At 44.3% G+C, this 72,089-nt stretch overlaps 2 protein-coding genes and 2 pseudogenes across 2 annotated transcripts; 2 read left to right on the top strand and 2 right to left on the bottom strand.

The window, feature by feature from the left end:
* Nucleotides 1-5,033: 5,033 nt before the first annotated feature.
* Nucleotides 5,034-6,319, bottom strand: LOC128071031 (zinc finger protein 280B-like; annotated as a pseudogene).
* A 26,265-nt stretch (nt 6,320-32,584) lies between these two features.
* On the top strand, nt 32,585-33,091 carry LOC128071003 (heat shock transcription factor, Y-linked-like; the record flags this gene model as incomplete). Its single annotated transcript, XM_052664000.1, has 1 exon — nt 32,585-33,091. A coding segment is annotated over exon 1 (507 nt), but the record flags the coding sequence as incomplete, so codon positions are not given.
* Nucleotides 33,092-42,077: 8,986 nt separating this feature from the next.
* Nucleotides 42,078-43,700, top strand: LOC128071048 (zinc finger protein 280B-like; the record flags this gene model as incomplete). The annotated part of the gene is made up of 1 exon (XM_052664038.1): nt 42,078-43,700. A coding segment is annotated over exon 1 (1,623 nt), but the record flags the coding sequence as incomplete, so codon positions are not given.
* An 8,293-nt stretch (nt 43,701-51,993) lies between these two features.
* Nucleotides 51,994-56,117, bottom strand: LOC128070912 (testis-specific Y-encoded protein 1-like; annotated as a pseudogene).
* Between the last annotated feature and the right edge of the window lie 15,972 nt (nt 56,118-72,089).

The following is a 72,089-nucleotide window of genomic DNA, read 5'->3' as shown; positions in this document are numbered from 1 at the left end:
CACTCAGCTGAATTACTCCTAGATTCCCAACTTTCACCAGCAGTATGAAACTATATTGTTTCAAGCTGCTAGTTTTGGCTAATTGGTTATGCAGCACTCGTTCATTAATGCACTGCCAACTTTGGGCAATGCCTTTATTCAGGGCTGCCTGTCCATCTAGTCCAATCTAATCCAGAATCTGCTACTTCACTTTAGAAAACACAGCCCACCCTTGATTTGACCACCCTCAGTATCAGATCAAATATCATTTCACTCACCTGAATATCTTATCAGCCTTGCCTAGCCTCAGCAATGATCCTCTCAGTTGAGCCAGAATCCACCCTCACCCTTATAGTCCTCTTAATAAGTTTCCATCCACTGACACCCATTCTGTTATTGTTGTCCATTGCTTCTCAGTCTCCCATCTCTTTGCAATCCCATGGACCTACCCTGTTCCTTAGCTATAAATCCCAGCTGCACCCCTCCTGGAGTCAGACATAAGCTCAATCTCTCTCCCATATTATAATACCCCACTGTAGTACTCTTACCTTGAATCAAGTTTTCCTTACCACCTTTCGGAAGTGTTATGAATAATTTTTTAACATTTCCAAGTTCTGTTAGTAAGGATTACTCTCAAAGGAATATAGTTTTATATCTTTATTCTTTATACTATATTCATTTGGAGGAACACATTTCTAGAATTAAAACATTTCATGTTTTTACCATACAAACAGAAAATATCTTTGAAAATACATTTACATATCTTAAAACATGTCGGAATCTGAAAAGGATGTGTATATAGACATGTCAGTGGATACACACACATACCCTCAGAGCTCCAAGGAAAACTTAATTCTCAGTAAACAATAAATGAAAACAGCCTGAAAATAGTGAAATCTTTGGAATCAACTTGCCCAAAATCTTAAGACAATGAAATTTTAATTAAAAAACATGTATACATAAAAATGTTTGGGATTCAGACAAAATTGCTAAATAAAGATAGGTCAACCCCTAAACCATCCATGGAAAAAAAAAAGGAAAGAAATCCTCAGTATCATGTAATAACCTATAATGGAAAAGAACCTACAAAAGAATAGATACGTATCTGCATAACTAAATCACTCTGATATACATCTGAAATTCAACATTGTAAATCTAATATATTTACAGAAAAAAAATTGTAAAGAAAGCTTCTAAAATACGAAGTTATAAAGAAAAAGAAAATCCTAAAGAATGCAGAAAGTATATATGAATTGAAACAAAAATAGAAAACAACAAAAACAAAACTTGTTGGGATAATAAAACAAGAGCTGATTCTTGGAAAAAGAAAATCAGAAACATTGATACAACTGTGGCAAATCTACTAAGGGGACAAGGAGATTAATCCCAATACTAGAAATGAGGAACGAAATGGGATTCTGAGAGGATAACATTCAACTCTGAGTGGAATTACTTTTGTTTCAGGAAAGGTCCAGTCAAGCAAAAACCTGGGGAAAGAAAGGGAAGGAAAGAAAGAGGAAGAGAGACAAGGGAAGAAAGCAAGAAAAAGGAAGGAAAGGAGAAGGAAGGAAAAGTAAATGTCTCAACACATGTTGTAAACTATCCAATCAAACAATTCTCTTCAAGATCTAAAAACAGAAACGGAAATTTATTAAGCCAGATACTCATTGCTTTTGATGGCACTCAGAACAAGGAAGCCCATTTACACATCACTGTTTAGAAGTTTAGAACTGGCCAACACAGTACGATTATTTAAAAAAATAAAAATATGCCATGTTATTTGTAAAAAGACAGCAGAATTCTGCAAATACTAATTTTACTTACAATGTTTTGGCAACATTAATAAAATAATAAATTTTACCTGAAAGAACAAGCAAAGCAGACAAGGAAATTCACAAAGGGCAGTAACAAAATAGTTATCTTGACAGATCTTCAATGTATTGGTAAAGAAAACAAAGTGTCACTGTGTGAACAAAATATACAGGTATCAATAGAAAAACAGAGGAAGCTCCTGAAAGAACTCAACTCACTATTAACTATCTTTTATTTGCAGGCACAGAAACTGACTCAAGTTAATACTAAGAAGCAAAGCCCTGATGTTATTATCGCTTCTTTTTTTCTTTGTTCTTTTTTTTTTTTGGTGAAAATTTAGGAAATTTAGGCTGGAGAGGGAAGAAGAGGATAGAGACTTCAAGTGCCTTTGAGGAGGAGGAGGAAAGAGAGGGGGTTGGAGATTTGATTGTGTTATTTGAACAGCATTGGTGAAGCTCAAACAAGGGAGGTAGCAAGGCATGCAGGCCTACGGGAAGAGCATTTCCCGAAGAACAGCACTTGCAGTCTTTGGATCGGGAAGAAATGGAATTTGATGGAGGAAAACCAAGGCCAGTGTTGTCAAACAGAGTACATTAGTGGGGAAAACAGTCGAGTAGAAGGACAGAGAATGGAAGAGAGGAAGCAGTCAGGGACCATGTTGCTGGAACCTTTTAATTTGGCAATAAATACAACTTGTCCTCCTTAGGAGCATACTTCACAGTAACTAACAGCAACAGTGTTGATAATACTCAGCAACAATAAAAACACATAACTAAAACATTTCATATTTTTTACTATAGAAATCGAAGAAAGGAGATAAGAATGCAATAGTCTGCGTATTTATTTATACATAGAGTTTTCACCTAAGACCAGAACACACACACGCTCTTTATACAACTAAAGGTGGTTTAAGATGACACTTAGCAAAGTGCTTTGGCCCAAGTAAACTAACTGGAAAGGCCTAGTAAAATATTCAAAGTGCAAATAAACCAATCAAGCGTCGAGTAAATAACACAATTTATTTGAATTTGAATTTACATTCAGGAAATTACCTAAAGTGGAGACAATAGACTCACTACAGCTTAATCATCTGTAGTCCTTCCTCTTCAGTTCTGAGAAGGATGCTAACCCCTTGGTGATTATCACTTTCCAGCATTTTGTGAAAGCTTAGAGGACTTAAATAAATTGAGGAAGAGGGAGAGTGGGGAGAGACAAAGAGGAGAAAGGAAGAGGAAAGGGAGAGATTGCTCCTGGCATAGGTCTACAGACAGGATCCCAGCTTCCTTGAATGGTGCACAGAGATTGCTAGCTATCTGTGCCAGAAGTGGAGAAGGGGTGACATTCAACTCCAGGAGGAGACTCAACTCCAGGAACCTACAGAGGCAGCCAAGTGTGCTGATGTTCAGGAACCGATACTTAGAGGGTACCCCACAGGTCTGTGAAAGAGCCCTTGGAGACCGCAAGAAAAAAAGGTTTCCACAAGTATAATCACAGATTAGATGGTTGGCGAGATTAGAGGAAGGATAACTCTACGACCTGATAATTACTGAAATTCATGAGACAATTCCTGCACATCAGACTGTGTCAAGAAAGACTGAAACTCAATTAGTTTGATACAATGGGAAATTACGCACACCAAGAATTAGCTGTTAACGCTACTACATTTGTGTCCAAGGCAAGATAAGATACAAAACTGAAATCTTCACATGTTCAACAAGGGTAAGACACATGTAACTGGAAAAGGTAAGGAAGAGTTCTAAAAAGGGTTTAATCACCCTGGACTATTTTTATCCGCTATATTTGCTATTCTTGGACAACTCCATTGTAGCTTAAGGGTAAGAGAACTCAATTTAGCCCAATTCAAAAACTGAACAGATTTCCTGTGTTTGATCCTTTGCAGTTAAAACTATGGGTCCAGCACAAATCAAAGTGGACGTCAAGGCTCTCTTTCCTTTGGGAATTTTAACTTGCTTCGCTACTGTGTCTGACACAGATATGCCTACCTCATTGGGACTACAGGCCAGCCAACTGGCAAAGGGGACGGAATGAATCGAATTCCCCTTTTGATCACTCAACAGGAGGTCCACAGGCACCAGGTCTCATTCTATTAACTATCTCTGCTTCTCCAACTGCAGTCAATGATACACAGGGCCGGCTTGATGCTTGCAAGGGTCTCTCACCAAACACAGGCATTTTAACCGTTGGCTTCCTTGAGATGTCCCTGGGCTAGGTAAACGCACTCTGAGACAGTGTTCCTTCTACCTTGGCTCTATGCCTGGAGTGAATGTATGCCTCTTCCTCAGCTGGGACAAGAAGCCACAGCTCTTCACTGATTAAATCCCGTGTCTGGTCCAAACTCACATCATAGCGTCTCCATCAACCTCCACTGCACGCTTTCAGAGCCAGGTTATCTTCGATCAGCCCAAGAGGCACTTCAGAGAATGACATTCAAATCTGGCTATATAGCTGATACTGAGATCTTCAAGGCATGAAAACAGTTGAAAATTACGTTGCTAAAACACTCTACAGATTATATGTATAGTAGAGCTTTCGAGCTTACAAGTAACATCAAATACCGAAATAGGTTGTTATTTTTCCTTTCTCCATTCTCTCATTCTCTCTCTCTCTCACACACACACACATGCACACATTCTTTTTACAGGTTAAGACAATTATATGAAAAACAGATAATAGATTTTTAAATAACATCTCAATATGCAAATCAAACAAAACTGTACTTCCTGTATTTAAAACAAAATCACATAAATTACCCATCGGTTTCCCTACATTTGATATTATTGAATAGTGCTATAATTTGATTTTTTTGTTCTTAATGGGGTTTTTAACTTTGACTGAAATACTTGCCTCAGACTTACTGAAAGTAGAATTAAGTTTTTTTTTCTTTTTTTGACCTCCTACTTTTAGATTTGGGGGGTGATGATTCAAAATCAGATGTGTTCACGGTAATGGACGCTACTTCCACCAATCCTGGTTGAAGGGGTTCCAGTGATACCTGAATAACAATTTTTGTTTCAGGAGACAATCCTTCTAGCTGCTTAGGCTTCTTAAACATTTGATGACACTGGGTCTTGTGCTCCCTTTCCTCTTTGGAAGTTAAAAACTGCAGCCGACATTTGGAACACTGGTGAAAACTCTTTTCCCAGTGCCCTCTATGATGACGTCCGTAGGCTGTTGCAGTTTTAAAAATTTTGAGACAAAACGGGCAAAGTAAATTCTTAGTGTTACCATGGTATGCTCTGAAATGTGCATCCACATCTGCAAAAAATGATGATCTGTAACTGCAAACCTGGCATACATAGGGCATTTCACCAGGCTTATGATTGTCTTTCATGTGTTCTAAGAGAACCTGATCTGTCTCAAAGGACAACTCACAGATGCGACAGACTGCGGAGGGCCCCTGGGGAGTGTGGACACTTTCAATGTGACACTGCATCTGGAAGGGAGTAGGAAACTGGCGGAGGCAGTGCCGGCAGGTAGTGTGGGTTTTCCAGCTGTCACCTCTCTGCCTCTCAAGTTCCAAATGGTGCTTCATGTGATTCATAAACTTGACATTTTTTAGAACTTTCAAGCAGCTGAGGCATTTAAACGCTGTGTGGGTCTTCGGTTCTGGCTGCCCAACTCCTATATGCTCTCCATAGTAGAAGTCACCAAGTAACACAATCAGCTTTCCTTCTGTGGGATCACCAATTTTGTCTGGACTTGCTAAACTTGGAAAATCAGTTTTTGTCAGTCCATTTTCCCCTAAAGGTCTTACAGGCTTGCAATGAACACTGTCCTTTGGAAAAGGTGTTGGACAAGGTTCTCCATTCTGAACATGGCTTAGTGAGGTATGGACACGGTCCGGTGTGCTTTGCTGAGTGGTCACTGTATGAAAAATACCTGAAGGGGAAAAACCTAAAGAATGTTCCCCTATAATGCCATCACTGAGCTTAGGCCTTTTGGGATTTCTGCTATTTGTTTCACAAGTGGAAAGTCGCTTTGAGACATGAGGACTTTTATTCATATCTCCTGCAGAAACCGCTCTTTCTACTGGATGCTGCAATGAACTTGTGAAGGTAATCAAAGAAGAACATGACTCCTTTGAAAAGCACTTCGGCACTCTTTGTGGTGAAATACTTTTATAATCAGCTTGAGACGGAGGTTCAATAATAATAGGACTATCTGTTGATCTTGATTCAGAGTCAGAAACTGGCAAGACAGTCTTTGCTTCTGATGTAGGAGTCACATGACTAACAGGCTGTAATTTGTCAGCGTTAACTTTCCTGAAGTGACCATACCTTTTTCTCCTTGAACAAGAACCTGGGGTATCTCTGTTCAGTATGTTTGAAACGACTGGTTTTGAAGCTGAGCTCATCCCAACAAAGATCACGTCAGCATCTTCATTTACATGTTCCACTCCGACCAAGATCACTTCATCATCATCATCATCTGCTTGTTTGGTTTCTCCCTCCCTTTTCCGTACTTCTGGCTCTTGTTCTTCTTCACGTAACATACATGGTAGTTCCATATTTTGAATCCTTTTTTATTCTTAGAGGGTGCGGCCACAAGTCCCAGGGCTTCCTTTATACAAACTGCCACCTAAGTATAAACATACTACATATTAGTTAAGTACAGAAAAATGGGCTATTTGATTATCTCCAAAACTCTAGAGTAGTTATAAACACCCGTTTCTTACAGACAAAGACACTGAGTGTCAACGAGACTCAATGACAGCTGAAAAACCTATGACTACAAGTCTACATGGCTCTAGAATCATATCTTTGTCCCATGTTCACTTTAACCTCTTCTATTTAAAAAAATAAAGACAAAAAACCCAAAAACCCACCACGACTGATCATTAGGTGAAATCACATGTAAAGGACGAGTACTTTTACAAAAGCACTGTTGTACAGCGTTCAGAAACATGGACTTTGGAGTCAAAGAAGATTAAGTTGGAATTCCTAGTTAACCACACACCAGTTGCATCTTCTTGGGCAAATTTATAACTTTTAAAGGTGTTTCTGTCTCTTAAAGACAAACATGCTTATTTCTTAGACTTAAGGTTACCAGCTCTTTTTAAAAGGCATCAGCTAGTCAATGGCATCTTGTTTTGTAGTAAAATTCGAAGAAAATGTATCTTAAATGCACATTACACCTGATTCACAAATTCTAATTTCATAAATGTTAACAAAGAAAATAGGTAGCAAATTCAAAGTATAATCTATCTATACCTAGTTAACAAACAGCATAATTCAATGTCAAGCACTTAACACAGGCCTAGGAAATTGAGAATGAGCTGTCTTGATAATCTCACCCCAATTCCACACTGATATATCCTAAATTTCTCCCTCTAATCCTAGCTAAACTTAAATCCAACAATGCTTCATCCTTCACGCCACAGGTCTCTTCCCCATATAGCAGGAAAAGTGATGCCAGTATTTCTCTCAAACCAATATCAGACAGAGACATCACACACACACACACACACACATACACACACACACACACACACACACACACACCCGATATCCCTTATGAATACAGGTGAAAGAATCTTCAACAAAATACTGGCAAACAAAATCCAACAACAAATAAAAGAGATTGTATACCATGATCACATGGGATTTAGGGAGGTATGCAAAGTTGGTTCATTATATGAAAGTCACTCAACATTATGCCATTTTAAAACAATGAAACAAATAACACATCTGCCTGAAGAAAAAGCATTTCCCTGAATCTAGCACCTTTTCAGAACCGGGCTTAAAAGAACACTTAATAATTAAGAACAGAAGAGAACTTTCTCAATCAAAGGGCACCTGTAAAAGACCCACAGCTAACATCACACTTAAGAATGAAAAACTGAAAGCTTTCCCTCTAAGACTGGGGAAAACACAAGAAGTCTATTACACACTTTGGCTCAACATTATACTGGCAGTTCTATAACCAGAGCAATCAGGTAACAAAAGAGAAATGTTGCTGTTGTTTAAAAAACAAAAACGAAAAAAAAAAAAAAAAGAAAACAACCAGCCTTCAGAATGGAAAGGAAAAAGTCAAAGTATATTGGAGATAACATACTTTTGTATATAGAAAATCTTGAAAAAAACACAAGTATTAGAATTAATATAAAGCTTGCAGAATAGAAGACAAATATTTTAAAAGTCAATCACATTTTATACAGTAGAAACAAATGTTGTTAAGTAAATACCTGAATCTACACTACCATTAAAAAGAATACTTAGGAAGTCAGAAAGAGAAAGACAATATATTCTTTGGAATGGCTGAGTAATACTCCATTGTGTATATGTACCACAGCTTTCTGATCCATTTATCTGTTGATGGACATCTAGTTTGTTCCATGTCCTGGCTATTATAAACAGTGCTGCGATGAACACTGGGGTCCATGTGTCTCTTTCAATTCTGGTTTCCTCAGTGTGTATGCCCAGCAGTGGGATTGCTGGCTCATACGGCAGTTCTATTTCCAATTTTGAAAGGAATCTCCACACTGTTCTCCATAGTGGCTGTACTAGATTGCATTCCCACCAACAGTGTAAAAGGGTTCCCTTTTCTCCACACCCTCTCCAGCATTTATTGCTGGCAGACTTTATATGAATCAATTCTAATGACAAGGTTGAAACTGGAGCCGATTATACACAGTGAAGTAAGCCAGAAAGAAAAACACCAATACAGTATACCAACACATACATATGGAATTTAGAAAGATGGTAATGATAACCCTGTATGAGAGACAGCAGAAGAGACACAGATGTTTAGAACGGAATTTTGCACTCTGAGGGAGCGGGTGGGGTGGGATAATTTGGGAGAATGGCACTGAAACATGTACACTATCATGTAAGATAGTCGCCAGTCTATGTTCCAGGCAGGATACAGGATGCTCGGGGCTAGTGCACAGGGGTGATCCAGAGAGATGATATGGGGTGTGAGGTGGGAGGGGGGGGTCAGGATTGGGAACTCGTGTACACCCGTGGCGGACTCATGTCAATGTATGGCAAAACCAATACAGTATTGTAAAATAAAATAAAGTAAAAATAAAAATAAAAAAAAAGAGAAAGACAAATCTTGTATGGTATCACTTACATGGACTCTAAAATATGACACAAATCAACTTATCTATGAAACAGAAACAGACCCACAGACATAGAGAGCAGACTATGTGATTCCCAAGAGGGGAATGGTGGGGCAGGCATAGATTGGGAGCTGGTGATTAGCAGATGCAAACTATAATATATACAATAGACAAACAAGATCATACTGTATAGCACAAGGAACTATATTCGTAATTTGTGATAAACAATAATGGAAAAGGGTATGAAAAAACTGTGTGTGCATATGTGTTGTTTACATATGAAGGAAAGGAAAGGACAACTGTTGGCAAGCACGTACAGAAACTGGATTCTTGTGTGTTACAGATAGATTTTAAAATGGTGCAACTGCTACAGAAAACAGTTTAAAGGCTCCTTGAGAAACTAAAAACTAGAGCTGGCACATGATTCAGCAATTCCACTTCAGGATATAAATTCAAAAGAAGTTAACATGGGGTCTTGGGATATCTGCACAGCCGTGCTCACAGCAGCACGAAGCACAACAACTAAGAGGTGGAAGCATCGAAATGTCCATCAAATGTGATAGATACATACAATGAAATATTATTTAGCCATATAAAGAAAATTCTGTCACATGCTACAACATGCATGATCATTTCAGACATCAAGCCAAATGAAATAAGCCAGTCATACAAAAAGACAAATACGGTAAGTTTCTACTTGTATGAAATAGCTAACATAGTCAAGTAATCGAAAGGAAACAAAAAAGAACGACGGAGTCCATGGTCTAGGTCAACAACCAAGAAAAGAGGAGTTGCTGTTTAATGGGACAGGTGATGGGTACAGAGTTTCGATTTTGCAAGATGTAAAGGTGTAGAGATCTGTTTCATAACAATGTGATAAGGAAGTCCCTGGTAGTTCAGAGGTTAGGACTCCACAGTTTCCTATCAGGGGCCTGGGTATGATCCTCAACCAGGGAACTGTCATTCAAGCTGCATAGCACAGCTAAAACAACGACAACGACAACAAAACAACACTGTGACTATGTGTGTGTATATGTGTTAGTCACTCAGGTGTGCCCAACTTTGCATCCCCATGGACTAAAGCTCACCAGGCTCCCTTCTCCATCGGATTTGCAGTGGCTTGCCATTTCTTTCTCCAAAAGGCTGATGAAAGTGTGTGAAATACTTAGCATGCAAAAATGGTTAAAATGGTAAAGATTTAAGTTAGATGTTTTCTACAACAATTAAAAAAAGAAAAGCATTTAACAACCAGGAAAAGAATTTGAATAGACATTTCCGACTCTTTGCAACCCCATGGACTGTAGCCTATCAGGCTCCTCCGTTCATGGGATTTTCCAGGCAACAGTGCCGGAGTGGATTACCATTTCCTTCTCAAGGCGATCTTCCCGACTCAGGAATTGATCCCGGGTCTCCTACATTGCAGGCAGACACTTTCCCTTCGGAGCCACCAGGGAAGCCCCTAGCAAAATGTAAAGCAGTCTCACTGAGATACTACTTCACACCCATACTACTTCACACCCAATCAAAATGACGAATAATAACAAGTGCTGCAGAGGACGTGGAGAAAAGGAATCTTCAGATATTGTTGAGGTAATTGCTGTAAATGGTACAATCACTCTTGCAAAAGTGGTTTGTCAGTACTTCAAAAATTAAATATAGAGTAGCCATATGATCAAGGAATTTCCCTCTTTTGTACATATCCACAAACACTGAAAATGTTCAGTCCATGCAAAATCAGTGTTCACAGCAACATTACTCACTATAGCCACAAAGAGTACACCATCCACGTATTATCCATTCATTGACGAATGGATAAACAAACTGTGGTATACGCTCAAAATGGACTGCATGGAAGCCATTTACCATATTCATTACCATATTCAGCCATAAAAATAAAACAAAAACATTCACTGCTATACAGCCATGAAATGGAGGAATCTTGAAAGTACACAAACGAGGGGACTTTCCTGGAGATCCAGTGTTTAAGACTCTCCACAGGTGCCATCCCTGGGCTGGGAACTAAGATCCCACATGCCACAGAGCTAAATAAATAAATATTGAAAAAGAAAATATGACATCTGAATCAAGCCAGACACAAAGGTCACACTTTGTATGTGGGAGAACTGTAGGTGGAAGAGAAGCAGGAAAGAGAAGCACTCTGTAATCCAAGTGAAACATTTTTTTCAGGGAGGAGGAAATGAGCTAGTCTGATAAAGGATGCCAATAAAGTAAATAAGATAACAACTAAAAATTGACCACGGAGTTAAACATTTGAAATTCACCTGTGGCCTTGACAAGAGCGGCTTTAAAGGAAAATGAGAGAACTCGAGATAACAAAGTCTAGGAACAACTCTGCAGAGGTCTATAATAAGCAAACATGAAAAAAAAGCAGCAGAAGCAGGATGTGTCACCCAAAGATGGATTTTTAACGACAGGTCACATTATAGTCAGTCTGTTTGCTGATGGGAACCATCCAGAGAAACAGAAAACTTAATCCGGGACAAAGAGGAGACTTGCTAGAAGATCAAGAAATGAGTAGGTCTAGAACTGAGTACATCAAGAATTGAGTAGATCAAGCCAGAGAGCACACAAGCTGGAGAAGGCAATGGAAACCCGCACCAGTACTCTTGCCTGGAAAATCCCACAGATGGAGGAGCCTGGTAGGCCGCAGTCCATGGGGTTTCGAAGGGTCGGACACGCCTGAGCGACTTCACTCTCATGCATTGGAGAAGGAAATGGCAACCCACTCCAGCGCTCTTGCCTGGAGAATCCCAGAAAAGGGGGAGCCTTGTGGGCTGCTGTCCATCAGACAGCAGAGTCGGACAGGACTCAAGCGGCTTAGCAGCAGTAGCGGCACACAAGAAGGGTACACAAGCCAAATAATTTGCTCACATTGACAGAGCTGAGGTCATATGAAAAAAAAGGCTGGCATGGTGCATTAATGGGTACAGTAACCAGCCTTCAAGTGAATCGAATCTCCTGATATTCCCACCCCTGTGTAGTTCTCTCTCAATCTATCACAGGGTTGACCTGTGAGACTAAGCAAATACACAAGTGAAGACGTGTAACATCTGAAAAAAGACTCTGCACTTTATCATGGGTGCAAGTGCTTTCCTGAATCACTCATTCTGAGAAAAGACAGCAGCCTCCACAAGAGAAGCCCCTTGGAGAGCCCCACAGAAGGAGGAACTGAGGCTTCATGAGTACAGACAAGTGAGAGAGCTTAGATTCAACAAGCTAAGTCTTCAGAGGTTGCCAAGCCAGACAAAAGCTTGACTACTACCTCAGGAGAGATCCTAGGCCAAGAGATAACAAGTGTGAAGTTCTTTCAAACTATTCAATTTTGAGATCGTATGTACAACACAAACATTTCAAGTTATAATACCATTCACATCATACTTACACACAGAAGAGTTCTCCTATAAATATAGCAAAAATTAAACACACACACACACACACACACACACACACACACACACACACACACACACCAATCCAAAGCACCAAAACACAGGAGTTGCCTGGCAGTCCAGTGGTTTGGTTAGGACTCAGTCCTCTCACTGCCAGGATCCTGTGTTCGATCCCTGGTTGGGGAACGAATATCCTATGAAGCCACATGTTGTGACCAAAACAAAACATGCTGTGAAGTTCAAAGCTGTACCAGCAAGATAAGTATACAACACAGCTGTAGGCACAAGTTGCTGGGCATACAGCTACCTATGATCTTGTTTACTCGCATGAAATGAACTCAGATGGTGCCTCGCCCCCATCCAGTGGAGTTCACTTACTTAATGAAATAAAGCCCTTAAGGGTACAGAAATGAGCAAGTAATCTCACGTGAACATGTTAAATCACAACACATCTTCTCTGAATGAACCACTTGATTCATTTATTCATTTGGCCATGCTGCTTGGCTTGTGGGGTCCCGGTTCCCTGACCAGAGATTGAATCCAGACCACTGCAATGAAAGCCCAGATTCCTAATCACCAGGCCACCAGGGAACCCCCCCCACCTGCATTGCTTTGCTTTCCTAGCTAAAAATTTAGGATATGTGCATTCCCAATTTTAGCCTCACCAAGTGGTAGGAGTCAGCTCTACACAGCTTAAGACCCATGGTGCTCTTACTTTTTTTCTTTCAAGAAGGCAGGAGAAAGCAAGTCACCCTGCCTGTTTTTAAGCTTGCCACTCCGAAAGCTGCAAACCTGAAACCATGATTGCCCTGAAGTCAGCACCCGCAATCAGGGTCAGGTAATCCCCAATCAGGAATACTCTCTCTCAACACCAACGTGTCAGCCGACGAATGAAAGGAGAAAAACGGAAAGTAAGAAAGCCACAACTTTGTCCCTTATTGTAAAGATGTCTGTCACCTTACCTCAGGGGCCCACTGAAAATCTGAGCACTTGAGACCTCCCAGGCAGCAAATGGTCACAACCTGGAGACAAGCAGAGGAAAAGCTCCGGGTGTGTCACCTGTTCCGGGAACATTCTATCCCCCCAGGCTCTACCTGGTCCTACCCTACGGATGCTGACCAGGCGTCTCACACTCAACCAGACCGAGTGATTGAACTCCTTAGCCCTGAGCTTCTTCCTCCCACCTCCCTTCTCTCAGTAACAAACAAACAAATACCTCATCTGCCAACTTCCCGAACCAAAGGCCTGAATCTCGGGGCCCCCAGGGACGGGGCAGCCCTGGAATCCGAGCAGAGGCAGAGGAAACAGGAAAACGACCAAAGCACCAGGGCAGTGAAGAGGCCACTAGATCGATTTTTTTTTTTTTTTTTGCTGCGCCCGCCTGACTGTGCCTGGGTGCAGAACCAGGTTGGGCCGTGAAGATTTGTGTGTGTGTGTGTGTTTAAATACATTAGGTTCCACAGGAGAGCTGGGGGTGTTGCCGTGGGCCAGGGGCCTAAGAGGCCCTTTCCGCGAGCTGGCTTGTGCCACCCACCCCCAGAGCAGGAAAGCTGCTGGAGAGCAGAGCCCGCCCAGACTAGAGAAGGGAGAGGGTGAAAGGAGCCTGAGGCCTGCCGCACGCTCCCTCCTGAGGGCCTGAGGGCCCTCACCGGCCGCCCCGCCGAGGAAGGCCTCGTGCGAGTGGGGACCCGAGAAACCCTCCTTTTAGCCGTCAGGTACCGCTTTGGCTGAACCACGCTCCAGTCCTACCAGTCCCGGTTGGCGGAGGAGACAGAACTGCCTGCGGCTCACCTGCCCTCGGCAGTTCCCGGATTAAGCCTGAGGAGGCGAGCCTGAGCGGATGAGGTCTCCTCAGGTCTGGGGCGCCGCCTCAGCTCCCCCTACAGGAGTTCGGGCAGCCTCCGATGATTGGCTGCCAGGTGTCGGCGCCTGCAATCTGATTGGCCGTGAGGCCGAGTTGGGCGCATGCGCGCGCGATGGACACCCCCCCCCCCACCCCCCACCCCCACCCCGTAAAGGCACAGGCTGTGGGCATGGTCAGGCTGAATGTGAATCTCAAGGGTCTTGGGTCAAGATTGCTCAGCTCACTAAACGCGAGGAAAGAAAAAACAGATGGCACAGTCGCCAGGGCACAGGGCTGAGAACGGCCTCCGAGTCTACCAGAGGAGTCCAGTGATGGTGTCCAGCACTCACAGCCCTCAGGGGTGACCTCCCTTAGGCAAGTTCTTTGCTTAAGGAACTTGACCGTACAGTGGATCTTGACGCCCCTCCTCTCAATCAAGGCAGGGCAGCCTGCCCCTGTTTTTGCACTGTCTATTGTGAGCTGAGAATGAGCTTTACTTTTTCTTCTTTTTTTAAATTTTAGAGCTTTACACTTTTAATGGCTGAGGAAAACCGAAAAGAATTTTATTTTCTGACGTGGAAATTGTGTGAAATTCAGTTTTCAGAGTCCTTAAAGTTGGACCAGGGACTTGCCAGTTTCTTTGGTTATTGTCTATGGCTGAAAACTTAATTAATCGCCAATGATCATATTCGCAAAGCCTAAAATATTTCTTTTTTGGCCCTTCACAGAGTCTTTTTTAAATGCCCTGTTCTGCTGGAAGTCTCCTAGTAGACCCTTGAGATCTCCTATGGGAGAATAAAGTTTTGGTTTTGTTACATTATTTTCTTCTCTATATATTCATTTTTCATTCTTTACTAATTTCATTCCTTCATATCGCTGTAAGTTTGTTCTGTTGCTCATCTTTACAACTTTTTGAGATAACTATTTGTAACTCTCATTTCTCTTGTATCTAATGCTATAAATTTACCTTAATTTGTTGTTGTTGTTCAGTCCCTCAGTCACGTTGGACTCTTTGCAACGCCATGGACTGCATGCAGCACACCAGGCTTTCCTGTCCTTCACTGTCTCCTGGAGTTTGCTCAAACTCATGTCCATTGAGTTGTGATACCATTCAAACATCTCATCCTTCGCCGCCCACTTCTTCTCCTGCCCTCAGTCTTTCCCAGCATCAAGGTCTTTTCCAATGAGTTGGCTTTTCACATCAGGTGGCGAAACTGTTGGATCATCAGATTCAGCATCAGTCCTTCCAGTGAATATTCAGAGTTGATTTCCCTTAGGATTGACTGGTTGGATCTTGCTGTCCAAGGGACTCTCTAGAGTCTTCTCCAACACCACAGTTCCAAAGCATCAATTCTTTGGCACTCCACCTTCTTTACGGTCCAGCTGTCACATCCATACATGACTGCCAGAAAAACCATAGCTGTGACTAGATGGACTTTGTCAGCAAAGAAAAGTCTCTGCTTTTTAATATGCTGTCTAGGTTTGTCATAGCTTTTCTTCCAAGGGCCACATATCTTTTAAGCTCATGGCTGCATTCACCATCCACAATCATTTTGGACCCCAAGAAAATAAGTCTGTTACTCTTTCCATTGTTTCTCCGTACAACTTTAACTGTGTCCCACAATTTTTGCGAATAGACTGTTCATTATCATTCACGTCCGAGTATATCCTAATATTCTCTTCTAAAGACAAGACTGTATATTGCATGGGCTTCCCTGGTCACTCAACTGGTAAATCACTTTCCAGCGAATGCAGGAGACACAAGAGGCCTGGGTTCGATCCCGGGTCTGGAGCATCCCCTGGAGAAAATAATGGCAAGCTGCTCCAGGATTCTTGCATGAAAATTCCATAGAGATATATGGTATGTGTTAATATAGTTATTTCTATTTTCCAAGTGAATGGCATTTTCCAAGACGTTTCTTGGTCAACTTCTCATTATTGCATTATAGTCAGATGACACAGTCTAAATATTGTTGATCCTTTGTATTTGAAGATTTCCGTTAAGTATACCGTACTTCAGATTTCCATCTCAGTGAAGTCAAAATGAAGTGGGTGTTGTGTAGAGAAAACACTTGCAATGTCTGAAATGTATATATGTGAAATGACTTCCTTTATGCTTCACAATTATGCCAGCATCTTTCAGTAGGGTGCCTTTAACTAAGTTCCAGGGTTTTCTCAAATTTTACCAGTTTTTCCACAGATGTTCTTTCCTAGTTTCATATTCCCGTATAGGATACTGAACTGCATGAGAATATATAGCAAAAAGCTACAGATACCTCCCTTAGCTTACTCTGGTCTATAGCAGTTTCTTAAACTTTCCTTGTTTTTCATGACTTTTGACAGTTTTCAGGAGTCCTTCAGGGACAGGTATTTTGCAGAATGTCTCTCTATATGGGTTTGGTATGTTTCTCCTGATTGCCCTGGCGTTTATGTAATTTTAGAACTATACCTCCAAGGCAAAATATCTTTCTCATCATTTCCCATCAAGGATTCATACGATCAATAGGACTTACCACTAGTTCGTCTGCTATAAAGTTGTCTCCTTCCTACTGACATATTCCGTTCTTGGAAACAAGCCACTAAACGCAGCCTGCATTTAGGGAGGGGCATGGAATCTCATCTTGAGGAAAATATCTAAGAGATACACAAATTCCTGAGTATACAAGTTAATTGAAACTCTGTTTGTAAGGAAGATCTGGTTCTTCTAGCCATATCTTTTAATTTTAAATTAATTAAAGTAAAGATTTAATAGGTTTCCCAGTTGGTGCTAGTGGTAAAGTACCTGCCTGCCAATACAGGAGATGTAAAAGATGTGGGTTCAGAGGAGCCTGGTGCGCTACACTGATGAGGTCGCAAAGAGTTGGACAGACTGAAGCCGCTGAACACACACAAAGATTTAATACCGCAGTCACACTGGCTACATTTTAACATTTGCAAAGTGGCATATTAGACAAGGACATAGAAAATATTTTTTATTGAGAATTCCTTAGTGATCGGGTTGTTAGAGATTTGTGCTTCCACTGCAGGGGGCAGAGAGTCAATCCCTGGTTGAAGATCTAAGATCCCTTAATCCTCACAGCAAGGCAAAAAAAAAAAAAAAAAAAGAACAAACCCTGCCAGATGAACACTCCATCTGAAAATTCAGATAAAGGATATAAACAGAACACCTCACAGAAAAGAAAAGAAACATAAGCATTTATATATGTGAAAAGCTGATCGCCCTTATGAGGGAATACATGTAACAATTATTAAAAAGTTTTCTATTGCTGCAGAAATGTCTGTGAATAGCACTGACTTAGGTCATTGTTTTGCCAACCTTTCTTCTTTTCAAATGTAATGCATATTAACACATGAAACTGCTTTAGCTCTGTCTCAAAACTTTGCTATTTTCAGTATCATTCAGTTCAAAGAATGTTTTTCCCATAACAATTTCTCTTAGGAGCAATAAGTTATTTAGGTTCAGAAGCAGGAGAAGGAGAAGCCTAAACCACAACATTAAAGAGGCTTGTGAATTACAGAGGTGCTGCTTTTGCACTGTGGGTTCCTGGCAATCCTTACTCTATCCTCAGCTTGTTTGCAGTGATACTGCTTTGTTTTCAAACTTTGGGAGTTCTGTACTCCTCTGTTATCTTTCTGGGTTTTTGTTTGGTCATGCCACAGAAGCTGTGGGATCTTAGTTCCAGAACCAGGTGTTGAACCCTGGCCATTGACAGTGAAAGCATCAAGTCCTAACCACTGAACCAACAGGGAATTCTCCTATCTTTTTTCTTTCTTTCTTTCAAATATTGATTCATTTACTTGGCTGCGCTTGTTTTTAGTTCCAGCACAAGGACCCTTCAATCTTCATTGTAGCATGTGGGAGCAGGAATTTTAATTGTCACATGTGGTATTTTTAGTTGCAGTATGTGGGATCTAATGCCCCGACCAGGGAATGAACTTGGACGCCCTAATCTGGGAGCGACGAGTATTTCCACTGGACTACAGGGATGTCCTTCCCATGACTGAACCCAGGTCTCCCACATTGCAGGTGAATTCCTTACTGTCTGAACCACCATGGCTTTGACTATAAAAATTTTGGTCAGCAGAGTGATGCCTTAGCTTTTTTTCTTTTTCTTTTTTTTTTTTTTTTAATGCTGTCTATGTTTGCCATAGCTTTTCTTCCAAGGAGCTAGCTTCCTTTAATTTTGTGGCTACATTCACCATCCACAGCGATTTTGGAGTCCAAGAAAATAAAATCTGCTGTTATTTTCAATTGTTCACCATTTCTTGGCCATAAAGTGATGGGACCAGATGTTGTGATCTTCGTTTTTTTGAAATTTGAGTTTTAAGCCAGTCTTTCACTCTCCTCTTTTGCCACCATCAAGAGGCTCTTCATTTTCTGCCTTTAGGGTGGCATCATCTGCATATCTGTGGTTGTCGCTGTTTCTCCAGCAATCTTGATTCCAGATTGTGCTTCATCCGGCCCAGTGTTTTTCATGATGTACTCTGCATTTAAGTTAAATAAGCAGGACAACAGTATATAATCCTGACGTACTCCTTTCCCTATTTGGAACCAGTCACTTGTTCCATGTCCAGTTCTAACTGTTGCTTCTTGACCTGCATACAGATTTCTCAGGAGGCAGGTCAGATGGTCTGGTAGTCCCATCTCTTTAAGAATTTTCCAGAGTTTGTTGTGGTTCACACAGTCAAAGGTCTCATCACTCCATGGAAAATAGATGAAGAAACAACGGAAACAGTGACAGAATTTACTTTCTTGAGCTCCCAAATCACTGCAGATGGTGACTGCAGCCACGAAATTAAAAGATCTTGCTTCTTGGAAGAAAAGCTGTGACAAATCTAGAAAGTATATGAAAAAGCAGAGATATTACTTTGCCAACAAAGGTCCGTGTAGTCCAGGCTATTGTTCTCCCACTAGTCATGTATGGGTGTGAGAGTTGGAGCATAAAGATGGCTGAGCACCAAAGAATTGACGCTTTTGAAGTGTGGTGTCGGTGAAGATTCTTGAGTGTCTCTTGGACTGGCAGCGAGATCAAGCCAGTCAGTCCTACAGGAAATCATCACTGAATAGTCACTGTAAGGAATGATACTGAAAGTGAAGCTCCGATACTTTGACCACCTTATGGGGAGAGCTGACTCATTAGAATACATCCTTATGCCAGAAAAGTTTGAAAGAAGGAGGAGGGGATGACAGAGAATGAGATGGTTGGATGGCATCACACACTCAACGGACTTGAGCTTGAGCAAGCTCCAGGAGACGGTGAAGGACACAGAAGCCTGGTGTTCCACAGCCCATGGGATCACAAGGAGTGAACACGACTGTCCAAATTATTGTTTGTCTTGCTTGATGTTTTTCTTGTTTCTGCAGCTTTTCACTTCTAATTAAACTTGTTCTTTGAAACTCATGGCAGGTCTAGGACCAAAAGTTTTTCTACACATAAGGGACTACATTGGTGGGGGTTGGGCAGGGGGTGGTCTATCACTGGGAAAGCCCTGCAGGGTCCTGCTCAGTTATATGATGAAACAGACTGGCAATGCCAAGTGTTCCGTAGAAATGGAAATGCCAGTACTGTTAGTGGAAATACACATTGTTTCAACCAGTTTCAAAAAAGCGTTTGACTGTACCTGCCTGTTAGAATGGCTCAGTCAGTAACATCTGGCTGCAATGGAGGAGACCTTGGTTGGAACCCTGGGTCAGGAAAATCCTCTGGAGAAGAAAATGCCAACCCATTGTTGTATTCTTGCCTGGGAAATCCTATGGACAGTGGAGCCTGGTTGGCTAGTCTATGGGGCTGTAACAGTTAAATCCCACTTAGCAACTAAACCACTGCCACATGCATTGTCAGAAAATCTCATGTCTAGACATATAGATATAGCTATCCTAGAGAAATTACAATGAAAGACACAAAAACGTTCATAGGCAGCTTATTCAAAAAGGAAAAATAAGAGCCTTAAATTTCAGGCACAGTTATGCCAACTCATCCGAGGGAATTCTACCCAGCAATCAAAAAAGAATGTTCCACAGCTACATACAAGACCGTTCCCAAGAAAAATGAAATGCAAAAAGGCAAAATGGCTGCCTGAGGAGGCCTTACAATTAGCTGTGAAATGAACAGAAATGACGGCAAAGGAGAGAAGGAAAGATATACCTATTTGAACACAGAGTTCCAAGGAGAGATAAGAAAGCCTTCCTCAGTGATCAGGGCCGAGAAATAAAGCAAAGCAATAGAATGGCGAAGACTAGAGATTTCTTCAAGAAAATCTGAGATACCAAGGGGGCATTTCATGCAAAGATGGGCACAATTAAGGACAGAAATGGTATGGACCTAACAGAAGCAATAGACATGAAGACGAGGTGGCAAAGAACACACAGAAGAACTGTACATCAGAGATCTTCACAACCCAAATAATCATGACGATGGGATGACTCACCTACATCCAGATATCTTGGAATGTGAAGTCAAGTGGGCCTTAAGAAGCATCACTATGAACAAAGTGAGTGGAAGTTATAGAATTCCAGTTGAGCTATTTGAAATCCTAAAAGATTATGCTATGGAAGTGCTTCATTCAATATGTCAGCAAATTTAAGAAACTAAGCAGTGGCTCAGGACTGGGAAAGGTCAGTTTTCATTCCAATCCCAAACAAAGGCAATGCCAAAGAATGCTCAAACTACTGCACAATTGCCCTCATCTCACACGCTAGTAATGCACAAAAATATCCAAGCCATGCTTCAGCAATACATGAACCATAAACTCCAGATGTTCAAGCTGGTTTTGGACAAGTCAGAGGAACCAGAGATCAAATGAGTGTATGCTCCACTACTTCTCATGATGCATGCAGCAACTACTGAGGTTGAAATCACGAGTTTGCATTCTGCTTTTACTAAGAATTGAATTAGGACAGGTGCACTAGTTAGCTTGCGCTCTGCAACGTACATTACAACTCTAGAGCATAAGTATCACAACCAAGTGCGTCTGCGCTCCGGACCTGGCATGCGGTAACGACTGAAAATGCAAGAAGCTTTTCACAATCACTGACCCCTGAGTTGAAACCGCTGCTGCTGCTGCTGCTGCTGCTAAGTCACCTCAGTCGTGTCCGACTCTGTGTGACCGCATAGATAGCAGCCCACCAGGCTCCCCTATCCCTGGGATTCTCGGGGCAAGAATACTGGAGTGCGTTGCCACTTCCTTCTCCAATGCGTGCATGCATGCTAAGTCGCTTTAGTCTTATCCGACTCCGTGCGAACCTACGGACGGTAGCCCACGACGCCCCTCTGTCCACGGGATTCTCCAGGCAAGAATATTGGGGTGGGTTGCCATTCCCTTCTCTTATGTCAAACCACACATGCTACAAGCACTGAGCTTGCCCTCTGGAATACGCGCTTGTCAATACTGAGGCCGCCATCTAGAGGACGCTCGCCGGAACTACTTAAGTTTCCAATCTGGATCACCCTTTCCTGCCGCAATTGAGACTGTTAACAAGCTTTAGAACCAGTGCATTGCTGTCACTGAGACTGCACAGTAGAGCATACATCCCATCACTCCTAAACCCGGGCTCTTTAGGATATGGCCTGCCACTACTGAGCCTGTCCTTAAAACATGCCTGTTGTAAGGACACATACACTTCTGGTGTATTACACTCTGGATTCTGCATCCCTGCACTACTGAAATTGCCTTCCAGAGCAAGAGTTCATCACCGGCTGAACTTTCACTCTGAAGCATAAATATCACAACCATTAGCTTGTTGCTTTATAGGTAAGTCAGGCCACTACTCAACCGGCACTGTAGTTCAGGCGTGCCTGAACAGTTACTGAACTTGCACTCTGAAGTTTGCTTCTGGACACAACTGAGCCAGCACTCCTGTAGACAGAGTGAGTTTAAACACTGGAGGACATGCTACGCCTCTACTGAGCATGAGCTCAAGTGCAGGCATCCGGGCTCTGGTGAGAACATGCTCTAGTTGCACACATGCCACAGTAACTGATCGTGCAGCTGGGGGTACAGATCTCATGACTACAGAGTGAGCACATTTCATCATGGGTTTTGCACTACTGAGGTTTACTCAGAAGCATACCTCCCATCATGACTGTGTGTGCCTTCAAGAGCCAATGTTCTGACCCACTGAGACTGCGCTGTAGAGTAAGAATGCCTGAACTACACGACTGCACACTGAATCATGCAGCCCAGCAGTATAAATCCTAGCACTACAGCACACGTGTCACTTCTGAGTCCTTACACTAAGCAGGCATGGCACAGCTAGTGGGCATGTGGTCTAGAGCATATGTGTGGCCATTGCTAATTTCACACTCGGAAGCCTGTGTCTTGCCACTTGGAAGCCCAGGCCCCCAAATATTCATGTTTCAGCTACTGATTTTGCACCCTGGTACACTCCTTTATCACTGCTGAGCCTGCGTTATAGAGCATGAGTTCCACTACTACTAATCTTGCTCGATGGCCTGTGTGCTTAAACCTGTGAGCCTACACTCTGCAGCTGAAAATTGCCAATGACTTGGCTTGCCCTCTGTTGCATATTTTCCCCACTCTTCTTCCTGCACTCTAGAGCAGGTGTCCCAACTACTGAGGTTGCACTCTGGAGGACCTACTCCAGGAGGCTGCTTTCTAAAACCCATATCCTACCCACGAGTGAACCGTCATTCTAGATCAACTGTGTGACCACTAGTGACCTTGAATTCTGAAGAATAAAGTCACTTCCTTGAGGTATTGCTCGAGAAGGTGCGTGCAACAATCACCCCAGTGACATTTTATACCAGCCATTTTGCTGCTAGTCACCCAGCACTCTAGACTGTGCAAGCTGTGAGTAGTGTACCTGTATATCTATGGATGATGTTGCCACCACTACAGACCTGGTGTGTACTTCATATTTCCTGCCTCAATTGATCATGCATCACAATACACATATGCCACAACCCTTGCGCTTGCACTGTTGAGGGCTTGTCTTCCCCCTACTGAGCTTGTGTGGCAGAGCAGGTATATCACATTTTCTGAATTTGATCTCTGGATATGCAACCAAAAATAAAAACCCAGCTTTCAAGAGAACATGTCCCTCAGCAGTCTGCACTCTTGAGCAAGGGCACTGCAACCCCTGAGACAACACTCTGAAGCACATGTAGAGCAGGCATGCTGCATCTGCTGAACTTAGCTCTTCAGCATGCCTCTCAACAGTGAAACACACTTTAGGCATACCCCTCTTCATACAGACCCATGATCTAGAGCAGGCATGCTTCAAATACTGAATCTTGGCTTTAGAGAACACGTGCTTCATCTCCTGAGATGGTGCTTTTGCGGATTCTCCCCACCACTACTAAGACTGTGCTCCCGAGCGGGTGTGACACAAACAGTAGGATGGCACTTTGGAGCCTGCATGCATCACCACTGCATCTCAGCTCTAGCCTGGAAGTACTGAAACAGCTTAGCTTGCAATCCGGAGCACACGTTCTGCCACTAGTGTGCTTGCACTTTAGAGCAGGCTGTCTGAAGCCATCCCATTGGCACTGGCAACATGCGTCCAGCCACTGCTGAATGCACACTAGAGCACAGTTCCTGCCACTATTGAGCATGTACTCTACCACAAGATGTCTAAAACTGCTCAGCTCCTTGCGGAGCATACCTCTTTCTACAACTGAACTTGCATTCTACAGGAAATGGTACACAAACACTGACCTTGTGCTCTAGAATTGGCACACCATACATAATTTTCTTAACATTTGAAGCAGATGTCTGGCCAACACTAAATCCACGCTTTAGATCAGCTGTGCTAAAATCACTGAGCTTGCCCTCAAGAGTATATCTGAACTCACATGTTATAGCACACCTACTACCACTGTGGATTCTGTGCTCTAAAACTCTCGTGAGATGAGAGAACAAGATGGGGGAGCTGTAGGTGGATGTGGAGTACTTCTCTCCATGGATACATCAGGCATACATCTTCAGGCACAGAAGAGTAATCAGAACATCAGCTGAAAGCAGACAGGAGTACCTGACAAGTGGAAAAGAATATATAGAACCACACAAAACTCAGTAGGATGAAAGAACTGGGGGGAAATCAGGAGGGTTAGTAGGACTGGATCTGCCCTGAGTGGGTGAAGGCACTGAAGCTGAGGTCCAATCCCACATTGGGTCAATCGTCTGAATCATAGAATACACATTTAAAGCTGAGAGTGAAACAGCTGATCTGTGGAAAGCTAGGTGCAATGAGAATCAGAGGGTCCTTGCTGCAGCCGTCCATACCCTGTACAAGGGCATCTGTCCCCTGAAAGGCCCCGTGGCTGGGAGCTGCAGTTTAAGGACTTTGCGGCAATTCACGGGGAGGGCTGCTGTTTACTGGGGAGAGATGGAGAGAGGGGGTGTGAAGGAGGACACTGTGGTAGGGTATGCCTGTGGAGGAAAGCCTGGCAGCCATGAAAGCAAGGCAATAACGCCGAGTCACATGTAGGGGGTGGAGCAATCACCATAGCCTCTCTCTCCCCACATGCTAGCCTCACCAGTTACTACAATAGTGAGGCTGACCCATCAAATGCTGAACATACTGAAATGCAGAGCAGGACACCACCCAGCGTCCTCCTTTAAGTGCCTGATGCACCATACTAGAGTAGAATCCCACTTAGGATGCTCCTTTAAGTGTCAAATGCACTGATTTACACAGTAGGACCCCAGCCAGGAAATTCTCTCTATGTGCTGACACATGGAACGACAGAGGAGGATCCCAGGCAAGGAAGCCTTCTGAATGGCTGAATAGGTGGAACTAGGGAGAAGACTGGCCAAAGAGGCCTTCTTCTCACCAGAAAGAAGAGCTCAAAAAAAAAAAAAAAAAGACTCTGACAGGGCCATAACTCCTGTGGTGTAGTCAGTCTGTGTCCCTGCACCCTGCCCATTTGACACCACCTGGGTCCCTCAAAGCCAAGCAGCTGCTCCACCTTCACAGTTAACTCTCATTGGGAAAAAAACTGCTACAGGTTGAACAAAAAAAAACCTGGCAACTAACTATTTGCACAGGATTGCTTCAGTCCTGTCTAACTCTGTGTGGAACACATTTCACCACTACAGAGAAGAAGCTCTAAAATGCGTATACTGGAACAGCTGATCTTTTCCAGTCTTGTAGCCACTGCTGAGTTTTCCAAATTTGCTTGCATGTTGAGTTCAGCACTTTCATAGCACTATCTATTGGGATTTGAAATCACTCAACTGGAGTTCTCTATCTCCATTAGCTTTGTTTCTCTTGATGCTTCTTGCGGCCCACTTGACCTCACATTCCAGGATGTTTGGCTCTAGGTGAGTGATTACATCATCATGATTATCTGGATCATGGAGATCTCTTCTGCATAGTTCTTCAATCTTTGCTGTATAGATTGTTGCTACCTCTTCTTAATATCTTCTGCTTCTGTTCAGTCCGTACAATCTCTGTCCTTTATTGTGTCCACCTTTGCATGCAATGTTCCCTTGGTATCTCTAATTTTCTTGAAGAGATCTCTAGTCTTTCCCATTCTGTTGTTTTCCTCTATTTTTCGCACTCATCCCCAAGGAAGGCTTTCTTGTCGCTCTTTGCTCTTCTTCGGTACACCGTATTCACATGGGTATATCTTCCCTTTGCTCCTTTGCCTTTTGCTTCTGTTCTTTTCTCAATTATTTGTAAGGCCTCCTCAGACAACCATTTTGCCTTTTTGCGTTCATTTTCTTGGGGATGGTCTTCATCACTGCCTCCTGTACAATTTCATGAACCTCCATATGCAGTTCTTCAAACACTCTATTATACCTAATCCCTTAAATATTTTCTCATGTCCACTGTACCATCATAAGGGATCTGATTTAGGTCAAACCTGAATCATCTAGTGGTCTTCCCTACTGTCATCAACTTAAGTCTAAGTCTATAGCAAATACTGAGCTTCCACTCTGAACCTTCCTTCTTACAAGTATCTGTCCACCATTTTAGAGCACTTTTGCTGCACCTGTTTATCTTCACTCTGAAACACATGTACCGTCACTCCTGAAAGGATGCTCAAGTGCATGCATTTAACTCCTACTGAGCCTACGCTCCACAGTAGTCATGCCGATCTACTAAGCTTGCATTCTGCCGCATGCATCTTTCACTATTTAGACTATGATACTGAGATCATGCTGCAACTGCATAGTGGCAGTCTCAAGCTTATCTTCTTCGACTTTCAGCTTTTATACCAGCACACGTGTTCTGCCCCTCCTAAGCCCACTTTCTTGAATAGATATGAAACAACTGTTGAGGTTGTATTCTGGAGCATGTCCCTGCTATTTCTGAATGCATTCTTTTTTATTTCTTCATATTTCTTTTAAAAAATGATTTATTTCAATTGGAATAGAATTACTGTGTATTACTGTGATGGTTTTTGACATATACATCAACATGAATCAGCCACATGGATACATGTGTCCCCCTATCCTGAACACAACTCAAACCTCCCTTGTTACCCCATGCTTCTGGGTTCTTCCACAGCACAAGAGTTGCATGCATCTTTCGTGCATTGAACTTGCCCTGGTCATCTCTTTTATATATGGTAATGTACCTTCAATGCTATTTTCTCAAATCATCCCACCCTTGAACTCTCCCATTGGGTCTCAGCGTGTGTTCTTTATATGTGGATCTTTTTTACTAGCCTTCATGCAGAATCATTGTTACTGTCTTCCTAAATCCCATTTATACGCATTAATAAACAATATTTGCCTCTTTCTTTCTAACTTTTTTTTTTTTTACTCTGAATAATAGGCCGCAGGTTGAACTGCCTCACTAAAAGTGACACAAATATATGTTTTTCTGTAGCTAAGCAATATTCTATTTGAATATATAGCACAACTTCCTTATATTTTCATCTGCTGATGTGCATCTAGATTACGTCCATGTCATAGCTTTCGTAAAGAGAATTGTAATAAACATTGGGGCACATGTGTCTCTTGATTGTAATCCCCTCTGGGTATATGCCAAGAAGGGGGGTTGTTCAGTCATATGACAGTTCCAGTCCAAGTTTCTCAAGGAATCACCAAACTGTTCTGCATACAGGTTGTACCAGTTTGTGTCACCACTAGCAGGGTATTAGGGTTAGCTTTTCTCCACAACCTCCCCAGCATTTCGTGCTTGTAGAATTTCTGGTGATGGCCACTCTGAACAGTGTGATATGACTACACATTAAATTTCAATTTTTGTTTCTCTCATAATGAATGATTTTCAGCATATTTCATGTGTTTGTTAGCCATCTGTATGTCTTCTTTAAAGAAATGTCCGTTGAGGGATTTATCCCCTTGTAGTGATGCTGTGAAAGTGCTTCACTCGATATGGCAGCAAATTTGGAAAACTCAGCAGTGGCTAAAGGGCTGGAAAAGGTCAGTTTTCATTCCAGTCCCAAAGAAAGGCAGAGCCAAAGAATGCTCAAATCACGGCGCCGTTGCATCCATCTCACGCTAGTAAAGTACTGCTCAAAATTCCCCAAGCCAGGCTTCAGTAATACATGAACCATGAACTTCCAGATGTTCGAGCTGGTTTTCCAAAAGGCCGAGGCACCAGAGATCAAAATGCCAACATTAGCGGGATCATTGACAAAGCAAGAGAGTTCCAGAATAACATCTATTTCTGCCTTATTGACTAGGCCAAAGTCTTTGACTGTGTGGATCACAATAAACTGTGGAAAATTCTGAAAGAGATGGGGATACCAGACCACCTGACCTGCCTCTTGAGAAACCTATATGCAGGTCAGGAAGCAGCCGTTCGAACAGGACATGGAACCACAGACTGGTTCCAAATAGGAAAACGAGTCCGTCAAGGCTATATATGGTCACTCTGCTTGTTTAATTTATATGCAGAGTATATCACGAGAAGTACTGGGCTGGAAGAAGCACACGCTGGAACAAAGACTGCCAGGAGAAATATCAGTCACCTCAGATATGCAGATGACACCACCCTTATGGCAGAAAGTGAAGAGGAGCTAAAAAGCTTCTTGATGAAACTGAAAGAGGAGAGTGAGAATGTTGGCTGAAAGCTCAAAATTCAGAAAACTAAGATCATGGCATCTGGTCGCATGGCTTCATGGGAAATAGATGGGGAAACAGTGGAAACAGTGTCAGATTTTATTTTGGGGGGCTCCAAAATCACTGCAGGTGGTGACTGCAGCCATGAAATTGTAAAAGACGCTTGCCCTATGACAGGAAAGTTATGACCATCCTAGATCGCATATTCAAAAGCAGAGACGTTATTGTGCCAACAAAGTTCCATCTAGTCAAGACTATGGTTTTTCCAATAGTCTTGTTAGGATATGAGAGTTGCACTATGAAGAAAGCTGAGCACTGCAGAATTGATGCTTTTGAACTGTAGTGTTGGAAAAGACTCTTGAGAGTCCCTTGGACTGCAAGGAGGTCCAGCCAGTCCGTTCTAAAGAAGATCATTCCTGGGTGTTCTGTGGAAGAAATGAGGCTAAAGCTGAAACTCCAGTACTTTGGTCACCTCATATGAAGAGTTGACTCACTGGGAAACTCTGAAGCTTGGAGGGATTGGAGGCAGGAGAAGGGGACGACAGAGGATGAGATGGCTGGATGGCATCACTGACTCGATGGACGTGAGTTTGCGTGAGCTCCGGGAGTCGGTGATGGACAGGGAGTCCTGGTGTGCTGCAATTTATGGGGTTTCAAAAAAGTCACACACGACTGAACTGAGCTGAACTGAACTGAACTGAAGCAACTGACAAAGAATTTATCTCAAAAATATACAAACAACTCCTGAACCTCAATTCCAGGAAAATAAATGACCCCATGATAAAATAGGCGACAGGAGTAAACAAACATTTCTCCAAAGACGACATACAGATGGCTAACAAACACATGAAAAGATTCTCAACATCACTCAGTATCAGAAAAATGCTAATCAAAACGATAATGAGGTACCATTTCACGCCAGTCAGAATGACTGCTATCCAAAAGTCTGCAAGCAATAAACGCTGGGGAGGGTGTGGAGAAAAGGGAACGCTCTTACACTGTTAGTGGAATTGCAAACTAGTACAGCCACTATGGAGAACACTGTGGAGATTCCTTAAACAAACAAACAAACAAACTGTAAATAGAACTGTCATACGACCCAGCAATCCCACTGCTGGCCATACACACCAAGGAAACCAGAATTGAAAGAGACACGTGTACCCCAATGTTCATCACAGCACTATTTCTAATAGCCAGGGCATGGATGCAACCTAGATGTCCATCAGCAGACTAATGGATCAGAAAGCTGTGGTACATATACACAATGGAGTATTACTCAGCCACTAAAAAGAATACATTTCAATCAGTTCTAGTGAGGTGGATGAAACTGAAGCCTATTATACAGAGTGAAGTTAGCCAGAAAGAAAAATACCAATAGAGTAAACTAGCGCATATATGTGGAATTTAGAAAGATGGTCATGATAAACCTGTACGTGAGATAGCAAAATAGACACAGATGTATAGAACAGTCTTTTGGACTCTGTGAGAGAGGGCGAGGGTAGGACGATTTGGGATAATGGCATTGAAACATGTATAATATTGTTTGTCAAACGAATCGCCAGACCAGTTCGATGCGTGATACAGGATCCTCGGGGCTGGTGCACTGGGATAACCATGAGGAATGGTTTGAGGAGGGAGGTAGCAGGGGTTTTCAGGATAGGGGACACGTGTATACCTGTGGCAGATCCATGTTAATGTATGGCAAAACCAATACAATATTGTAAAGCAATTAGACTACTCTTAAAATAAACAAATTTATATTAGAAATAAATCAAATAAAATTGTGTCCAACGTGAGGAAAACAACAGCATTTTTTGAACAATATCACTAAGTAAGCTTGAGTTGCAATTTTCTGGGTTCAAGGTGCCCTCATAAGTATGAGCCCTAACTCTTATTACAGAAAGAAGAGTGGAAAATGAGCTAGATGAAAGGAGAGCTTTTCAGCAACAAGATAGGAATGTTTCAGCCAGAAAGATACTAAGTAACGTAGGGCTTCCCAAACAGTTTATTACGATCTTGGGAGCTAGCAGTGAGTGTGGTCACCTACATAAAGTTGCCTAAAATTATATTTTGACATCTATACATATATACACCTGTCTATGCATGAGTGTGTGTATGAAAAAAAGTGCAATGGCTTTTAATTCATGTTAGGTGTAATAGAAATGGGAAAAAAAATAAAACCCAAATGTAGAATGATTCAAATTCTACTCGATTGTTGAATATTATGTAAGTTGAAATACTTCCAAATATGTTTTCTTGGCCGCATGTAAAATATGAGGACTCTTTTATATCACTCACCTCTCTCCGTTTCATAAATATATACCCATTTTCAAATGTTTGTCCAGTTTCATGACAAAATACTGATACAGAAATATATATAAATAATATATAAAATAGAGAGATGTTTTCATATCATAAACTATTGATAGCAAGCTTAGATTTTAGAATTATTTCCAACTCCATGCTCCATCTCAACAGGAAAGAGCCAAAGTTGTTGCTGACTCACTCACTCCAAGAGCTGGGAAACCTGAAAAAGAAACTGAACCTGCACTGAGATTTTGTGTCATATTTATGATCGAGCTCTAAGTCCGAGACTTGTTTTCCTTTATTGTACTAAGCAGTCCCTTCTTAAGACTGAAAAGCATGGACATCGAGAGAGAGAGGTAGGAGACTGTAGACGTCCTCATGTTCAACAGTAATTTTAATCGGAGAAGCTAGAAAAGACAGAAACTAAGGAAAGTAATCAAGCGATAGACAATAATAATGATTTAGCCACTAGTCAACCTCAAGGGTCTTTAGTCGCTCCTCAAGGGCCAGCATGGAGAAGGAAATGGCAACCCACTCCAGTGTTCTGCCTGGAGAATCCCAGGGATGGGGGAGCCTGGTGGGCTGCCATCTTTGGGGTCGCACAGAGTCGGACACGACTGAAGCGAATTAGCAGCAGCAGCAAGGACCATCGATGACATTCTGAGCAATCTCCTGTGAACAATTTTAGAGATGCTAAAGCCCAAACCAGGCTGAAATTTAAGTGCATAGTTGGAACTAGACGGTCAATGATGTGGACTCCCAATATCCTCAGTAATAGGCCACTAGTAGAATGTCCCAATATTGATCACAGACCCCATGTTCCACCCTCACTCAGCCATTAAAATATTTCCCCTGACAGTGTTTGGGGATTTGCGTCTTTGAAGCACCAGCTGCTAAGACACCTTGCTTGGTCCTACAATAAGCACTTTCCCGCCCCCCCCTCCCCCCACTGAAACCCACAGTCAATTCATAAATTTTTTTGTACAGAAGCAAGTAGACCAAGTCTGCTAGGGTAACAGGACTGAATATTAAGAATGTGTGTATAGAAGGATGATACATCACTTTTATTTCAGAAATAAAGTAGATTTATTGATGTGAGTTTTCGATAACCCTGTATGCAAGATAGCAAAAGAGACACAGATGTATAGAACAGTCTTTTGGACTCTGTGGGAGAGTGAGAGGGTGGGATGTTTTGGGAGAATGGCATTGAAACATGTATAATATCATATATGAAATGAGTCGCCAGCCCAGGTTCAGGGCATGATACTGGATGCTTGGGGCTGGTGCAGTGGGACGACCCAGAGGGATGGTCCGGGTTGGGAGAAGGGAAGGGGTTCAGGAAAGGGAACATGTGTATACCTGTGGCGGACATATGTTGATGTATGGCAAAATCAATACAATCATGTAAAGTAATTAACCTCCAATTAAAATAAATAAATTTATTAAAAAGAAAAAGAAATGATCCAAAAAGCTCCATACCTACATTGAAACCAAGCACCACCAAGAGCCAACAAGTTCCAGAGGAAGACATACCATGCAAATTCTTCAGCAACACAGGAACAGAGCCCGGAGCTTCAATATACAGGTTGCCCAAACTGCAAACCCATAGACATCTCAAACCTCACTACTGGACACTTCGTTGCCCTCCAGAGAGAAGAGATGCAGCTGCACCCACCGGAACACTGACACAAGCTTCCCTAACCAGGAAACCTGACAAGCCACTCGTCCAACCCCAGCCACAGGGAGGAACCTCCACAATAAAGAGGAACCACAAACTGCCAGAAAGAGAAAGGCCATCCCAAACACAGGAACCAAAAAAAAGCCAACAACTTTAGTAATGAGATTTTGCATGCTTCATGGTTTTGGTTACTATTTCTGTCAGCAGTCTGTATTTGAAGTTGATGCTGAAGTAAACACTTGGTTGAACATTACCCTTCAATTGCTAGGAGACCAGTGACTTTGTCATGTCACAACTAACCTTCGATTGCTAGGAGACCAGTGATTTTGTGATGTCACAGCTGTTTGACTGGGAGGACCTCTGTGCTTGTCCAGAGAGTTTCTCTCTGTAGGCCAGCCAAACATCATTTGAAGTTGCATTGTGTAAAAGCAGACAAATGAGAAAATTATCTGAAGAAAGCTTTCCCTGAGATGGCACATATTTCTTCAGAAATTCAAGATGGACCTCCTAAAGATGAATCCACTGGTTCAGAAACCTCCATTAGATCTTATTGGTATGATTATACACCTGGGGACTCAGTTTTGAGATCTATGAGTGAAGAATGTGCTTTTCAGGCTTTGTCTGAGGATCTTGTGATCAAAAGGCCACACTACACATATTCTGTCTCTGAAACAGATGATGTGAATGATTTTCTTTCACTCACATTTCCACGAAAGCTTTGGAATATAGTTGAAAGTGATCAGTTTGAGTCTATTTGGTGGGATGAGACAGGCACATGTAGAGTGATCAGTGAAGAACTCTTTAGGAAAGAAGTCTTGGAAAGAAAGGAGCCTTTCAGAATATTTGAAACCAAGAGCACGAAAAGTTTAATTCGACAGCTTAATCTTTATGGATTTAATAAAAACCGACAAACCGTTCAAAGATCGGCTTCACTACCTGTCTTTCTGGAAGAAGAAAACAACATCTCTCTTTTGCGTAAGGTATTCCAAAATTTTCACTTATCGCCAATATGTCAGATTAAATCATGTGACCTAGAAAGCGTGTTCATATATGTGGCTCAAACGGAGTTGAAACTTGAGGTAACAAATTATTGAAAAAGTTTTATCTTTTTGAAGTTGAGAACAGCTGGAGGTTAGAATATTGGATGTTTAACAAACCTTCCTAGTAACTTGAAACCAGATACAAGTTCTGAAGCTACTTAAAGTGGTATTTACTGTATATACACAACATATTTTTAGTTGAGCATATACGTTCTAACATGTTACCTGTGAAAACTACCAACAGAGGTATTTTATTTGATGTTATTTCATTGCTTCCATTAAAGGAAACTTTTAGCGATATGAAGGAATGAAATTAGTAAAGAATGAAAAATGAATATAATAGACAAGAAAATATTGTCACAAAACCAAAACTTTATTCTCCCATATGACTACTAGGAGACTTCCAGCTGAACAGGGCATTTAAAAAACACTCTGTAAAGGGCCAAAACAGAAATAATTTAGGCTTTGCGAATATGATCATTGACGATTAATTAAGTTTTCAGGCATAGAGAATAACCAAAGAAGCTGGCAAGTCCCTGTTCCAACTTTAAGAACTCCGAAAACTGAATTTCACACAATTTCCACGTGAGAAAATAAAATTCTTTCGGTTTTCCTCAGCCATTAAAAGTGTAAAGCTCTAAAATTAAAAAAAAAAGAAGAAGAAGTAAAGCTCATTCTCAGCTCACAATAGACAGTGCAAAAACAGGGGCAGGCTGCCCTGCCTTGATTGAAATGTAATTCCAAAAGGAGGGGGCGTCAAGATCTGGGCTGTGAGTGCTGGACACCATCACTGGACTCCCCTGGTAGACTCGGAGGCCGTTCTCAGCCCTGTGCCCTGGCGACTGTGCCATGTTTTTTCTTTCTTCGCGTTTGGTGAGCTGAGCAATCTTGACCCAAGACCCTTGAGATTCACATTCAGGCTGACCACGCCTCCAGCGGGTGCTTTTACGGGGTGAAGGGGCGGGGGGAGGGTTCATCGCCCGTGCATGCGCCCAACTCGGCGTCGCGGCCAATCAGATTGCAGGCGCCGACACCTGGCAGCCAATCATCGGGGGCAGCCCGCACGCCTGTAGGGGGAGCTGAGGCGGCGCCCCAGACCTGAGGAGGCCTCATCGCCTCAGGCTCGCCTCCTCAGGCTCAATCTGGGAACTGCCTAGGGCAGGTGAGCCGCAGGCAGTTCTGTCTCCTCCATCAACGGGGACCGGTAAGGACTGGAGCGTGGTTCAGCCAAAGCGGTGCCTGGCGGCTAAAGGGAGGGTTTCTCTGGTCCCCACTCGCACAAGGCCTTGCTCGGCGGGGCGGCTGGTGAGGGCCCGCGGGCCCTCAGGAGGGAGCGTGCGGCAGGACCCACAGGCCTCAGGCTCCTTTCACCCTCTCCCCTCTCTAGTCTGGGCGGGCTCTGCTCTCCAGCAGCTTTCCTGCCCAGGGGTGGGACAAGCCAGCTCGCGGAAAGGGCCTCTTGGGCCCCTGGCCCCCGGCACGGCCCCCGGCACCACCCCCAGCTCTCCTGTGGAACCTAATGTATTTAAACACACAGGCACAAATCTTCACGGCCCAAGCTGGTTCTGCACCCAGGCACAGTCAGGCGGGCGCAGCAAAAAAAAAAAGAAGAAAAAAAATCGATCTAGTGGCCTCTTCACTGCCCTGGTGCTTTGGTCGTTTTCCTGTTTCCTCTTGCCTCTCCTCGGACTCCAGGGCTGCCCCGTCCTTGGGGGCCCCGAGATTCAGGCCTTTGGTTCGGGAAGTTGGCAGATGAGGTATTTGTTTGTTTGTTACTGAGAGAAGGGAGGTGGGAGGAAGAAGCTCAGGGCAAAGGAGTTCAATCACTTGGTCTGGTTGAGTGTGAGACGCCTGGTCAGCATCCGTAGGGTAGGACCAGGTAGGGCCTGGGGGGATAGAATGTTCCCGGAACAGGTGACTCACCCTGAGCTTTTCTTCTGCTTGTCCCCAGGATGTGACCGTTTGCTGCCTGGTAGGTCTGAAGCGCTCAGGATTTCAGTGGGCCCCTGAGGTAAGGTGACAGACATCTTTACAATAAGGGACAAAGTTGTGGCTTTCTTACTTTCCGTTTTTCTCCTTTCATTCGTCGGCTGACACGTTGGTGTTGAGAGAGAGTATTCCTGATTGGGGATTACCTGACCCTGATTGCGGGTGCTGACTTCAGGGCAATCATGGTTTCAGGTTTGCAGCTTTCGGAGTGGCAAGCTTAAAAACAGGCAGGGTGACTTGCTTTCTCCTGCCTTCTTGAAAGAAAAAAAGTAAGAGCACCATGGGTCTTAAGCTGTGTAGAGCTGACTCCTACCACTTGGTGAGGCTAAAATGGGGCAATGCACATATCCTAAGGTTTTAGCTAGGAAAGCAAAGCAGTGCAGGTGTGGGGGTTCCCTGGTGGCCTGGTGATTCGGATTCTGGGCTTTCACTGCAGTGGTCTGGATTCAATCTCTGGTCAGGGAACTGGGACCCCACAAGCCAAACAGCATGGCCAAATGAATAAATGAATCAAGTGGTTCATTCAGAGACAATGTCCTGTGATTTAACATGTTCACGTGAGATTACTTGCTCATTTCTGTATCCTTAAGGGCTTTTTTTCATCAAGTAAGTGAACTCCACTGGATGGGGGTGAGGCACCATCTGAGTTCATTTAATGCGAGTAAACAAGATCATAGGAAGCCCTATGCCCAGCAACTTGTGCCTACAGCTGTGTTGTATACTTATCTTGCTGGTACAGCTTTGAACTTCACAGCATGTTTTGTTTTGGTCACAACATGTGGCTTCATAGGATATTCGTTCCCCAACCAGGGATCGAACACAGGATCCTGGCAGTGAGAGGACTGAGTCCTAACCAAACCACTGGACTGCCAGGCAACTCCTGTGTTTCGGTGCTTTGGATTGGTGTGTGTGTGTGTGTGTGTGTGTCTGTGTGTGTCTGTGTGTGTGTGTGTGTGTGTCTGTGTGTGTGTCTGTGTCTGTGTGTCTGTTTTTTTAATTTTTGCTATATTTATAGGAGAACTCTTCTGTGTGTAAGTATGATGTGAATGGTATTATAACTTGAAATGTTTGTGTTGTACATACGATCTCAAAATTGAATAGTTTGAAAGAACTTCACACTTGTTATCTCTTGGCCTAGGATCTCTCCTGAGGTAGTAGTCAAGCTTTTGTCTGGCTTGGCCACCTCTGAAGACTTAGCTTGTTGAATCTACGCTCTCTCACTTGCCTGTACTCATGAAGCCTCAGTTCCTCCTTCTGTGGGCCTCTCCAAGGGGCTTCTCTTGTGGAGGCTGCTGTCTTTTCTCAGAATGAGTGATTCAGGAAAGCACTTGCACCCATGATAAAGTGCAGAGTCTTCTTTCAGATGTTACACATCTTCACTTGTGTATTTGCTTAGTCTCACAGGTCAACCCTGTGATAGATTGAGAGAGAACTACGCAGCGGTGGGAATATCAGGAGATTCGATTCACTTGAAGGCTGGTTACCGTACCCATTAATCCACCATGCCAGCCTTTTGTTTCATATGACCTCAGCTCTGTCAATGTGAGCAAATTATTTGGCTTGTGTAGCCTTCTTGTGTGCCGCTACTGCTGCTAAGCCGCTTGAGTCGTGTCCGACTGTGCGGTCTCATGGACAGCAGCCCACAAGGCTCCCCCTTTTCTGGGATTCTCCAGGCAAGAACGCTGGAGTGGGTTGCCATTTCCTTCTCCAGTGCATGAGACTGAAGCCGCTCAGGCGTGTCCGACCCTTCGAAACCCCATGGACTGCGGCCTACCAGGCTCCTCCATCTGTGGGATTTTCCAGGCAAGAGTACTGGTGTGGGTTTCCATTGCCTTCTCCAGCTTGTGTGCTCTCTGGCTTGATCTACTCAATTCTTGATGTACTCAGTTCTAGACCTACTCATTTCTTGATCTTCTAGCAAGTCTCCTCTTTGTCCCGGATTAAGTTTTCTGTTTCTCTGGATGGTTCCCATCAGCAAACAGACTGACTATAATGTGACCTGTCGTTAAAAATCCATCTTTGGGTGACACATCCTGCTTCTGCTGCTTTTTTTTCATGTTTGCTTATTATAGACCTCTGCAGAGTTGTTCCTAGGCTTTGTTATCTCGAGTTCTCTCATTTTCCTTTAAAGCCGCTCTTGTCAAGGCCACAGGTGAATTTCAAATGTTTAACTCCGTGGTCAATTTTTAGTTGTTATCTTATTTAATTTATTGGCATCCTTTATCAGACTAGCTCATTTCCTCCTCCCTGAAAAAAATGTTTCACTTGGATTACAGAGTGCTTCTCTTTCCTGCTTCTCTTCCACCTACAGTTCTCCCACATACAAAGTGTGACCTTTGTGTCTGGCTTGATTCAGATGTCATATTTTCTTTTTCAATATTTATTTATTTAGCTCTGTGGCATGTGGGATCTTAGTTCCCAGCCCAGGGATGGCACCTGTGGAGAGTCTTAAACACTGGATCTCCAGGAAAGTCCCCTCATTTGTGTACTTTCAAGATTCCTCCATTTCATGGCTGTATAGCAGTGAATGTTTTTGTTTTATTTTTATGGCTGCATATGGTAAATGGCTTCCATGCAGTCCGTTTTGAGCATATACCACAGTTTGTTTATCCAGTCGTCAATGTTGGGTAATACGTGGATGGTGTACTCTTTGTGGCTATAGTGAGTAATGTTGCTGTGAACACTGATTTTGCATGGACTGAACATTTTCAGTGTTTGTGGATATGTACAAAAGAGGGAAATTCCTGGATCATATGGCTCCTCTATATTTAATTTTTGAGGTACTGACAAACCACTTCTGCAAGAGTGGTGGTACCATTTTACAGCAATTACCTCAACAATATCTGAAGATTCCTTTTCTCCACGTCCTCTGCAGCACTTGTTATTATTCGTCATTTTGATTGGGTGTGAAGTAGTATGTCAGTGAGACTGCTTTACATTTTGCTAGGGGCTTCCCTGGTGGCTCCGAAGGGAAAGTGTCTGCCTGCAATGTAGGAGACCTGGGATCAATTCCTGGGTCTGGAAGATCGCCTTGAGCAGGAAAAGGTAATCCACTCCAGCACTGTTGCCTGGAAAATCCCATGAATGGAGGAGCCTGATAGGCTACAGTCCATGGGGTTGCAAAGAGTCGGAAATGTCTATTCAAATTCTTTTCCTGGTTGTTAAAAGCTTTTCTTTTTTTAATTGTTGTAGAAAACATCTAACTTAAATTTTTACCAGTTTAACCATTTTTGCATGCTAAGTATTTCACACACTTTCATCAGCCTTTTGGAGAAAGAAATGGCAAGCCACTGCAAATCCGATGGAGAAGAGAACCTGCTGAGCTTTCGTCCATGGGGATGCAAAGTCGGGCACACCTGAGTGACTAACACATATACACACACATAGTCACAGTGTTGTTTTGTTGTCGTTGTCGTTGTTTTAGCTGTGCTATGCAGCTTGAATGACAGTTCCCTGGTTGAGGATCATACCCAGGCACCTGACAGGAGACTGTGGAGTCCTAACCTCTGAACTACCAGGGACTTCCTTATCACATTGTTATGAAACAGATCTCTACACCTTTACATCTTGCAAAATCGAAACTCTGTGCCCATCACTTGTCCCATTAAACAGCAACTGCTCTTTTCTTGCCTGTTGACCTAGACCGTGGACTCCGTCGTTCTTTTTTGTTTCCTCTCGATTGCTTGACTGTGTTAGCTATTTCATACAAGTAGAAACTTACAGTATTTGTCTTTTTGTATGACTGGCTTATTTCATTTGGCTTGATGTCTGAAATGATCATGCATGTTGTAGCATGTGACAGAATTTTCTTTATATGGCTAAATAATATTTCATTGTATGTATCTATCACATTTGATGGACATTTCGATGGTTCCACCTCTTAGTTGTTGTGCTTCGTGCTGCTGTGAGCACGGCTGTGCAGATATCCCAAGACCCCATGTTAACTTCTTTTGAATTTATATCCTGAAGTGGAATTGCTGAATCGTGTGTCAGCTCCAGTTTTTTAATTTTTCGAGGAGCCTTTAAACTGTTTTCTGTAGCAGCTGCACCATTTTAAAATCTGTCCATAACACACAGGGATCCAGTTTCTGTACGTGCTTGCCAACAGTTGTCCTTTCCTTTCCTTCATATGTAAATTGTGTGTGTATATGCACACACAATTTTTTTCATGCCCTTTTCCATTATTGTTTTTCACAAATTATGAATATAGTTCCTTGTGCTATCCAGTACGATCTTGTTTGTCTATTGTATATATTACAGTTTGCATCTGCTAATCACCAGCTCCCAATCTATGCCTGCCCCACTTTTCCCCTCTTGGGAATCACATAGTCTGCTCTCTCTCTCTGTGAGTCTGTTTGTGTTTCATAGATAAGTTCATTTGTGTCATATTTTAGAGTCCATGTAAGTGATACCATACGAGATTTGTCTTTGTCTTTTTTTTTTAATTTTTATTTTTACTTTATTTTATTTTACAACACTGTATTGGTTTTGCCATACATTGACATGAGTCCGCCACGGGTGTACACGAGTTCCCAATCCTGTCCTCCTCCCACCTCCCACCCCATATCATCTGTCTGGATCATCCCTGTGCACCAGCCCCAAGCATCCTGTATCCTGCCTGGAACATAGACTGGCGACTATCTTACATGATAGTGTACATATTTCAGTGCCATTCTCCCAAATTATCCCACCCTCTCCTTCCCCCTCGGAGTCCAAAAGTGCGTTCTATACATCTGTGTCTCTTCTGCTGTCTCTCATACAGGGTTATCATTACCATCTTTCTAAATTCCATATATATGTGTTAGTATACTGTATTGGTGTTTTTCTTTCTGGCTTACTTCACTGTGTATAATCGGCTCCAGTTTCATCCATCCCATTAGAATTGATTCATACAAAGTCTGCCAGCAATAAATGCTGGAGAGGGTGTGGAGAAAAGGGAACCCTCTTACCCTGTTGGTGGGAATGCAATCTAGTACAGCCAGTATGGAGAAGAGTGTGGAGATTCCCTAAAAAATTGCAAATAGAACTGCCGTATGAGCCAGCAATCCCACTGCTGGGCATACACACTGAGGAAACCAGAATTGAAAGAGACACATGGACCCCAGTGTTCATCGCAGCACTGTTTATAATAGCCAGGACATGGAACAACCTAGATGTCCATCAACAGATAAATGGATCAGAAAGCTGTGGTACATATACACAATGGAGTATTACTCAGCCATTCCAAAGAATATATTGTCTTTCTCTTTCTGACTTCCTAAGTATTCTTTTTAATGCTAGTGTAGATTCAAGTATTTACTTAACAACATGTGTTGCTACTGTATAAAATGTGGTTGACTTTTAAAATATTTGTCTTCTATTCTGCAAGCTTTATATTAATTCTGATACTTGTGTTTTCTTCAAGATTTTCTATATACAAAAGTATGTTATCTCCAATATACTTTGACTGTTTCCTTTCCATTCTGAAGGCTGTTTTTTGTTTTTGTTTTTTCTTTTCTTTTTTTTTTTTTAAACAACAGCAACATTTCTCTTTTGTTACCTGATTGCTCTGGTTATAGAACTGCCAGTATAATGTTGAGCCAAAGTGTGTAATAGACTTCCTTGTGTTGTTCCCAGTCTTAGAGGGAACGCTTTCAGTTTTTCATTATTAAGTGTGATGTTAGCTGTGGGTCTTTTTACAGGTGCCCTTTGATTGAGAAAGTTCTCTTCTGTTCTTAATTATTAAGTGTTCTTTTAAGCCCGGTTCTGAAAAGGTGCTAGATTCAGGGAAATGCTTTTTCTTCAGGCAGATGTGTTATTTGTTTTATTGTGTTCAAATGGCATAATGTTGAGTGACTTTCATATAATGAAGCAACTTTGCATACCTCCCTAAATCCCATGTGATCATGGTATACAGTCTTTTTTATATGTTGTTGGATTTCGTTTGCCAGTATTTTGTTGAGGACTCTTTCACCTGTATTCGTAAGGGATATCAGGGTGTGTGTGTGTGATGTCTCTGTCTGATATTGGTATGAGAGAAATACTGGCATCACTTTGCCTGCTATGTGGGGAAGAGACCTGTGGCATGAAGGATGAAGCATTGCTGGATTTAAGTTTAGCCAGGATTAGAGGGAGAAATTTAGGATATATCGGTGTGGAATTGGGGTGAGATTATCAAAGAGAGCTCATTCTCAATTTCCTAGGCCTGTGTTAAGTGCTTGACATTGAATTATGCTGTTTGTTAACTAGGTATAGATAGATTATACTTTGAATTTGCTACCTATTTTCTTTGTTAACATTTATGAAATTAGAATTTGTGAATCAGGTGTAATGTGCATTTAAGATACATTTTCTTCAAATTTTACTACAAAACAAGATGCCATTGAATAGCTGATGCCTTTTAAAAAGAGCTGGTAACCTTAAGTCTAAGAAATAAGCATGTTTGTCTTTAAGAGACAGAAACACCTTTAAAAGTTATAAATTTGCCCAAGAAGATGCAACTGGTGTGTGGTTAACTTAGAATTCCAACTTAATCTTCTTTGACTCCAAAGTCCATGTTTCTGAACGCTGTACAACAGTGCTTTTGTAAAAATACTCATCCTTTACATGTGATTTCACCTAATGATCAGTCGTGGTGGGTTTTTGGTTTTTTTTTTTCTTTATTTTTTTAAATAGAAGGGGTTAAAGTGAACGTGGGACAAAGCTTATGATTTTAGAGCCATGTAGACTTGTAGTCATAGGTTTTTCAGCTGTCACTGAGTCTCGTTGACACTCGGTGTCTTTGTCTGTAAGATAAGGATGTTTAAAACTACTCTAGAGTTTTGGAGATAATCAAATAGCCCATTTTTCTGTACTTAACTAATATGTAGTATGTTTATACTTAGGTGGCAGTTTGTATAAAGGAAGCCCTGGGACTTGTGGCCGCACCCTCTAAGAATAAAAAAGTACTCAAAATATGGAACTACCATGTATGTTACGTGAAGAAGAACAAGAGCCAGAAGTACGGAAAAGGGAGGGAGAAACCAAACAAGCAGATGATGATGATGATCATGAAGTGATCTTGGTCGGAGTGGAACATGCAAATGAAGATGCTGACGTGATCTTTGTTGGGATGAGCTCAGCTTCAAAACCAGTCGTTTCAAACGTACTGAACAGAGATACCCCAGGTTCTTGTTCAAGGAGAAAAAGGTATGGTCACTTCAGGAAAGGTAACGCTGACAAATTACAGCCTGCTAGTCATGTGACTGCTACATCAGAAGCAAAGGCTGTCTTGCCAGTTTCTGACTCTGAATCAAGATCAACAGATAGTCCTATTATTATTGAACCTCCGTCTCAAGCTGATTGTAAAAATATTTCACCACAAAGAGTGCCGAATTGCTTTTCAAAGGAGTCATGTTCTTCTTTGATTACCTTCACAAGTTCATTGCAGCATCCAGCAGAAAGAGCGGTTTCTGCAGGAGATATGAATAAAAGTCCTCATGTCTCAAAGCGACTTTCCACTTGTGAAACAAATAGCAGAAATCCCAAAAGGCCTAAGCTCAGTGATGGCATTATAGGGGAACATTCTTTAGGTTTTTCCCCTTCAGGTATTTTTCATACAGTGACCACTCAGCAAAGCACACCGGACCGTGTCCATACCTCACTAAGCCATGTTCAGAATGGAGAACCTTGTCCAACACCTTTTCCAAAGGACAGTGTTCATTGCAAGCCTGTAAGACCTTTAGGGGAAAATGGACTGACAAAAACTGATTTTCCAAGTTTAGCAAGTCCAGACAAAATTGGTGATCCCACAGAAGGAAAGCTGACTGTGTTACTTGGTGACTTCTACTATGGAGAGCATATAGGAGTTGGGCAGCCAGAACCGAAGACCCACACAGCGTTTAAATGCCTCAGCTGCTTGAAAGTTCTAAAAAATGTCAAGTTTATGAATCACATGAAGCACCATTTGGAACTTGAGAGGCAGAGAGGTGACAGCTGGAAAACCCACACCACCTGCCGGCACTGCCTCCGCCAGTTTCCTACTCCCTTCCAGATGCAGTGTCACATTGAAAGTGTCCACACTCCCCAGGAGCCCTCCGCAGTCTGTCGCATCTGTGAGTTGTCCTTTGAGACAGATCAGGTTCTCTTAGAGCACATGAAAGACAATCATAAGCCTGGTGAAATGCCCTATGTATGCCAGGTTTGCAGTTACAGATCATCATTTTTTGCAGATGTGGATGCACATTTCAGAGCATACCATGGTGACACTCAGAATTTACTTTGCCTGTTTTGTCTCAAAATTTTTAAACCTGCAACAGCCTACGGACATCATCATAGAGGGCACTGGGAAAAGAGTTTTCGCCAGTGTTCCAAATGTCGGCTACAGTTTTTAACTTCCAAAGAGGAAAGGGAGCACAAGACCCAGTGTCATCAAATGTTTAAGAAGCCTAAGCAGCTAGAAGGATTGTCTCCTGAAACAAAAATTGTTATTCAGGTATCACTGGAACCCCTTCAACCAGGATTGGTGGAAGTAGCATCCATTACTGTGAACACATCTGATTTTGAATCATCACCCCCCAAATCTAAAAGTAGGAGGTCAAAAAAAGAAGAAAAAAGTTAATTCTGCTTTCAGTAAGTCTGAAGCAAGTATTTCAGTCAAAGTTAAAAACCCCATTAAAACCAAAAAGATCAAATTATAGCATTATTCAATAATATCAAATATAGGGAAACCGATGGGTAATTTATGTGATTTTGTTTTAAATACAGGAAGTACAATGTCGTTTGATCTGCGTATTGAGATGTTATTTAAAAATCTATTATCTGTTTTTCATATAATTGTCTTAACATGTAAAAAGATTGTGTGCACGTGTGTGTGAGAGAGAGAGAATGAGAGAAGTGGAGAAAGGAAAAGTAAGAACCTATTTCGGTAGCTGATGTTACTTGTAAGTTCGAAAGCTCTAGTATACATATAATCTGTAGAGTGTTTTAGCAACGTAATTTTCAACTGTTTTCATGCCTTGAAGTTCTCAGTATCAGCTATATAGCCAGATTTGAATGTCACTCTCTGAAGTGCCTCTTGGGCTGATCGAAGATAACCTGGCTCTGAAAGCGTGCAGTGGAGAAGTTGATGGAGAAGCTATGATGTGAGTTTGGACCAGACACAGGATTTAATCAGTGAAGAGCTGTGGCTTCTTGTCCCAGCTGAGGAAGAGGCATACATTCACTCCAGGCATAGAGCCAAGGTAGAAGGAACACTGTCTCAGAGTGCGTTTACCTAGCCCAGGGACATCTCAAGGAAGCCAACGGTTAAAATGCCTGTGTTTGGTGAGAGACCCTTGCAAGCATCAAGCAGGCCCTGTGTATCACTGACTGCAGTTGGAGAAGCAGAGATAGTTAATAGAATGAGACCTGGTGCCTGTGGACCTCCTGTTGAGTGATCAAAAGGGGAATTTGATTCATTGCGTCCCCTTTGCCAGTTGGCTGGCCTGTAGTCCCAATGAGGTAGGCATATCTGTGTCAGACACAGTAGCAAAGCAAGTTAAAATTCCCAAAGGAAAGAGAGCCTTGACGTCCACTTTGATTTGTGCTGGACCCATAGTTTTAACTGCAAAGGATCAAACACAGGAAATCTGTTCAGCTTTTGAATTGGGCTAAATTGAGTTCTCTTACCCTTAAGCTACAATGGAGTTGTCCAAGAATAGTAAATATGGCGGATAAAAATAGTCCAGGGTGATTAAACCCTTTTTAGAACTCTTCCTTATATTTTCCAGTTACATGTGTCTTACCCTAGTTGAACATGTGAAGATTTCAGTTTTGTATCTTATCTTGCCTTGGACACAAATGTAGTAGCGTTGACAGCTAATTCTTGGCGTGTGTAATTTCCCATTGTATCAAACTAATTGAGTTTCAGTCTTTCTTGACACAGTCTGATGTGCAAGAATTGTCTCATGTATTTCAGTAATTATCAGGTCATAGAGTTATCCTTCCTCTAATCTCGCCAACCATCTAATCTGTGATTATACTTGAGGAAACCTTTTTTTCTTGCGGTCTCCAAGGGCTCTTTCACAGACCTGTGGGGTACCCTCTAAGTATCGGTTCCTGAACATCAGCACACTTGGCTGCCTCTGTAGGTCCTTGGAGTTGAGTCTCCTCCTGGAGTTGAATGTCACCCCTTCTCCACTTCTGGCACAGATAGCTAGCGGTCTCTGTGCACCATTCAAGGAAGCTGGGATCCTGTCTGTAGACCTATGCCAGGAGCAATCTCTCCCTTTCCTCTTCCTTTCTCCTCCTCTTTGTCTCTCCCCTCTCCTCAATTTATTTAAGTCCTCTAAGCTTTCACAAAATGCTGGAAAGTGATAATCACCAAGGGGTTAGCATCCCTCTCAGAACTGAAGAGGAAGGACTACAGATGATTAAGCTGTAGTGAGTCTATTGTCTCCATTTTAGGTAATTTCCTGAGTGTAAATTCAAATTCAAATAAATTGTGTTTATTTACTCGAAGCTTGATTGGTTTATTTGCACTTTGAATATTTTACTAGGCCTTTCCAGTTAGTTTACTTGGGCCAAAGCACTTTGCTGAGTGTCAGCTTAAACCACTTTTAGTTGTATAAAGAGTGTGTGTGTATTCTGGTCTCAGGTGAAAACTCTGTGTATAAATAAATACGCAGACTATTGCATTCTTATCTCCTTTCTTCGATTTCTGTAGTAAAAAATACGAAATGTTTTAGTTATGTGTTTTTATTGTTGCTGAGTATTATCAACACTGTTACTGTTAGTTGCTGTGAAGTATGCTCCTAAGGAGGACAAGTTGTATTTATTGCCAAATTAAAAGGTTCCAGCAATATGGTCCCTGACTGCTTCCTCTCTTCCATTCTCTGTCCTTCTACTCTACTATTTTCCCCACGAATGTACTCTTTTTGACAACACTGGCCTTGGTTTTCCTCCATCAAATTCCATTTCTTCCCGATCCAGAGACTGCAAGTGCTGTTCTTCGGGAAATGCTCTTCCCGTAGGCCTGCATGGCTTGCTACCTCCCTTGTTTGAGCTTCACCAATGCTGTTCAAATAACACAATCAAATCTCCAACCCCCTCTCTTTCCTCCTCCTCCTTCAAGGCACTTGAAGTCTATCCTCTTCTTCCCTCTCCAGCCTAAATTTCCTAAATTTTCACACACACACACACACACACACACAGACACACACACACACACACACAAACGAAGAGATAATAACCTCAGGGCTTTGCTTCTTAGATTTAACTTGAGTCAGATTCTGTGCCTGCAAATTAAAGATAGTTAATAGTGAGTTGAGTTCTTTCAGGAGCTTCCTCTGTTTTTCTATTGATACCTCTATATTTTGTTCACACAATGACACTTTGTTTTCTTTACGAATATATTGAAGATCTGTCAACATTACTATTTTGTTACTGCCCTTTGTGAATTTCCTTGTCTGCTGTGCTTGTTCTTTCGGGAAAAATTTATTATTTTATTAATGTTGCCAAACATTGTAAGTAAAATTAGTATTTGTAGAAATAATTTTTAAAAAATTATTTCTGCTGTCTGTCTTTTTACAAATAACATGGCATATTTTTATTTTTTTTAAATAATCGTATTGGTGTTGGCCAGTTCTGAACTTCTAAATAGTGATGTGTAAATGGGCTTTCTTGTTCTGAGTACCATCAAAAGGAGTGAGTATCTGGCTTAATAAATTTCCGTTTCTGTTTTTAGATCTTGAAGAGAATTGTTTGATTGGATAGTTTACAACATTTGTTGAGACATTTACTTTTCTTTCGTTCTCCGTTCGTTCCTTTCTTTTTCTTGCTTTGTTCCCTTGTCTCTCTTCCTCTTTCTTTCCTTCCCTTTCTTTCTCCAGGTTTTTGCTTGACTGGACCTTTCCTGAAACAAATGTAATTCCACTCAGAGTTGAATATTATCCTCTCAGAATCCCATAATTAACCTCCTTGACCCCTTATTAGATTTGCCACCGTTGTATCAATGTTTCTGATTTTCTTTTCCCAAGAAGCAGCTCTTGCTTTATTATCCCAACAAGGTTTATTTTTGTTGTTTTCTATTTTTGTTTCAATTCATATATACTTTCTACATTCTTTAGGATTTTTTCCTTTGTAACTTTGTATTTTAGAAGCTTTCTTTACAATTTTTTTCTCTGTTAATGTATTAAATTTACAGTCTTGAATTTCAGATGTATATCAGAGTGATTTAGTTATGCAGATACGTATCTATTCTTTGGTAGGTTCTTTTCCATTATAGGTTATTACATGATACTGAGGATTTTTTTTTTTTTTTCTTCTCATAGATGGTTTAGGGATTGACCTATCTTTATTTAGCAATTTTGTCTGAATCCCAAATATTTTTATGTATACATGGTTTCTAATTAAAATTTCATTGTCTAAGATTTTTGGCAAGTTGATTCCAAAGATTTCACTATTTTCAGGCTGAATGTTTTAATTTATCGTTTGCTGAGAATTAAGTTTTCCTTGGAGCTCTGAGGGTATGTGTGTGTATCCACTGACATGTCTATACACACATCCTTTTCAGATTCCTACATGTTTTAAGATATGTAAATGTAGTTTCAAAGATATTTTCTGTTTGTATGGTGAAAACATAAAATGTTTTAATTTTAGATATTTGTTCCCCCAAATGAATATAGTATAGAGAGTAAGGTATAAAACTATATTCCTTTGAGAATTATCCTTACTAACAGAACTTGGCAATGTTAAAAAATTATTCATAACACTTCCGAAAGGTGGTAAGGAAAACTTGATTCAAGGTAAGAGTACTACAGTGGGGGTATTATAACATGGGAGAGAGATTGAGCTTATGTCTGACTCCAGCAGGGATGCAGCTGGGATTTATAGCTAAGGAACAGGGTGGGTCCATGGGATTACAAACAGAGATGGGAGACTGAAAAGCAATGGACAACAATAACAGAATGGGTGTCAGTGGATGGAAACTTATTAAGAGGACTATAAGGGTGAGGGTGGATTCTGGCTCAACTGAGAGGATCATTGCTGAGGCTAGGCAAGGCTGATAAGATATTCAGGTGAGTGAAATGATATTTGATCTGATACTGAGGGTGGTCAAATCAAGGGTGGGCTGTGTTTTCTAAAGTGAAGTAGCAGATTCTGGATTAGATTGGACTAGATGGACAGGCAGCCCTGAATAAAGGCATTGCCCAAAGTTGGCAGTGCATTAATGAACGAGTGCTGCATAACCAATTAGCCAAAACTAGCAGCTTGAAACAATATAGTTTCATACTGCTGGTGAAAGTTGGGAATCCAGGAGTAATTCAGCTGAGTGTTGTGGCTCAGTGTCTCATGAGATTGCCATCCTCTGAAGCCTTGCCATGCGCCGGTGGATTTCCTTCCAAGATGGCTTACTCACATAGCTGTTGAAACCAGTTTGCTTGCTGGCTGTTGGGAGAAAGCCTCGGTTCTTTCACATGGGCCTCTCTAAAGGGCTACGTGAGTGTTCCCAAGATATGACTAAGCTGGCTTCTAGAGTGAGTGATCCAAGAGGATGAGCAAGGAGGCTGCAGTGCCTTTTATGACCTAGTCTCAGACGCTTCATTGTTCGTTTCTACAATATTCTAACATGAGAAGTGAGCCACTAAGTCCACCACACATGTGAAGGGGAGAAGGAAGGAACCGTGGACATAGTTTAAAACCGCGTGGTACACAGATGGCCGGAAACTGTTTACATGCTTGTATGTCCAAAATGCATTTTCCTGCCAATGCTTTCAAACGATTTATCTGTTATAGCATTAACTTGAAGTTCAGGACCTTGTCGTCTAAGTCAGGTCCAGCTATGGATCAGGGTCCACGTGTACAGTATCTCAAGTGTTCTGTTGCTCAGTTGTGTCGTATTCTTTGCGACCCCATGGACTGCAGCCCTGCAGGCTCCCCTGTCCGTCAACTCCAGGAGCTTGCTCAGACTCAAGTCCATTGAGTCGATGATGCTATCCGACAATCCCATCCTCTGCTGTTCCCTTCTCCTACCTTCGTTTTTTTCCGCCTCACGGTCTCTTCCAAAGAGTCAGTTATTCGCATCAGGTAGCCCAAGTGTTGGAGCTTCAGCTTCAGCATCAGTCCTTCGAATGAATATGCAGGAGAGATCTACTTTAGGATTGACTGGTTTGATCTCCTTGCAGTCCAAGAGCCTCTCAAGTCTCCAACACATCAGTTCAAATTATACAAGTGTAGTTCCTCTAGACCTGAGGATGTGTGAGCAAAAGAGATGAGTAAATCTGCTCCCTTTCACAGCCGACATACAGTGGTGGTATGTTTGGGCATAGATAACCTTCATAGACACTCCTGTTCCAGAAAGGGGAGGGGAGATGGGAGTCAATAGTAGCAGTTGTGAAATCCCATGGGTTCTTGTGGGCAGTCCTTTGATTAGTATTTAAGGCCTGGAAACTTCCTCGGCTTCAGTCTCTGATTTTTTAACTCTACCCCCTGACGTGATGCCGTTGCGTGAAAGGTGGCTAGTATATGGTTACATGAAACAGTCTCCCTAGCCTGCTTCCTGCTTGTAGAAGGTAGAAGTCCAGAGCTCCTATTTTGCACTATTGCTGGTCCTTGCAGTCCGAGCTGAACTTAAATATGTTATCTTAAAACCTTGGTGTGTCTCCTGATACTCTTACTGGTGTTCATGGCAAAGCACCCCACTCCAAAGCCACAATCACACATGTCTTCATAATAAGGCTTACTCTGTCTTGGTTTTCTGCTGAGATAGCTGAGGGATAACACCCTGAACCTTGGTAGAAGTCTTATTGTGTGACTGAAAGGATCTCGGAGTGACACCCCTAAACTCTTTGGAGGGTATTGGCCTGACTAAATAATGCCATGAGGCATCCCCTTCCAGCTTTCTGAGGCTTACCAAACAATTTTACAGTCACACTCACCTTTAGAACACCTTTGTTTATAAAAAATAATACGAAGAAGAACTGGCCTGTTGGTGGTGTAAAATGTTATATTTAGACCACCTAATCTCAATGCCCTGGATATGATCTTGCTTGAGAGTCATTAACTTTAACATCTTCTGTCGTCTTAAAAGACTGAAAAATTGCCAAATTTTTAGAAAAATTCCCTTCATGTTTTACTACAGGCAGCAAGAAGAGACCAGGAAGCACTTTTGGCTGTTTGGATGGAAATCCTCTTAGATAAGTCAATTAATTAAGTACAGTTTGTCCTCCCAGCACATTAGGTACATTTTCTAGTTTTCATAAACTGCAGGTGTAGTGGACTTTCCTCTTCACACTCCCCAGGCTCTTTCCTCCTGCCTCTCCTTTCTGCCAGGCATTCTAGCTGCACGACTGTGATTCCACTTAGAGCGTGTTTGCTCAGTGAGATAACGGGGAGCGATTCCCTGGCTTCAGTGCTTCTGCTGGCCAGAGACTATGTACCTTTCCCTAAGAACTTCATGTTTTTGCTGTCCAACTTCTATCACCTGGCTAGGTCAGTTGCAATAGCTCATACTCTCAAGCGAACTGTCAGGGATTTCTGCCTGCAAATGTGCAGAAACATACATGTGTACACAGTAACATCGCTGAGAGGAAACTTGTCCATATGCAGAAGTACAAGCTTTCTTTTCCAGGAACATGAATTTTGATAAGCACTCAAATTTCTACGCACACATGTGCACAAACATACACGTGTACACAGTAACATCCCTGAGAGGAAACTTGTCCATATGCAGAAGTACAAGTTTTCTTCTCCAGGAACATGAATTTTGGCAAGCACTCAAATGTCCGCACGCAGATGTGCACAAATGTATGGGTGAACACAGTAACATCACTGAGAGGAAACCTGTCCATATGCAGAAGTACAGTTTTCTTTTCCAGGAACATGAATTTTGGTAAGCACTCAAATTTCTGCGCACATGTGCACAAACCTATGTGTGTACACAGTAACATCGCTGAGAGGAAACCTGTCCATATGCCGAAGTACAAGCTTTCTTTTTCAGGAACGTGAATTTTGGTAAGCACCCACATTTCTTTGTCCTTGTTTTCTCACTTGCTCATCGATCATGTCATGTTACACTTCTACCTCTGTGCCTTATCCTCAAAGGTTCCAAAACCTTGGCATTTGCTATTGACAGGGACTGGCCTGCAGAGCAGCGGGCAGGGTTGGAAGTTCTTGGCATGAACAGCTGTATAACATGTGCCTGCCTTCTGCATTCTCCCATCACCTTGGACAGCTTCACAGTACCAGTCACGTTGGCCTGACCCATTGCCTGTGCATTCCTTCAGGGGACCAGAAAGCAAGGACCTCTGAGCTCAGCTGACTTGAAGAACTGCTTTCTCGGTGTGCCCCTATCTAGGTCATTCCTTGTCAATGTTGTGCCCCTCTTGCTAGCCTACCACCCGTTACAGCCCCCAGCATTCTGAATGAGGCCCCCTGTTCTTCCTATCTGTGTAGCGTTCTGTGTGCACCATCTGCCTGTGCCCCCACGTGCTATCTCCACGTAGCAGGAAAAGGCCAGAAACGCCTGAGCCTCCAAAAGCCCCCAGAGACTGTGACAGGCCTGGGTCTGATGCAAGGTTGTGAAGAAGGTGCACATGGATACAGGGTCTCTTCCAATACCAAGAATGGAACTGGAGGCCATAAAAGTAAGGTGGCATCCCTACACATCTTCCTTTGTGTTTAACACTACCCATGCACATGGAGTCCCCCAACGGATGATGCCCTGGGAAACCTGCAGTTTCTGGGCCCAGAGCTAATGCCTCCGTTGGACAGAAAGCAGTGTTACTATCTGAAATGGACCAAGAGGGCTTGAACCACCCATGCCTCAGTGATTTGCTAAATGCCAAGGCTCTCTTTCAGTTGCTCTCATTAGGCCCAGGTCGGACTCCCTACAGTCATGCATCCCTGCTTCCCTACACAGCACCTGTTGCCAAGGCAGCCAGTGCCCGGTTGGGCCCAGGGACATCCAAGACGGTCACCTGGAAGGCAGCATCCCTCTGAGTGTCACCTGGGTGCAGATCCCCTACAACACAATCAGAGGCTCTGCTTGAGCAAGACTACCAGAATCCTCCTTCAGGTGCAGACGTGCACCTTTGCCCTTCAGGCCCCCAAAGCCAGGGGCAAGACCCCAAAGAAAAGAAGGAATTCATGTCAGAACTTTCAGCATGGACCATGGGGTATCTTTGGCAGGACCGCTACTGCCTAGAGTCTGGACCCTGAAAACCAGCAGGCCCTGAACTGTGCCAGGGGCTTCTCTGTCTCCCTCTCCTGGGGTCCCTTGGGACATGCAGTTTACCCACCGCCCTTGTCTTTTCTCTGTTCCCTCCCTCACAGGCATATCCCGGCATAGGGTCACACAGGTAAGCCCACTTGCGCTTTCCTCGCCTTTGGGCACTGCCAGGGAGGCAGGCTGGAAGTGCCTGGAGGCATGCCACGCTGACAGCATGTCTCTCCTAGGATGCCTGTGGTTTTGCAGATACAGCATACTTTAGCACATCTCATGTTTTGTGTCATACCGTGCCAGTGTGTGCCACCCTCAGGGTGGGCGTGTGCTGGCTGCTGGGCTGATCTGGGGCAGCACTGGCCCAGGACCTTCCCAGTTCTCCTTGTCACATGTGTGTGGAACAAGTCTCCAGTGCAGCAGGCAATCTGTGACTCTTTCTCCTTCAGCTCTCTGCCCATCTCGGCAGGACCTTAGCCTCACCATCCCGGGTCTTGCCATAGGCACGTCCATCATTTCCAGAGGCCAGCCCGTGGCCCCACACACTGAGGGCTCCACAGGCAGTGGTTTCAAAGCCCCACCCCACGTGATTTGCTCTGTGTGAATCCTTAGACCGTGAAACCCTTTTCCTGATCCAAACACACAACAACACGGTAGAACTGATGAGCATGTTTTGTATCTGGTCTAATTGCAGATATCTGGAGCCACAGTCTGGAGTTATCACTGGCCATCCTTTCCTCGTTCCCATCCTGGGCAGGGTCAATGCAGAGATACGGCGACTGACCACCTTCAGCCTGGTCGCCTCATGATTCCTCTTCTGGTTGCTCAGCACCTCCTCTCCTGCCGCCTTCATCTCTGCCTCTGCCCTGGGCCGGACACACACACACACACACACAGGCAGCACAAATAAGCACGTGTGTATACACACACACGCTCAGCACGGGGACACAAATGCAAATAACGAACATAGGTGTTTCAGGAGGTGAAGGCGACCGAGGCCAGCAATGACGGAGATGGCGACAGTAGGCACCATGTCCTGCCCTTGGGGCTCCCTGTTCACCTTCTCCACGAATTCTTCCGTATTTTCCCAAGGCAGCCTGAAGCCGCTTCCAGCGCAGCATGTGTGGTGGTGCTGAGCCACCAAGTGGTGGATGTGGAATTTCACAGAAGATCCCAAAGTCAGCACACAGGTGCACTGGGACCCCGGAGAGGACGCCCTTGCAATTTTAGGCCTTCCCAGGGTAAGGGGCGGGAGTGTAAGGCACAGGCAATCTCAAACTCAGTGAGCAACAGGAGGCCAGGAGATGGAAGGACCCATGGAAGGATGATTCTGACAAAGGAACTTAATTCACCCTGCCTCTAATAGTATCACCTAGCACTCTCAACTCTGCAACCACAACTGATTTGAGGGGACTTGCTTCACTCACAGACACACTGAATCCCCAAGCCCCCAGTCTCAGCAGGCCACTTGCTACATGCGTGGCCCAAATTCAGACTCCGCAGCCAGCGTGCATGAGACTGAGCAAGCCCATTTGGGAAAGGACAGTGTCCCGGCTAGCACAAGGCTGTCCCTTCATGGCCCACCTCCAGACCCCTTCACCACACATGTTTCTGTCATGGAAAAATCTTCTCTCCTGGGGTAGTCCTTCAGGAGATCATCCCACTGATCTTCGCTGATAATCTGCTGGCAACACTTTGCTGCTGAGCAAGCTTATCCCTGGGCTGACCAGGATCTGAACCCTCACACGAGCAGCCAAGAACTCCAACAACAATCATCAACTGTATGCAGGACCAAAACAATACCACCTCAGCAATCCTGTTTGATTCTGGGCAGTTGTGGCCTGACAACCAGTTGAGAAAGTTAAGGCTCCTGGTGTCCAGCCTGCAGCTGGTGCTCCCTGTTCAAAGTCCCAGAACCAACGGACTGGAGTGGAACGATGTCCCCTATACCCTGCAGGAAGAGAGGGGAGATGGGTGTGGATCCCAGAGGTGGATCATCCACACCCCTGCACACCCACAATCATCATTCCCGGACTCACGTGTTACCAGTGATGTCAAGGTAATACTCCTTTATGATCACTCTTTTCAAGAAATAGGGGTGGTCTCGAAAGGAAAAGATCAGCTTGCTGCATGACTGTGGACGGCTCGCACCTGTACCTGCTAGGACAGGGAGGAGGGAAAAGGTGCAAGCTTCTAGGGTCCTCAGCTTGCCTCCCAGGCAGGCATTAACAGCTTCCACGAAGCCTCTCCAAACTCTCACAGTGTAGGACATGGATAACATGATCCTCCCACACCCCACCAAGTCCCATGCCCACCTGTCCTCAGTCTCCCTCACTGACATTCAAGTCGATCATGTAGCTGAGAAAGTCTTTATCTTGGTCGCTGATCATGACAGGAACTTGAGGGTGGTTCATAATCTGCTTGAGGTCAAGGAGCCATTTATGCCACATGCTGGGCCCAGAAGAGCCAGGCGCATCAGCCCTAGTCTGGGGTGGAAGAAGGACACGGGAAGAGGCATCTTCAAGGATGCTGGGCACTTCTGCTTACCCAGCCACTACTGATGAGCTCAGGCCCTGCCATACCATCAGACAAGCTCATGGCTCTGTGTTCCTGGTGGTGTTCTGTATCTGAGGTGGTCTGCATTCCCCAGGCAGGGGCTGTTTCTGATAGCTATTATTTCCCAGACCTGTGTATGCTGGGTAGTGGCATGTCACTGCCTACATGGTAGGACTAACAATCGTTGTGACAAACCATGTCTGAAAGCAAAGGGGTTGGGGTTGGCTAGTGTATGTCTACATATGTTCTGTGGGTTTGTGTGTGTGTGTGTGTGTGTGTGTGTGTGTGTGTGTGTGTGCGTGTGTGTGTGTGACTCCCATATCTCAGTTATTTAAGGAATCATTCACCTTGACAACAATAACTGTCAGCTAAGGCGGCTCTGGTGTACTGTCTCTGGTCATTTCTGACTTAGAGGCTGTTCATCCTCAGATGCAGGCCTGAAGTAGACACACAGGGTCACGGCTGCGACACTTACAGGTGTGGCCCTGCCCGGACTCTACTCAGCTGTGCCTTTGGAGCCTGCCAATTGCCCAGTACCACACTTCCTTCAGGGTCCACCATCCTGCCCCCTCGCCTCCACCCCTCCTCCTGCTCCTGCCTCTGCACCTCCCCCTCCTCCTGAGCAGCGGACCACAAGGAGTAGCAGGAAGGATACCACGTTGGCCCAGAAGCCAGGGATGCCCTGGATGATGGCACTCTTCTGAGCCAAGTCCCGCTTCCTCCTCTCATGGCTCTTGCACATGAACCAAACGTAGGCCCTGTAGGTTTTCTCAGGCTCAGAGCTCAGTTCCACTTGCAGGGTCGCCAGTGCCTGCATCACATCTAGTGCCGGGAGCTCACTCGGGCCTCCAGGCCTTTCCTGGCACTGCTCCTCCACCGTCTTCTCCTCCAGCTCCAGGGAGGACCCCTGTCGCTGTTACTCATGCGGCACAACCTCCACATCCTCAGTGATGTCCTCTGGAAGCAGCTAGAAACCCCGTCTGATCCCTGCCACGACTCCGTCCACCTGGGCCTCGCCGTCCTCTCCTGCCTCCACTCTGAAGAGGGTGGCATCTTTGCCTGGCGTGGCCACTGGTGGCTGCAACGTCCCAGCCATGCGCAGCATCACCAGGACAGGCCACGGGGCCCCATCCCCCTGAGCACCTAAGGAGCTCACAGCTAAGGAGGTCTGGGGTCCCAGGACGCTCCCGCATTCCTCTCACGCTCCTCTTGGCTCTGGCCATGACCCCAGCCTGGGTCAGACGCTAAGGGACAGGACATAATAGCACCACAGCAAGTGGTGAGCAATGGCGGCCCAGGGTGCAGTAATCCTGTGGGGCCCACTAGCGTTTTTGCTGTGGGGAGTGTGGGGCATGGTTCAGAGGCTATGGCTCGCGTGTGGGGGGGGTGGGAGGGTTGGTCTGAACTATAGAAACGGACGGTGGCAGCCCAGGACAGGGTGAACGGGCCCTGGGACATCAGCCATACAGGCGGGGCCCTAGGCTGTGAGCCACGCACAGGCAGCTGACCCAAATCTAGATCAGTGGCCGAGAGGGTGGTGGACAGCACACGATGGACACGCCCCTAGACCGGATGGCATCTTCCGTGGTTCCTGGGATCCAGCTCCACTACGTGGCCAGACTCTGATCCAGAGAGCTAGCAGGTTTTGCATCTGCCGCTACCTCAGGCACTGTCATTGATCTGGTTCTGGAAATTCCAGCCACGGTTTCCTGATCCACAATCCAAACAGCACACTCCTGTGTCCCACAGGACCTTCAATATCTGGGAGCTCTCCCTGAGTATCCAGAGGATACACAGGGGTGCCAAGTGGCTGGATACTTTTCTCCATGGGACAGACAGACTGTTGCTGGCCGGATGCTAGGGGAGTAGGGAGAAACCCCACCGTTTGCCACGTTGATCTCCATTGTTCAGGGACACCAGGACCCTAGGGTATAGAGCTCTCTCTTTGTCTCTTTGTCTCTGCTTTGGCATAGCACTGTTTGGAGCAATCCTTCCTTGTGTGTTCCAGGGCTGGTGTCTGTGTGTCTCCTTCTCTTTAAGTGGTGCTGTTGCCATTTGCCACTCTATGGACACCAGCGCTTATAGGAGAAGCTTATCCTTGGAGTGAAGGCAAGCCCTTCTCCTCCTGAGTGAGTTGCACCGACGGGAGATCAGTTATTTTTTCCACAGGTTTCGAGAGTGCTTTCTCCATCTTGAAAGCCAACAGTGGGCAGTCCCTGCTGAACCGCAGAAGGGGTCGGGTAACCCTCCCTCCCTCACTGGACAGACATGAACCTGCACAGGCCTGAGGTGGCTTGGCCACACTTTTCACAGAGGGAGAAATGGGGCATGCTCTGCTGGCATGAGGAAGCGCCCTGAACCTTGTTCAAATTCCTGCCAGTGAGTCGCTAAGGACAACTCCCTGTTAAGTTCCGTGACTCACTGGTGCGGGAGACATGTACGTCTGCCCATTTACCCTATCGAGGCCCTTTCAGGTGGTTCTGTTCTCCATCTGAGAACACGTACCAGCCTGCCCAGTTACCCAATCCTGTGGGGCTGGGGGCAGCAACAGGAACAATCTAAGCCATCCATCGTATAGTCCTGACCCCCTATATATGCTTTCTGCAAAGAGTACAAAGAGTGATGTTTCAGACTGGAAGACTATGCAGGTAGCAAGTGCCTATGCTGCGGTGCTGGTCCATTTCTGAAACCTCACATAAACGGCAAGTGTTGCTCATGCTCACGGTACGGTCAGGGAAAGAATTCCCAGTGTTTGAGAAGGATGGAAAGGCCTTTGTAGCTGCATGTCCAAAGGGCTGTGGGGTCACCCGCTGTGGCTTCTGTGTCTGGCATTGCAGCCTGTTCTGTGTCTTGGCTCCTCTGCACTCTCCCTGGTGGCCCCCAGTCAATTTCTTCCTGCCTCTCCTTTCTGCCAGGCTTCCTGGGTGCACCACTGTGATTCCACTTAGAAACTGCTCACTCAGTGAGATAACAGGCATTGGTACCCTGGCTCCAGTGCTTCTCATGGCCTGAGTATGTACCTTTCCCTATGGCTTTCATGTTTTCGCTATCCAACTTCCATCACCTGGCTGGGTCAGTTCCGACACTTCATATTCACAAGCGTACTGTCAGGCAATTTTGTGCGCACACATGCACACACATGCGTGTGTACACACTAATATCCCTGACAGGAAACTTGCAGATATGCAGAAGTACAAGCTTTCTTCTCCAGGAACATGAGTTTTGGTAACCACCCGAGTTTCTCTGTCCTGGTTATTTTCTTTCACATGCTCATCGATCATGTCAGGTTGCACTTCTAACTCTGTGATTTAGCCTCAAAGGCTACAAAATTTTGGCATTTTTCTCCTGACAGGGACCGATCTGCAGAGAATTGGGCAGGTTGGAAACGCTCGCCCTGGACAGCTGAGTGACAGGCACCTGCGTTCTGCATTCTCCCATCACCTTGGACAGCTTCCCAGTACCAGTCAGGCTATTCTGATCCATTGTCTGTGCAATCCTTCAGGGCACCAGAAAACAAGGACGTCTGGGCTCAGCTGACTTGGAGAACTGTCTTCTTGGTGTGCACCTATCTAGGTCATTCCTGGTCAAATCCGTGTCCCTTTTGCTAGCCTACCACCCCTTAGGGCCCACAACATTCTGAGTGAGGCCCCCTGTTCTTTCTATCTGTGTAGCTTTCGATGTGCACCTGTCTACCTGTGCTTCCAAGTGCTATCTCCCTTTAGCAGGAAGAGGCCAAAGAGATGTCCGAGCCTCCAAGGGCCCCCCTGTGATGGGCCTGTGTGTGATCCAGTGCTGTGAGGATCCGTGTGTATGTTTGGCAAAACCAATACAAATATTGTAAAGTAAAATAAATAAAAAATATAAGAATTAAAAAGAAAAAACCAAATTCTTCCCTTAGATGAAGATTGTTTACAACCCAGTGTGTGTCCATTGGCTGGACATGGTCCTTGGAATTTCGCTGATGGGTTTGGACCCTAAACTTCAAAATGATGGCAGAAGGTAGAAAGACATTTAGACGTTGTTCTGCGAAAGCAAGGAGAAAGGCACTACTGCCAAAAAGATGACTAAGAGGGAACGATAATAGTCTTCTATCATTGGAAAAATATAATGGTCCCAGGGAGAGTATTTAGATAATATAAAAAGGATCCTTGGGAAGGAAAATTCAGACTCTCAGGAACATTTTCTACGTCAGGACTTGTGAAATAGTGTTCCAAAAAAAGAGGCAGAGACTGTCTTCACTGAAACATGGAAAGTCAACTGAAAATTGAACATGATAAGAACTCCAGCTGGGCATCGCCAATCTACTTCTTAAAGATGAGTTTGCCAAGATGTAGATTTAAGAAAGATCTTGAACTGTAGGCCAAGAGCGAACAAGCTATTGCTGCAGGGAAAACATAGATACGTCTCATTAAGTATAATGGTAAGTAATGTAAGCTAGACACAGGGATGCATACTGTATGATTCCGTTCATGTAAAGGTCCAAAAGAGACCAAACTAATCTATGCGTTGAAAGTCAGATATCCTAGTTATCTTTGGAGTGCGGTGATTGGGAGAGACACAAGAGAGTTTTCAGGGTTGCCGGTGATGTTCTGTTTCTTGATTTGGATGCTAATTACGTGGATGTGTTTAGTTGGTGAGTATCCATGGAACTGTACACTCCTGACTTATGTATTTTTCCATATGTATATTGATAACAAAGTTATAAAGCTTTTAAAAATATAAATACATAACCATGTATTGAGGAAGGAGCACATAGATAAAGGGCCACTTCTGATACAAGGCGTGCAACCTGAGGCCATAAAGATAAGGTGGCATTTCCACACGTAGTCCCTTGTGTTTATGACTACCCTGACCCACGGAATCCCCCAACAGATGATGACCTGGGAAACCTGCCCTTACTGGGCCCACAGATCAAGCCTCCCTTGGGCAGATAGCAGTTTTTCTATCTCAAAAACAACAAGAGGGCTTGATTCCACCCACCCTCACTGATTTGCTAAATGTGAATACTCTCTTTCAGTTGGTCTCATTAGGCCCAGGTAGGACTCCTTACAGTCAGGCATCCCTGCTTACCTACAGAGCCCATGTGCCTAGGAAGCCAGTCCTCGGTTGGGCACAGGGATATCGAAGACGGTCAGCCAGGACGCAGCTTCCCTCTGAGTTTCCGATGGTGCAAATCCCCTCTGAAAACACCAGACAGCCTGCTCCAGCAAGACTGCTAGAATCCTCTCTCAGGTGCAGACACACACCTTTGCCCCTCAGGCCCCAAAAGCCACAGGCAAGGCCCAGATGACAGAAGGAATTTACGTCAGGGCTTCCAGCATGAGCCATGGGGTATCTTGGGCAGGACTTTCCCTAGACCCTGAAAACCAGCAGGCCCTGAACTGCCCCCAGGGGCTTCCCTGTCTCCCGCTCTCCTGAGGTCCCTTGGGACATGCAATGAGCCCACCATCCTTGCTTCCTCCCTGTTCCCTCCCTCATAGGCACACCCCGGCAGAGGAACACACGCGTACACCAACACCTGCACTTTCTTCGCCTTTCTGCACTACCAGGAGACTGGAAGTGCCTGGAGGCATGCCACGCTCACACCTTGTCTCTCTTAGGATGCCTGTGGTTTTGCACGGACAACCTACCTTATTAGCATGTCTTGCATTTTCTGTCGCATCGTGCCAGTGTGTGCCACCCTCATGGAGAGAGCGTGCTGGCTGATGGGCTGATCCTGGGCAGCCCTGGTCCAGGACTTTCCCGGGTCTCCTTTTTATGTGTGTGGAACAAGTCTCCAGTGCAGCAGGCAATCTGTGTCTCTTTCTCCTTCAGGTCTCTTCCTTCTCAGCAAGACCTTAGCCTCCTCAACCATCCCAGGTCCTCTGTATCCGCATCCACCATTTCCGCATGCCGGCTCATGTCCGCACAGACTGTGGGCTCCACAGGCGGTGGTTTGAAATCCCCACACCACTTGATTTGCCCTGGGTGAATCCAGAGACCATGCACCCGCTCTTCCTGGTCCAAACACATACTACAACACGGGAGAAATGGTGAGCGTGTTTCTGTATTTCCTCTAATTCCAGATGTCTGGAGCCAAGTTCCTGTGTTACTACTGGCCATCCTTTCCTCATTCCCATCCTGGACAGGGTCACTGCGGAGATACAGTGAGCAACCACCCTCAGACTTGTGATGCCTTGTGTCTCCTCTTCTGGTTGCTTGGCATCTCCTCTCTTGTTGCCTTCATCTCTGCTTTTTCCCTGGACCAGACACACACACACACACACTCATACACACATACACACATAAACACAGGCAACACAAGCATACACGTGTATACAATTACAGGCTTGATACAGAGACACAAACGTGTACAGGGAACACAGGTGTTTCAGGAGCTGAAGGCACCATGTCCAGCACTGTTGGAGATGGCGTCAGTAGGCACCACGTCCTGCCCTTGGAGCTCCCTGTCCACCTCCTCCCTGAGCACTTCCGTATTTTCCGAAGGCAGCCTGAAGCAGCTTCCAGCGCAGCATGTGTGGCTGTGGAGAGACGCCGATTGGTGGATGTGTAAATTCACAGAAGATCCCAAGGTCAGCACACAGGTGCCCTGGGACACCGGACAGGACGCCCTTTCAATGATAGGCTTTCCCAGGGTAAGGGGTGGGAGTGTAAGGCACAGGCATTCTTAAACTCATTGACTAACAGGAGGCTGGGGGATGGCTTGACACATGGAAAGAAGATTCTGACAAAGATACTTAATTCATCCTGTTTCTAGTAGTATCACCTGGACTACCGCACTGAGGAAGACTTGCTTCACTTGGACACACCGAGTTCCAAAGCCCCCAGTCTCAGCAGGTCATGTGCTACATGCAGGACCCAAAGCCTGGCTCTGCAGCCAGCTTGCATGAGCCTGAGCATCCCCATTTGGAAAAGGACAGTGTCCTGGCCACGACACGGCTGTCCCTTCAGGGCCCGCCTCCAGACACCCTCCCCGCATGTGTCTCTGTCAGTTACCGCTCGGAGCAGAACTTTCCTTCCTCGGGTAATACGTCACAGGATTGTCCCACATGTCTTGACCAATGATCTGCTGGCAACACAAGCAAGGTCAGCCCAGGGCTGACCAGGCCCAAACACTCTCGTGAGCATCCAAGAACTCCAACATCAGTCATCAACTGTATGCAGGCCCAAAGCAACTCCACCTCAGCAATCCTGTTCGATCCTGGGCAGTTGTGGCCTGACAACCAGTTGAGAAATTTAAGACTCCTGATATACAGCCTGCAGCTGGGTGCTCCTCATTCAAAGTCCAAGAACCAGTGGAGTGGCGTGGAATAACGCGCCCTATACCCTGCAGAAAGACAGGGAACACAGGGGTGGATTCCGCAGGTGGATCATCCATCCCCTAACACACCTACACCTCCATGAAGCCATGTCTTACCAGTGATGTCAAGGTAATACTCCTTAATGATCACCATGTTCCAGAAGTAGGCGTTGTCCCCAAAGGAAATGATCACCTTGCTGTTGGACCTTGGATGGCTCTGCACCTGCACCTTCTAGGACAGGGATGAGGGTAAAGGTACAAGCTTCTAGGTGCCTCAGCTTGCCTCCCAGGCAGGCATTAACAGTTTCCACAAAACCTCTGCACATTCTCACATCACATGAACATAGATAACATGATCCCCCCAACTCCCCACCAAGTCCCGTACACGCATGCCCTCATTCTCCCTCACTGACCTTCAAGTCAATCTTGTAGTTAAGAAAGTCTTTATCTTGGTCGCTGATCATGACAGAAACGTGAGCGTGGTTCATAATCTGCTTGAGGTCAAGGAGCCATGCAGGCCACATGCTGGGCCAGAAGAGCCAATAGCAACAGCCCTAGTCTTGAGTGGAAGAAGCACACTGGAATAGGAATTTCCAAGGATGCTGGGTACTTCCACTTGCCCAGCCACCACTCATATCCTCAGGCCCTGCCGTGCCATCAGACCCACTCCTGGCTCTGGGTTCCTTGTGGTGTTCTGCATCTGAGGTGGTCTGCATCCCCCAAGCAGGGGTTGTTTCTGACTGCTACGCTCCTCCTCCTGACTTGTGTGTGCTGGGTAGTGTAATGTCACTGCTTATCGTGTCAGGATTTGCAGTCCCTGTTGCACACTGTGTCTTCAGGCAAGGGGGTGGTGTGCATGTGTATGTGTGAGTGTGTGTGTGTGTGTATGTGTGTGTGTGTCTTCAGCAAGAAGGCCCTCGGTCTCTGACCTGCTCCCTGTCTTCACAGCAGATGGCAGGCGTGTGTCTGAATCCGTCTGGCACTCAGAGCAGATGAGAATAGCAGCCCCTTCCAGCTCCTCTTTGCTTGTGGACCACCTCGTGCCTTTGCATTGCACTAGTGACAGCAACTCCAGGGGCTCTGACTGACGGGCATGGGTCTTGGACTCCCGCTCTCTCAGCTCTTTCCCGGGATCATCCACATTTACAACAATAACTGTCTCTGGTGGCTGCTCTGGTGTACTGTCTCTCGTCATTCCTGACCTAGAGGCCTCAGGTGCTGATCCTCCTCAGATGCAGGCCTGAGGGAGACACCCAAAGTCATGGCTGTGACACTTACAGCTGTGGCCCTAAGGGACTCTTCTCAGCTGTGCCTTTGGAGCCTGCCTCTGCCTCGGACCACACTTCATTCAGGGGTCTCCCACGCCTCCCCTGTTCCCTTGCCCTGTGGCCTCACCTGTTTTAGCAGGATCTTCAGCACAATCATCTTGAAGGTGCCTTTGCCATTCTTTAATTTGGCTATAAAGCTCACAACTTTTAGCGGCACAGTAACGCAATTTTTCTAACGTGCACTGTTAGAGTTTGATGAGCTCTTGTTGAGTTTCTTGGTTTCAGTTAGAAAGCCCTGCATTACTCTTAGGGCTCTAGAAGCTTCTGAAACAAAGGAAAGACTACAAGTATTCCAGACTAATTGGATGATGATATAGATTTCTAAATACTTTACAGATTCTGCTTCCCCGCCACCTAAAAATTTGCCCCCAACTCCTGAAGAGCTTCATGATTTTATTGCGGGAATCTGGTAGAATTGAGATTTCTCAGTGCTTCGTAATTTCATCAGTAAGCTTTTCTGAGGTGAAAAACACATTGGAGTTAGTTTTTAAGTTAGCCCTAGACATAGCAATCAGGGAAAAAGGAAATTAAAGGAATACAGATTGGAAGAAAAGAAAAAAAAATACTGTTAGAAGATGCCATGACCCTCTACACAGAGAACAATAAGGATGTCAGCAGAAAATTACTTGAGCTAGTCAATGAATAGAGTATAGCTGCAGGAGACAAAATTAATACTCAGGAATCCCTTGAGTCCCTTTCATTCTGATACACTAGCAATGAAAAGCAAGAAAGAGAACTTAAGGAAAGTATCTCATTCACCATCCAGGGAAGAGAATCAAATATTTAGGAATATGGTCACTTGAAGAAAGCAAGGACCTGGTACAGAAAACCATAAAACCATGGTGAAAGACATCAAAGATCACACAAATAGAAGAAGACGTGTACCGTGTTCTTGGATCAGAAGAATCAGTATAGTGACCACGAGTGTGCAACTCAAGGCAATCGATCAGTACGTTCATTCACATTGATATTCTCATATTCAACTGTGAAATCCCTATCAAAACACCAACGGTGTGTTTCACTGACCTAGAACAAATAATTTCACAATCTGTGTGGAAACACAAAAGACCTCCAAAGAGGAAATCACTCTTGAGAAACAATGGAAACGGAGGAATCAGACTTCCTGACTTCAGACTATACTACAAAGCTACTCATCAAGAGTATAAGGTCCTGGGCCAAAGACAGATATACAGACCCATGGAACGAAATAGGGAGTCCAGAGACGAAGCCACACACCCACAGCCTCCTTGTCTTTGACAGAGGAGGCATCAATATGCAACGGAGCAAAGACAACCTCTTGAACAAGCGGGTCTGGGAAAACAGTCAACCACATTAAAAGAATGAAATGTTTGCTAATGGCACACACACAAACAAATGCAAAATGGATTAAAGACCTAAGTGGAAGACCGGAAACTATAATGTTCTTAGAGAAAAACACAGGCAGAACACTCTCTGACAGAAATCACAGCAAGATCTTCTCCTCAGTGACCCACCTCCCAGAGTAATGGAAATAAACACAGAAGGAAACAACAGTGACCAATTTAAATTTCTAAGCTTCTGCACAGTGAAGCAAACTATAAGCAAGGTGAAAAGACAGCCTTCAGAACTGGAGCAAATTACAACAAAGCACACAGCTGCCCAAGAGTTAATCTCCCACATATACAAGCAGCTCATGCAACTCAATACCAGAAAAATAAACAACCCGACCAAAAAGTGGGCAAAAGAACTAAATAGACATTTCTCTAGAGAACATATACTGATGGCTAACGAACACAGGACACATGCTCAACATCACTCATTATCAGAGTGATGAAGAGTCAATACCGCAATGAGATGTCATCTCACACTGGTCCCAAGGACCATCACCCAAAGTCTCAAGCAAGAAACCCTGGAGAGGGAGTGAAAAGGTAACCAACTTACACTGTTGCTAGGAATGAAAACTGGTATAGCCACAATAAACCATATGATTTCTTCAAAACCTGGAAATGGAACTGTCCTATGACCAGCAATCACCCAAGCATACACCCCAAGGAAAGCAAAACTGAAAGAGACACATGTACGCCGCTATTCATCCCACGATTGCTGGGGTCCAGCACAGGCAGGATCCAGGCAAACCCTCAGGAGAAACGGCGAATGATTTAGAGAGAGATAAGGAAAGAATGTTGTAGATAAGAAAATAGAGGGGAGAAAGAGGCTGTTATTCCTTGGCCAGGCAAGAGGGAGCTTCTGTGTTCCAAGGGATCAGCCTGAAAAAGAGAGGGAGGGAGAGGGAGAGAGAAAGAAAGAAAGAGGAAAAAAATAAAAATGCGGGATGACCAAGCTTCTTCAGTGAGCAAGGCCCATTATTTTACTTTCAAAGGGACTTTTATACCTTCAGTTGTACGTAGAGGGAAGTGAAAGATGCAAAGTCATACAGAGTCAGGCCAAACATTACATCTGTTTTGTCTCTGTCAAATCCACGATTTTTTTTCTGCATACCTTTCCGAGAAACAATACTGTGTACGTTATCTTCTGGCCTTGGAGGCCTGTGAACATTTTATGACCCTCTTTAGATAAAGCCTCTTCAACCAGAAAACTTATTTTCCCTTGAAATGTGTTTTCTCTCTATTTCTAACCTATGTCAGCCTCAGAAAGTATTAAACAAGTTACATTTCTCACGGAGGAAAGGTGCAGTGAGTTACAAGAAAGAAAGAACCAATTAGCTCAAAGGTCTGATGTGGTTAATTTCAAGGCTACACTTCTTCTTACATTACAACTATGTTAACGAATGCACTCTCAGGTGTCCGATGGATAAGAGATATGGGAACTCAGCGACAAGCTTCGGCCCAATAATGAAATCCTACGCCAGCACTACTCTAATAACTTTTAATTCTTTGGAAGGCTCTATGTTTCAGGCTTCCCATGCTTCTCACAGTTGGGAGGCTGTGAACAATCATATGCGTAGCTGCAAGAGTCTGGATAAACCTGTCAAGCAAGCTAGAATGCTAACAGTGGGGGTTTGATTTGAAATATTCCTCTCATGTCCAGGAGACTTATTAGCTAGATAGAGCCCTAAGCTGATTTACTCCAGAGAAAGGTGGTTGTGGATAGCCCCCTGTATGTCAGGAGAGTTGGTGAAAGGCACAAAATAGTGAGACAGACAGATTCTGGTTTGGGGGTAGATGCTCGAGCAGGTCTAGGGAGACCCTCGAGTCCTGAAGCCTTGCTTTAACAGTTCATTTCCACATGACCTTGTCATGGGTGGGATCTCCCGTGCTGGCTCCCGGCACACGACTGTTTACGATAGCTAGGGCATGGAAGCAATCTAGATATCCACTGCAGGTGAATGGATAAGAAAGTGGTGGTATATATACATGGTGGACTATTACTCAGCTGTGGAAAGGAATGCATTTGAGTCAATTCTAGAGAGGTGGGTGAAACAGGAGCCTCCTCTACAGAATGAAGTAAAGTCAAAAAGAGGAATACAGGTCCTGTGTAGGAATGCATATGTATGAAATTTGGAGAGATGGTCCTGATGATCCAACATGCAGGGCAGCAAAGGAGACAGGCATGGAAAGAACAGACTGTGGAGAGGGCAATGGTGGGGTGATTTGAGCGAAGAGCACTGAAACATATACGTTACCATACATAAACAGATGACTGGTGCAAGTTCAGTGCATGAGGCAGGGCACCCAAAACCAGTGCTCTGGGACAACAAAGAGCAATAGTCTGGGGAGTGAGGTGGGAGGAAGGTTCTGGATGCAGGAACACATGTGTACTGGTGACCTACTCTTGTTGATGTAAGGCAAAAACTAACCCAATATGTAAATTTAATGTCTTCCCATTAAAATAATTTGAAAAAAATGAAAAGATTGCTTTCTGAAATTTCAGTGTTGGGAGCACAATGGTCCAGCCTCTCTTCTGATCCTATGTAACAATGTCTGGTTTGAATGAGGGTAGTGGAGCCATCCCATGTTGAAAGTCAGGAAGGGCAGTGGGAGGAGATACCCCTCATCCAAGGTAAGGAGCAGCGGCTGAGCTTCGCGGCAACAGCCGTGAAGAGATACCTCACGTCCAAGGTAAGAGAAACCCAAGTAAGACGGTAGGTGTTGCAAGAAGGCATCAGAGGGCAGACACACTAAAACCATACTCACAGAAAACTAGTCATTTTAATCACACTAGGACCACAGCCTCTTCAAACTCAATGAAACCAAGCCATGCCCACGGGGCAACCCAAGGCGGGCGGGTCATGGTGGAGAGGTCGGACAGAATGTGGTCCACTGGAGAAGGGAATGGCAAACCACTTCAGTATTCTTGCCTTGAGAACCCCATGAACAGTATGAAAAGGCAAATGGTAGGATACTGAAAGAGGTACTCCCCAGGCCAGTAGGTGCCCAATATGCTACTGGAGGTCAGTGGAGAAATAACTCTAGCAAGAATGAAGGGACGGAGCCAAAGCAAAAACAATACCCAGCAATGGATGTGACTGGTGATAGAAGCAAGGTCCAATGCTTTAAAGGAAAAAAAGGAGAATTACACACCAGAACATTCGGCACACCTAAACCACACAACTAACAGCCAAAAGCCAACAGAAAACAACCAAATTACACGCCAGAGCAGCATTCTGCATGACTCAGCCCCGCCAACTAGCAGCCCCAAGAAAAGGGAGAAAAGCCGCTTGACATACCAAAGCAATATAATAGCACACAAGCAGCCCCAATGCAACGGGGGGAAAAAAATGCTGAATTAAACATCAAAACAACATTCAACCCTACTAATAGCTTCAAATGGAGGGAAAAAAGCCACTTTATACACCAAAGCATCATTCCGCACTACCAGCAGCCCACAAGACGAATTACACACCAGAACAACATTCTTCATGATTAAGCCACCCCAAATAGCAGCCCCAAGCCCATGGAGAAAACCAGAGGTACACACCAGACCAACATTCTACGCGACTCAGCCCCCGCAACTAGCAGCCGCAAACAAAGGGATAAAAGCCGCTTTACACACCAAAGCAATAGAACGGAGCACAAGCAGCCCAAAGGCAACAGGGAAAAATAATTTAAAAAGCCGAATTATACACCAAAGCAACATTCAGCCCGACTAGCAACCCCAAGTGGAGGGAGAAAAGCCGCGTTACCCAGCAAAGGAACACTCCGCACAACTAGCAGCCCCAAGCCCACAGAGAAAAGCCGAATTACTCGTCAGAGCAACATTCTGCACTATTAAGCCCTCGCAACCTGCAGTCCCAAGCAAAGAGAGAACAGCCTTACACACCAAAGCAATAGTACAACGCACTAGCAGCCCCAAAGCAACGGAAAAGAAATAAAACTGAATTAAACACCAAAACAAAATTCAGCCGGACTAGAACACGCAAGTGGAGGGAGAAAACCCGTGTTACCCATCAAACCAGCATCCCACACAACTGGCAGCCCCAAGCCAATGGAAAAAAGCCGAATTACGCACCAGAGCTACATATTTCACGTCTAAGCCCCCGCAACTATCAGCCACAAGCCAACAAATTACACACCAGAGCAACATTCTCCCTGACTCAGCCCCGCAACTAGCCGCCCCAAGCCAACGGAAAAAAAAAAAAAAAAACACCCGAATTACAAACTAGAGCAACATTCTGGACCACTCAGCCCCAAGCCAAAGGAGAAAAGCCCCTTTACACACAAAAGGAATAGCACGGCGCACAAGCAGCCCCAATGGATCGGGAAAAAATGTAAAAAGCGGAATTACACAGCAAAGCAACATTCAGCCCGACTAGCAACCCCAACTGGAGGGCGTAAAGACGCGTTACCCCCCAAAGCAGCATTCCACACAACTAGCAGCCCCAAGCCAATTGGAAAAGGCGAATTACACACCACAGGAATATCCTGCGCGATTAAGCCCCCGCCACCTGCAGCCCCAAGCCAAAGGAGAAAAGCCTGTTTACACACCAAAGCAACTGTCCAGAGCACTAGCAGCCCCAAGGCAACAGGACAAAAAAAAAAAAAAAAAAAGAAGAAGAAAGAATTAAACACCACAACAACATTCAGCCAGACTAGAACATCCAAGTGGAGGGAGATAGGCCTTGTTACCCACCAAACCAGCATCCCACACCACTACCAGCCCCAAGCCAAGGAACAAAAGCCAGTTTACACACCAAAACAATACTCCGGTGCACTAGCAGCCCCAAGCCAATGGAAATAAAGCCAAATTACACACCACAGCAACATTCTGCACAACTAAGGCCCCACAACTAGCAGCCCCAAGCCAACGGATAAAAGCTGAATTACACACCACAACAACATTCTGCAGGACCAAGCCCCCACAACTAGCAGCCCCAAGACAAAGAAAAAAACCCAAATTACACACCAGAGCAACATTCTGGACGACTAAGCCCCCGCAACTAGCAGCCTCAAGACAAGGGAGAAAAGCCGGTTTACACACCAAAGCAATAGTACGCGCACTAGCAGCCCCAAGCAAATGGGAAAAAAAGCCAAGTTACACACCACAGCAACATTCTGCACAACTAAGCCCCAGCAACTAGCAGCCCCAAGTGGGGGGAGAAAAGCTGGTTTACACACCAAAGCTATTGTCTGGCGCTCCAGCAGCCCAAGTCATCGGAAACAAACAAACAAACAAAAAGCCTATTTACCCACCAGACCAACATTCAGCCCCACTAGCACCCACAAATGGAGGAAGAAAAGCCACGTTACCCACCAAAGCAGCACTCAGCACAACTAGCAGCCCCAAGCCAATGGAAAAAAGGCAAATTACACACCAGAGCAACATTCTGCACGACTAAGCCCCACAACTAGCAGCCCCAAGTCATAGGAGAAAAACCGTTTTACACACAAAAGCAATAATATGCCCCACTAGCGACTCCAATGCCAAAGGTTAAAAAAAAAAAAAAATACGAATTACACACCAGAGCAACATTCAGCCTGACTTAGCAGCTCCTTGAGGAGAGAGAAAAGCCGCGATACCCACCAGAGCATCATTCCGCACAACTAGAAGCCCCAAACCAACGGAAAAAGCCAACTTACACACCAGAGCAACATTCTCCACGACCAAGCCCCCACAACTAGCAGCCCCAAGCCAACGGAAAAAAAATGAATTTACACACCAGAGGAATATTCTGCACAACTAAGCCCCGCAAGTAGCAACCCCAAGTCAAGGGAGAAATGCCCGTCTACATGCCAAAACAATAGTTCTGCACACTAGCAGCCCCAAAGCAAGCGAAAGAGAAAAACAACTGAATTACACACCAGAGCAACATTCAGCCTGACTAGCAGCTTCTTGTGGAGGGAGACAAGACGTGATACCCACCAGAGCATCATTCCACACAACTAGAAGCCCAAAACCAACGGAAAAAAGCCAAATTACACACCAGAGCATCATTTTGCACATCTAAGCCCCCACAACGAGCAGCTCCAAGCCAACGGAAAAAAACCTGAATTACACACCAGAGCAACATTCTGCAGGACTAAACCCCCCTAACTGGCAACCCCAGGTCAAGGGAGAAAAGCCGAATTACACACCAGAGCAACATTATGCACGACTAAGCCACCGCAACTAGCAACCCCAAGTCAAGGGAGAAAAGCCAGTTTACATGCCGAGACAACTGTTCTGCACAGTAGCAGCCCCAAGGCAACGGGGGGAAAAAAAAAAAAAAAAAAGCCAAATTACTCACCAGAGCAACCTTCAGCCCTTCTAGCAGCTCCTTGTGGGAGGAAGAAAAAAAGTGATACCCACCAGAGCATCATTCCGCACAACTAGCAGCCCCAAACCAACAGAAAAAAGCCATATTACACACCAGAGCAACATTCTGCACGACTAAGCCCCTGCAAATAGCAGCCCCAAGCCAACGGAAAGAAACCCGAATTACACACCAGAGCAACATTCTGACGACTAAGCCCCCCCCAACTGGCAGCCCCAAGCCAATGGAAAACAGCCGAATTTCATACCAGAGCAACATTCTGTACGACTAAGCCCCCGCAACAAGCAGCCCCAAGCCAACGGAAAAAAGAAGCCGGTTTACATGCCATAGCAGTAGTAAAGTGCACCAGCAGCCCCAAGGAAACGGGGGTGGGAGAGTCGAAATAAACAGCAAAACAACCTTCAGCCCTACTAGCAGCCCCAAGCGGAGGGAGAAAAGCCGCGTTACACAACAAAGCAGCATTCCACACAACTAGCAGCCCCAAACCTTCGGAAACAATCCAAATTACACACCACAGCAACATTCTACGTGACTAAGGCCCCGCAACTAGCAGCCCCAAGCCAACGGAACAAAGCCGAATTACACACTAGAGCAACATTCTACACGACCAAGCCCTTGCAACAAGCAGCCCCAAGCCAACAGAGAAAAGCTGACTTTCACACCAGAGCAACATGCTGCATGACTAAGCCCTCACAACTAGCAACCGTAAGCCAACGGAAAAAAAGCCGAATTTCACACCAGAGTAACATTCTGCACGACTAAACCCCGCAACAAGCCGCCCCAAGCCAATGGAAAAAAAAAAAAAAAAAGCCAGTTTACATGCCACAGCAGTAGTAAGGCGCACTAGCAGCCCCAAGGAAACGGAGTCGGTGGGCGGGGGGGAGGCGTTGGCGGAAAAGTCGAAATAGCAAAAC

Source organism: Budorcas taxicolor, chromosome Y (assembly GCF_023091745.1).
Source record: "Budorcas taxicolor isolate Tak-1 chromosome Y, Takin1.1, whole genome shotgun sequence".
Classification (NCBI taxonomy): domain Eukaryota; kingdom Metazoa; phylum Chordata; class Mammalia; order Artiodactyla; family Bovidae; genus Budorcas; species Budorcas taxicolor.
The sequence above is the reverse complement of the archived record's forward strand: the minus strand, read 5'-3'. Positions and strand labels throughout refer to the sequence as shown.